This window comes from Amblyomma maculatum, unplaced genomic scaffold (assembly GCF_055883805.1).
Source record: "Amblyomma maculatum isolate TAMU_Amacu unplaced genomic scaffold, ASM5588380v1 scaffold_18, whole genome shotgun sequence".
Classification (NCBI taxonomy): domain Eukaryota; kingdom Metazoa; phylum Arthropoda; class Arachnida; order Ixodida; family Ixodidae; genus Amblyomma; species Amblyomma maculatum.
Genome location: NW_028146743.1, coordinates 10,682,678 through 10,743,640, shown reverse-complemented (window position 1 = coordinate 10,743,640; position 60,963 = coordinate 10,682,678). Strand labels below are relative to the sequence as shown.

The 60,963-nt window shown below is 44.8% G+C and overlaps 1 protein-coding gene across 1 annotated transcript; it reads right to left on the bottom strand.

Moving 5' to 3' along the window:
- Positions 1-1,009: 1,009 nt before the first annotated feature.
- Positions 1,010-45,308, bottom strand: LOC146171873 (nose resistant to fluoxetine protein 6-like; the record flags this gene model as incomplete). The annotated part of the gene is made up of 8 exons (XM_084586352.1): positions 45,011-45,308; positions 33,290-33,525; positions 31,413-31,527; positions 28,472-28,559; positions 27,150-27,250; positions 4,370-4,552; positions 2,396-2,489; positions 1,010-1,099 (listed from the first exon to the last, which is right to left on the bottom strand). Coding segments are annotated over exons 1-8 (1,205 nt in total), but the record flags the coding sequence as incomplete, so codon positions are not given.
- Positions 45,309-60,963: the final 15,655 nt, after the last annotated feature.

Genomic DNA, 60,963 nt, shown 5'->3' with positions numbered 1-60,963 from the left:
CGAAGCACCATCTTTGAGGGTGTACTGGCACTCTGAAGCCACTTTTTTTCAAGGGTGCATGGGTGTTAGTTATAGACACGCGAAAACACCTAATAAGGTGTTTTTGTTTTTACAGTGTGAGGTTTCGTTTTTTATTTATTAATTCGAATTTTACTCTTATTCAGTTACCATTATATTTTAATGTCTGGTGGTTATGAGCCTTCCATGCACAGGTTTTCAGCATCATCACGCGTAGAACGTCAGCGAAGTTTTTTAGCGGATGAAATCACTACTGCGGAAACGATTTCAGAAACGGGCACACATTTTACGAATTCCCGCCGTGATTACTACAGTACTCATCACAATGGCGACAGGCAAAGGGATGCCTGCTTCCTATGCAGTCCTGTTTAAGCAAAAACAGTATACGCTTTGTATGCTGTGGAGCTTCAGTGTGGCGCTCATTTTCATTGCCTCAGATCTACGGGTTTGCCTTGTGCGAAGTAGAGCAGCTGCGGCGGCAGGTTCCCGATGGATTTGTGAGAAAGAGGAAAAAGCAGTTTAAAATGGTTTTCAGTCTAGCAGATTAAAGAAAACATTCTACTACCTAAGAGCTTTTTCTTCTTCGCTTGAGGTTGGGGGGAGAGGGGAGGATCTACTTCCCTTCATTAAATCAGGCTTCTTGTTTTATGTGAGACCGTGAATTGCGGTCCGATTTAAACATTAGGGTAGGGCATTGTTCTCTTCGTTTTCCCTTCTCCTGTAGGAGAAGCTGTTTTTTTATGAGAAACCAGCGTTCGATCAATCCCAGGCATCAGACAAATGCTTGCTTCAAGTCGGTATTGCCAGTATCGCAAGGCCTCTGAAAACTTTCAGCAACACCTTTGTGACAAGGGTTAGCAGCAAAGAGGGCCTCTACGCATTTGAGTTGTGTACGGTGAACGGAGCAGATCAGTACTCTCTCCTCCTCTTCTGTAAAGCACTGATGAAAATTACGTGCTATCTTGACATTGTAAATGCTTTGCAATCTCACCTCCACCATCTCACGGCGATGTAGAGTAAGACTTTACCGATGCCAGCGGACCTCATCTGCTTGTTTATTGCATACAGGAGAAAAAACCCGCTGCAAGAAAGACACACGTTTTAAGACAATTTCTAGAAAGCATTGCGTGTAGCATCTTTATCACAGTGGGCAGAAAATTCGAACACCGCACCGTACTTTTATGCAAGAAATGGGGTTACTTTTTCAGCTGCTTGGCTCTTAAGTGGAACGACTTCATAAAAGTACAGTCTCATATATAAGCAGTGTAGCCACGTGCACAACAGCTAAAAGCCAACAAATTCTCTTCAATTATTCATTTTATGCCCTAAAATGCGCATTCATTGAGCGTTGTGAACAAGTTTGGCGACGGTGGTCGACGCTGGAATCTATAAAACAAGAAATTTGGACATCCCACATGACAAAAAAAAAAAAAAAAAGCAAATTCTCCGTCTTTCACGTTGCTTTTTGCAAGCAGTAGCTACGTTCGCGGCTTTAGTCTAAAATTTGTGCGAATAGCAAATGAAAGCAATACTTTTTTTTTCATAGCAAAGTTTGTTTAAATCTTTACATGAAGACATGAATATTAAGTAAGTGCAGCAGGAAATCCTAAGAGTAGAAATCACGAAGGAATCTCGTTTTCAATGCATTGAATAAAAAAACCGGGATTAAGATAAACGAAAATATCAGTTCATGCACCATATAAAACAAAAACACAAAAAGTTTATATTTGGGATAACTGAAACATTGAAGAAATAAAATGGGCAATAAAGCTGCTTTGGTAAGTATAGCGCTGCTTAAAATAGTTATTAGAAGTTTGCGCATAGCGTTAGATGAAAGTGCTTGATTCTGACTTTCCAGAAACAAGGCGTTCTGTCCTCTTATTTTACCCACATATGTGGTAAAAGAGCGGAGAACTCTTCACGTATTGGGGGCGGGGGGGGGGGGGGGGGGGGGGGGGAGGGGTGAACTCTATTTATTGTTTTTATTACTTTAAGTTTTTCATGAAAAATGAGGAGGACTTCGCTACTCCCATTTGCTATCCCGCAAAATTTGCCTGTGGATATGGCTTGTATTTACTGGCTGTTTAAAAGTCGACTTAGTTGATCTGTTTGAGGGAACTTATTAACGTTATTTAATTTATCCTGTATTGTCAAGGCTTACAACGCAGATTCCATGGTAGAACGCAGTATGGCTGCACCAATCCTTAAACAGCGTTTGCTGTAATTGCTCATGGGTCGAGCGTTTCACTTGTCTTGCTGTCCCCCCCCCCCCCCCCCCCCCATGTGGATCCTAACTAATAACTAATGATTAGCGGGCTCAGGGAGGCATAACATTGCATCGCTGAACATTTAGATGCTATTGCGGCTTTCGTTTTACCTGATGAAGAAGAATGTGTCGACTGCTAACCAGGCGTTGTTGAATGGCTGAGTGTTGTATTGCACCGCCAACTTCTTGGCTATTTTTGCCCCGGCTGCGCAAAAAAAGAAATGTGGATCAAAATTAGGGCCGCATTCTCGATGGACTATTATTTATTTCCTATTCGGATCTATATTATCGGTCACTGTTACTCAGTGAGACCCCTGAGGATTTCAAGTGTCCGAATTGAAAGCGACCGGATCATAGATCTGTTGGCGACAGGAGCATGCTATTGGCTGCAAATCGAAGCCAGTATTTATTCGGTGCGCGAGGCGAGTTGTGAAGGTTATCGTCTACGTGAGGAGTCGCTACGCTGTTATTTCTCGAGCTGAGCGCTTGATGCTTACGTAAGATGCTTCCCTCACCTTGGTGGCATCCATAAAAAGAAAAGTTGAAATTAATATCAATTTGTAGAGAATCCGTTTGAATATAGCGGTCGTTAATCTGGATCTTATCACAGATCTGACCGATGTGATAATACCGAATACCAAGACTATATTTCCGATAAAATACGAGCTGCACGAGGTAGCCAGCTATTCACAGAAGCTAGGCGTTGGGAGTGAAACGTGCGTCATTATATATATATTAAGGGTACGAACTTCAGGTGAACACTCCTAAGCATTAGCAACAAATTAAGGCTTGCATCCAAGCCACAACTTGGGCATTAATACAATCATAAGCTTAAAATAGACGCAAATTTACAAAAAAGTTCCTAAAATATCTACGAATTTGACTGTAAGCGCGCAAATAGAATTTGAAACCGGGAGTGGCGCGGAGAGATCAACTGCAGACGCTCTGAAAGTAAACCAGCCGCATCATGTGGCGTCTGCTTTAGACGCCAAATATCTTCCGGTGCCAATGCTTGCGATTTAACGTAAGTGCTCGAAGCTTCGCTTCACATCTTCCAATAACGCCATCGATGTCTTAATCTGCTGTCTTGATATAATTCATGCAGGCTTGAAAACCTAGCACGGTCAACAAATGAGGAGAAACGTAGAGAGGGAAGTGCTTTGAAAAATGCAGAGATAACTGAAAGCAGAAAACATCGATCTAATGGCTCGTTCAGACGAGCGTTCGTTGGAAAAAGCGAGCGAAAGCCGCTGCCGCGGCAGAGAATCCGCTGGAAATCTCCGCGGAAAGCCAATTCGGTCCAGGGCCGAATCTTGCCGCCGGATAATTTCCGCCGATTTCCATCAGCCAATAGGATGGCGAGGAAGCTTACTCGGCGCGGCCCGCAGCGTCGACCTGTAGCATCCCTCAGGGGCCAGCATGGCAAAAGCGTACTCGCAACCATCGGCTCACACTAAGTGACGGCCACAGCCGAAATACGTCTAGCCGTCAAGCTATATATATATTGTGCGGTAGGACAAGTGTCACCCCGAACACAAAAGGATTGTGTTGAAGGATGACATTCGGAATAAGATCGACGCTGTCTGTATTATGAGCGGCAAGTATGCCTCTTTTGTTTGTTATGCCTGCAAATGGCACGTTGAAGCTCTTGTTGCCACAGTATACTTGGGTCATACGTGCCACAAATTAGTTAAGAATTGAATGATAATGCGTTTTCCCTTCGGCACTGAGCACAGTTGTGTGCTTTTGAAGGCGTGCTTAGTAGTGCGTAGAGGAGTGGGCGGTTTAGGGTTAGCGCGAGCTCGCAATGAAAGCCATGAGGGCGGCGATGTGCTGGCTCAGAAGTGTGAATGAAGGCACGTGTCGGTGGCAGCGGATTTTGCTCGCTCGCGCCGCCGAATGCTCAAGTGTGAACGAGACATAAGGGCGGTTTCGAGAAAGCGTTTATTTGTTTTGTTTTTTTCGACTGCCTCGATCTCCTCAGTTATAGCCGCTTATCCTAGCGCACATGAGCATGCATGGGCAGTGCAACTATACGTGTATCTAAAATTTCTGCAAAAAGTATAAAGCAGTTGTGCGACTCACAGTATACGGATGTGTCATTATAAGCGTAGTGGTGCACCCAAACAATCCACACGATGCTTAGGGCTCGTAGACCGTGGAAAACCTGCAGTCGCCTTGTCTCGTCATCTGCGGGCTCATTCACGACAAATATCTTCCGCGCTGTCTCGTATGCAGACAACTTCGTGAGTCGCTCGAGCACCGGTCCTGAAAAGTGGAAGAGCCCACACACTTCTTGACATCCATTCCGTTCACCTTTCTGTTCAAAGGCATGTAAGGCGCACTTGGCAAAAAGAATTATTAGATACATACTAATATTCATCTGTGTGTCCCTCTGCTGGTCTTTCTATCATTTTGGCCTTTTGTCTGGCGTGAATCTTGTGCCATGCACTGCCTTAAATCAAGATTAAATTGAATTAGCCGTTCTGAGACATACGAGGAAACAATTTTCCGAACTTCACAGGAACCCATAATTATAAGTTTGCTTTCCTGTTTTCTACCACTTTTAGTTTTTTAGAAACAAAATTTGAGTCTGGAAAAGTCAAGTAATCTATACAGAAGGAGCATGGGGCGATGAGGATGAGACAAGGACTGAGCGCGTAATATGCGTGCATGAAGGTAAAAAAGCAAGATTCCTCGCAAGTCCCAACCGAGCCTACAAGGACTGCATTCTACCCAGAGAAAATTGCTGTAAAAAGCAAAGCAAGAAATGTGTCCCCAGGAAATCTGGTACTCAGAACTAATTGCTAAAGTGGGGAAAGTTTAGTTACCATAGCTTCCATTGCCTCCTCCATGTAATTGTGTAATGCTTAATTAACTTGCCCCGCAAGGCTTGTATATATTTGTGCAACATTGACATTAAAATTTAAGTTAAGAAAAAAAGAAACTGCCTCTCACGTAACCGAGAATAAGTGCAAGCATGAAATGGGTTCATTACCGGCTTAGCACAAGGACTCAGGTAGCACAGCGGACATGCTGCTTAGCGTCTTTTCCTGTGTTTTCTTCTTGCCACGCCTCTAGGCCTCTGAGATCACCCCCGCGCGCGTGTTAACGCGCGCGGAGGTGATCTCGGAGGCTGTGGACGCCGTCGAGCGATGACAAGTCATGCCGATGGATGGCGCCACGAAGATATCACCGCGAGATCAACCTAGAGGTGGCGCTACCGTCTCTCCGATAGTGGGGATCGGCAGCCGGCGGCGCTCGCAGCAACGCACGCGGCGTATGTCTGCTTCCGAGTTTACGGAGGGTTTGTTGGCGATGAAAACTTGTCTTATGCAATGCACTGTCGATTTACTGTTTAGAGTGTTCCAGTATTGCAGAGAGCAGAAGAAAAAAATTGTATATTTTGCCAATGCAGCAAAAGAAAAAAACATGCGCGTATTTTAGGAAAACAACGCATGCAACCACCCGTCTTTTAGATTTACTGGCATCACTTTGTACGCTTTTTGCGTTGTACGGCACTCGCAGGCCTGATACTTGGGCCTGAACATGCCATATCTTATCGCCTTTACAACAGCATACGCGTGTCTTATACGAGAGACAGGCAATTAACCGTCAAGCCCCACGGAGATCAAGGTTAGTGCTCTGACCTGCAGTACATTAGATTGAATTGGTGCAGCCTGGTTCATTATATCGTACTTGACTCGAAAATTAAGCAGGGGAAATTCACCACTGACAGCGTACTGCCCGGCGGGTTGCCGTAGACTGAGAAAGTGAGGTTGGACTTCAACTCTGGCTAGACAACCAGGCACAAGTATTCCCCAAAAATCAGATTACGCCGACACTGTACAGGAGACCTCGCCGCACAGGAGAGCTGACTGCTCACGTGTAGGGCGGTGAGTGGATTGAGTTTGCCGAGCTCACAGCAAGGCGGATGCTTTTTGCGGCAAGTAATCTGGTGTTGCACTGTGAATAACTCCTAAATTATTTCCTGAAATTGAGGGAAGTATAAAGAATTTCTGATGTGGTGCCATGTTTATGAATGGTAATTTAGCAGTGTATTTTTTTTAATGACAACGAATTTCATAATATGACAGAACTTATACACAGTTGACAAAATTTAGGACTATCAGCGATTTATCTTCAGTAGCGTTATAAAGTGCAAGCTACAAATCAGTAGCTGCGAACACATCGTAAAAACTGCGGTCGCTGTTATTTTCTGGCTAAAAATTTTTAAGGATGATTTCTTTATCATTGTATTTATTGTTGAGCAGTGACTTGGGGCGGTTCTGTCGTTTACTTCCAAAACAGGTGCCGGATATAAAACTATCCTGAAAGAAATGGAGATCATCTTATCATGAGACTATAAATATGTATTTATTCCCGAGCTAAACACCAATGGTTAAGCCCGTTTGAAGCTATTTTACTCTCCTTGTCGGAAACAGCCAGTTTGTCAAAAGACAGCACAGACGAAAAGGGGTTCTAATAATTCTAATGGGCTACCAGTGTACATTGATCTATGTTTATTATGTAATATTTAGTGTCCTCTGCTTAGGATGTGTAATGCGTCAGTTACGTAAAATAGCTGGCACTTTTTCCACCGACTGTGTTGTTCTTGGAGGAGATTTTATCTTGCCAGATGCTGCATGGGAGGACTTTTCTACTTGTGTTCCAAAAACCAATAACGCCCATTACTGTGAACTGAAAGCGATGTCTGACACAGCTGGTTTTTTTTTCAACATCTCGCGCAGACAACTCGTGGAACGAATATTCTTGATCTGCTCTTTTGCAACACTCCTGATTTTGTATCTGATGTTTGCTGTATACCTGGCATTAGCGATCACCTCGCTGTGGTCGCTAACCTTTTCACTACTACTCCTAAACTTAAAACCGATGTTCCTAGGAAAATTTTCTTTTTCGATAAAGGGCAATACACAAAAATTTCTGAGGCTCTTGAAAGCAGCTTCTTGTCGTTCGAATGCATGGCTGAGGATTTAGATGTCAATGACCTGTGGTTGATATTTAGGATAAAGTTCACCACCTAACTGGCCTTCATGTACCAAGCACATCGTGTAGCAAAGAGGAGGGAGGAGGAGGAAACAACTTTATTTAACGCATTGCATTAAGCGTTAAGAATGTCCCGGGCCACGGTCACCAAGGCCAACTGATCTTGCAGCTGGTCAGAGGCTAACCAAGCCCGCCACGTTGGGGGTGTAGCAAAGAGAAGAGAAAGGAGAAACTTTGGATAACTGGCCCACTAATTCCATTGATCCGAAGGAGATGGCGAGCCTATTCACTATATAAAAAAGGCAAATCAGTCAATGCATTTAATAGGTTTAAAGAACTAACGCTGTTGTATAAGACAAAGCTACGTGAGTGCCGCTAAACTTTTCTTTGACAACTTAGTCTCTGACCTCAAAAGTAAAAATAAAAAGAAGTTCTGGACGTTCATGAAACACTGCAGTAAAGATAAGGTGGGTGTGCCTAATTTGGAGCATGGGGGTTTGTTAGTGTGCAATGATTCTGATAAGACGACGCTATTCAATGAATTTTTTCAGTCTGTGTTTATTCCCGCACAGCCTCCTCTTGATAAAATTACTAGTGATCAAGAACTGACGATGCCGCAAGTCTAGCTTTCTATTAATGGTATCTCAAGACTACTTGAAAATTTAGACGTGTCAAAGGCTGCGGGTACTGACGGTTTTCACCCAGGATATTAAAGCACTGTTCTATTATCGTGTCAAAGTACCTTTATGTGATCTTCACTAAGTCACTCTTAGATGGCAAACTTCCAGTTGACTGGAAGATTGCCAATGTAGTACCTACATTCAAAACTGGAGCCAAATCAAACGTGTCCAACTACCGGCCGATTTCACTGACTTCAGTTTGTTGTAAAATTCTTGAACATATCCTGTATTCAACAATAATTAAACATCTTAGCTCACTCGGGTTTTTCAACAATAGTCAACATGGGTTCAGGAAAGGATTTTCTTGTACAACTCAGCTCATTAAAGTCTATCATGATATATCATCGGCAAATGACAGTAAATGTCAAATCGACTGCATATTTCTGCACTTTCGAAAAGCTTTCGATACTGTGTGTCACTCATTACTCCTACAAAAACTTGGTCGACTAAATATTAACCCTTCTGTGTATAATTGTATGGAAGCTTCTACTTAAAGTGCAAGAAACAGCGGGTATTAGTAAATGGTAAGTGCTCTATCTTGTGGCGGTCACGTCGGGAGTGCCCCAAGGATCTGTCCTGGGACCACTGTTGTTTCTTATTTTTATAAATGATATAAACTACGGGATTAAGTCTCGAGTACGGTTGTTCGCGGATGATTGGGCCTTGTACACCAAAGTGCATGTCAAGTGAAATGGGTTCCACATAGCTCAGGGATGACCTCAGACGCATTGAGAGTTGGTGCAGCATCAATAGAATGTCCCTAAAAGTTAAAAAATGCGTTCACGTTTACTTCACCAGGAAAACTGAAAATAAATTATTGTATCAATATTCCCTCTATTTACAATTAATTTAGTCAAAAGCGACGTATAAGTATCTAGGTGTTATTTTGTCCGGGGATGGTACATAAGGTCGGCGCATGTCAATAGTTAGCAAGAAATGCAGGCAGATCCCTCAGTTTTCTCCATCGCAATTTAATACATGCGCATAGGGAGGCTAGAGAGGCGGCGTACCAGACATACGTCAGGCCAATCTTAGACTATGCCTGCCCTGTGTGGGATCCGGTTTAGAGTATTCATGTACATATGCTTGAGTGCATACAATCTGCCGCTGCGCGATTCGTCCTTGGCCTCTACGACCGCTTCCTTAGCACAAGTAAAATGAAAAAGGAATTGGGCTGGGTTTCATTGAGTGAACGCCGCACGGCTCTACGTTTAAAGCTCTTTTATACAATCTATTATGGTCAAACAGGAGTTTCATTCGAAGCATATTTGCACCCCCCGCATTATGTATCTTCAAGAATTGATCATAGTCACAAAGTGCGACCGTATAGTTCAAGGACAAATATTTTCCAGTATTCTTTTTTTGTACGAACCATCAAGGAATGGAATGCACTGCCAAGTGAAGTAGTGAGACGAAGCACGGCGGATTTGCTTTATGAAGACTTGTATCCCATCCCCCGCAATAATGCCTTATTGGAGCTGCGGGTTTTTACTGAATAAAGAATAAAACAGGTGCTGCGAAGATTTGTTTCTCAAACGCTCGAGCATTTCTCTAAAGCGAAATGTGCTCATTACCACTGTTACTGATAAGCAGAATCCTTCAACAGAAAAAAAAAATGAAATGCATATCCGGGTTTAACGTGCGTCATCGGCTATATGACGGATGATGTAGGGGCGGGCCTCGGTATCATTGACCAGGTGGGATTGTTTAACGTGCAGTCAAATCCCACAGCCGAGTAGCGCCTTTCGAAACGGCCAGGATCGAACACCCCGTTTTCGAAATCAGCAGTCGAGCGCCCTACCACTGAGACACCCGCGACACAGATTTCACAGCAAAAAATAAATAAATAAATAAAGTGCTCAGAGAACTCTATCGTGGATACCGAAGGCACAGAGTGGCTTGTTCAAACTTGATTTTGCTATGCAGCAGTCTGCGGTCTCATGTTTCAGTAGTTGCGGTATTCTGAACAGAAACGGGAATATACGATTTTTTAGCGTTTGCATTAGGTTTTATTGACGGCAGCAACCTTTTTTGCTTTGACACGGTGCTTAACGAAAGCAGCGCTTCGTTTGAAACACCGCTTCTCAAAGAATCTTAAGCGCCGAAGACCGCGACTGATAATATGTCCTTTCCAACGTGACATGCTCGATATGGAGAAGTATTTTTTTTAATAGACCGGTGGGGTAATAGCCTGTTCATATTTCTTTTGCAAGAGGCAGATAAGTATATATATCAAAGGCGCACAGGAACCGCGAAACAAACAAAAAACACTCTTCTACACGCCGCACACGCGCACGTAAATACCTGCGGGCTGGCACGCGACGCAAGCACGCATCCACACTGAGTAGGGTTCCCCACTATGACTCTAGGTGGCGACTCTGCTCGATCTCGAGGCCAATAGTTCCGGCCGGCGCTCAGTGACGACATCACACTCTGCTTCATCGGGTCAACTCGTAGTGCCCTTCGCGCCGCGCACTGGCTTACTCGGCCACCTACTCAGCTGTTCAAAAATATTTGGTGTAAATAAATGTTTTCCCTCCTACCTCACCACGAGACAAGGAAGACACTTCACGGCGCCTGGGCTGTTGCAGCTGTAGCGCCGCATTTCTGAACCAGGGGGTGGCCCATGAGATGTCGTTTATGTTCGCCTTCGTGCTTTTTCTGTTCAGATGCGAAGGTTACAGGCGACGCACAGACAACGAGAGCTGAAGCATCTTATGTTTAAGGAAGTCGTTTTCGGTATCAGTCAATACGCCCATCTCGTCTCCCTAAAGAGTTGCATGAGGGTTCGTGTGCCACAAAGACGTTTTATAAGCGCTTCAACAGTTTCACACTTTTATTGAGGTATTCAAGAATCTTGTAATTACGCTCTGACAATCAAAAATGCTGTAAAATAGAGCACCTGATAATCCCTCTAGTATGCTTCATCGCAATCTTATTTATGGATGACGCAGTACTCAGTTTTGAATGGACGTTGGAATACAGAGAAACTACATCGTTGTTTGTCTGTTTCTTACGCCTGGCGCCTTCGGCTCTGCGAAAGCATGCTTCCTGACTCTGTCGGCTCTTCATATATTGGTATCTACCTCTCGCGTATCAGAATCCTCTAGCCGTTATATTTTTGCTCCTGATTAGAAATTTTTATTCTGCCTTCAATTTGGCTTGTAGGAATCTTCGCAAGGATCTTTCTCTAAACACTGTTTCCGGCGACCCATGTTCTTCGCCACCGTAGCGAGTGCCAAAGTGACGGCTATACCCTGTCAAGCCACACACGCTGTAAGTGGACACCCTGAGACGGCATGATGAATTCGGCACTAAGTTTAGCCGATCTTCTACCCGTATAAATCTATAGAGGACTCTACATAGCTGGCCTTCTCCTATGATGTCCTTTCCTGGCTTTCTTCTGTCTCCTTTCGCCATCGACGCGCTTCAGGTTGCCAACGAAAGTAAGATAGCTACCGAAACTTTTTCTTCCGTCAAGTCTAATTTATTATGAGACCAGGCTATCTGGAATTGAACCCTGAAATCATGTCGCTACAAAACTGTAGGGTAGCGAAGTAGCTGTTTTTTCGCATGCTGTTTTTTGCGCCTCCCTCCAGGAGAAGGCCAGAGCAAGAGCGGAAGGGAATTAATGTGGCCTTGTATATACCATGACTAAAAAAATGTAACACAGTGTGTTTTCCTTCTAGAAGAGGCGCATTCTTCGCTCAACAGTCTCGGGAAGCGGTGGCGCTATTCTGGGGATTTCATGCATATTCTATACTAAAGCTGCTGTTTTGTTTTCTTGGCCGATGAACATAAGTATGAACCATGAAAGGCTTTTACGTCACACTTTCCGGAAATAGCGAAGAACCCGATGTCAACTCGTTGGCAAACATTTTGTCCGGACAGTATAGAATTCAAATGCTTTTGCCATCCCAAACCACTAAGTGGGATTTCAAACCCCGTCAGCGCCGACAGAAAATCTTTGTTTCATCCTCCTTATAAAATTTGGCTTCACTGCAGCATCTCGTACTGCGTGTGATAACAGGTATACACATCCTTGAGTAGCCTCTGAATTCTCTTTCTCTTATTTTTTCGTTTCTCCAGCGCTCTCAAATACTGTATGTGTAATGGACCCTTTAAAGACTATGCTTATTAAGTGCCGTTGCGGAGTAGGTGCCACCCCAAATGGCTCGCAACGGTAGAATTCGCACGAACCAAGGGAGGACGCATCCATTGGGCATTAATGCATGGTTTCTTGTACAAATATTACCTTAAAAGTGGGCGAGGAGCCCCTCGCACCTAATCTGTGTTCTTGGCCATGTTTCAACACAAACTGGGAGTTGCGGAACGCTAGCCAAACATTCTCACAACTTTTCCTTGATAGAGAGTAGCTTAGCAATCTCGTCAACCCTATAGTACGCCAGAGTCCTTCGATAGCCCATGTTGTAGCAGCTGAACAAATGGTGAATTGATTGCATTATTTTCGCTCTTTTGTTACACTGCTGCTTTTGTATTCCACTGGAAGCGGAAACCACGCAGGTTGTTCTCGGTCCGTCCACTCTCCTCATTCTTGTAGCGGTGAAGACAAGCTGGTGGATGAATTCGGTATTTCAGTAGCCTTAGTTTAAGTGCTCGAGAAACTGTGGGTTCTGTCTAACGGAGACTACAAAGGAAAGGACAACAAAGTGCAGGTGTTGTAGGTGGAATAATGCGCAGCAGCATACAATTATCTCATTTTAAGCTCTTTTTGTACTCTCCCCTGCAGCACCTTTCCTCCTTCCCTTACAGGGCATTCTGCCATCCACCGCGAACAAAGCTGCTACTAAGCCTGTCCTCCTTAACTGTAATTCTCTCGCTACGTTCTTGGCTCACGTAATTTGAATGTCGTCTTCCCTCTGCAAGCTTGATATTATAAATAAAAAGACATTTCTAACGGCAAAAATGATTTCTTGGAATAGCAAGCCCACCGCTTAACTACTTGAGCACTCTTGCGCTATGGGCCGAATGAAACAGTGGTTTTTCTCTGCAAATATATTTAAGCGTGAAACGCTTTCAGCGCCCGTCACCGGCGCACCGCCGAGAAGAACATGGCGCCGAACCGAAGGAGAACCTAAACACTAAACAAACTTTCGCGAGTCCATCCTTCTGGTGCCTATCTATATTCAGGGTTTCTGCTGGAGAAGAACGTTCTCTATAAGTATCTTCCTTAACTCAGTTTCGTGAAACAAAAGAAAAAAAAAAAAACAGAAAAGGTGTAAAACTTTATATCAATTCTCGGTGGACACTTCAAACGTCCTGGTACCTACTTGCTGAACGGCCATTTGAGCAGCGCATGCGTCAACAAATGTCTTCCTTCACTCCGGACTGGTTTTGCGGCGCAATACAGCCACTTCTTGTCGGACACCTCAAACTCGCAAGAAGGCGAACCAAAACGAGCTTTCACAAAGCTGGAAAGGCGCAAAACTATATAATTTCTCGGCGGACACATCAAACGCGCCGCTATTTGGGAGAAGTGCCGAAGCAGGAATTGGATGCCCCTGTACACAGTCCGCTAAATGGAATCCCATTCCCATTCCTACTACTACTATTTATACTACTTCGTACTGTCAGCGCTATTATCTTCCGCGCTCACTGCATCAGCACTGCGTGTCCACCGCTGTTTCTGACCCCGCCATCAGCACAAGCACACATTCAGGCCAGCGGGCTCTATATGCACGGCACCCGTGTCTCCAATGGCGTCTTCTGTAGCTTCAGTCCGCCTATGTGCGGGGGGATAATCATCCCGCGTTCATCGCTATCGTTGACCGTCTAGGCTTCTTCCCGCTCAGCATGTTAACACCTGTCATTTGTCGCGGGGTACGTTCGAGGAAGCCGAAGCGCCTAACCTAGCGTATGACGTCACCATCAGCATTGCTTAAGCTGAAGAATGGAGCTAGACGACAGGACAGACCGGGTAATGACCCATTTCATGCTTACATCTCCTTTCAATTGTGGGTGAGGGAGTGGTTTTTTTTTTTTTGTTCTTGTTGTTGAAATAAATGCCTTGAACCTTTATTCTGACATGCTCACGCGGTATCGAGGACAACATAACGATCGCTGCGGTTGAAAGCAGCCGACCACAAGTGAGCTGACAACATTGTCTGTTGTGGATCAATAAGCGCCACCGCAACGAAAACTTCCAAGGGGCGCATTTTGTTGCATAATAGTGGCTGATGCTTGATATGAAGGTCTACTGAAGAAACGTGTGGGCGGGGCTCAGCACTCGATTCAGCAGCCCTCCTTGCGATGCGTAACACCATGCGCGCATTTTAGAAACGCTAGCTATGAAGCTTCGCAGCAAATATAAAGGAAGAGCACTCTTCATGAATCGCAGAAATTTTCTTTATTTTACACTTATTTCGCTCAGCTTGTTTAACAAGAATATTATTCATGAAATATTGGTCGTATATCTTATAGGACGCAGCGGTCGCTACGAGATTCGCAAGCGGTTATTACACAGCAGCAAGCAAGTTTCCCTTTGGCCATGGAACTATATTTACAATTGTATAGTGATTGCTAGTTTGGAATTACATGTATGTTCATGTGTGCATATATGTTACGATGTGCTCGCGCACGTGCTCTATGTCCGGAAGAACCTTACTGCGTACGTCGATGGTGCAAAAGGCACGGAAAGATATCTATAGATATTACGTTCTTCTGAGTGTGCTTCATGAGAAAAATAAATATAGCGTACAAGAGATCTTAGAAGAGACTGACAAAAATGAATTGATCACTTAGTACACATGATATTTTACTAATCGTCACGCAAGTTGATTTCAGTACTCGGTTCCAGGCTTTACAATTTTCTTGGAATTCAGAAGAGCAAAGCAGTGCGAACCAAGACCGTTGTGGTACCTTGGGATGGAATAATATAACTATTCTGTTCCATTAGAAAACGATTCCATGTAATCGCCTTCTCTGCGATCTGTCGGCCACAAATTGAATATAATCATAATGACGTTGCGTGCAGGACGTCACGCAGTCTCATATGAAAGTCAAAACAAAATGATGGTGTCAAAGTGACGTTTACGCGCTAAGTATGATCATGAGATCTGCTTTTTCGTTGGAATCATTTCAGGTAGCCTCGTCCATGCTGAATAAAAATAGGTGGCGCTGTTCCTGGCGGTGTCACTTGCAAGACGGTAATGGTTGCGACTACCGAGATGCGCTCGACAAGCGGACGAACAGTTCAGGCGCCGCTTTTGACTAAGGAAAGAACCTTCGCGACTGTGTGACGAACTAGCTGAAGAACTGTGGCGTTCGCGAAACGGCTCTTGGCTGGAGCGGTAGTTATGTTTTTTTCGGCAGCGATAGCGCAGCTGGACATACGCAACCTTCCGTGAGTGCCTGCGTTCGGCGCGTCGCCCAAGTAATCGTCGGTGTTGGAGAGCAGAAGTGGATTCTCTTCCCTAGAACACCGGAGCAAAAAAGGTTTGAAAGAACGCTATCTGCGACACCTCAGCATCCTTGGAGTCATGGGGCTCAAAGAAGGCAAAATTGTATATCATAAATGGAACAATGTCACCAACACGATGACTGAAACTGTATATTTTGTGTGGTCTCTAGACGGGTGCACGACTTTGTTTAATGGTTGGGGCTTCTTGGCAAAGCCTTCCCGCAGGGAAGGAATGCGACGCTGACATGTGAATCTTCGCCATCCATGCTTGACGGCTAGGATTCGCGCACGACGCCTTCGTCTGGCGATGTTGAACTCACAGACCGATCGCAGTTTGCAAGGTTATACGCAGAGGAACCTCAAACGACATCGATCATAACCAATCGCACTCAGCTATCGTAAGAGAGGAACGAAGTTATTTAAAGCATTTGAGCCACCAGGTGACTTTACAACAGCATGGTTGTTTTGCCCAGAAACTGGATTGCATCCAGAATGCGCTGTTATTGACTTTAAACGAGACTAAGTCTTTTTTTGCGTATATTCTGAGCTCTTTACACTTATATTTTATTACATAAAGATTAACATCTTCTATTATGCATCTTAGTGCTGCTAACTTCTTACGAAATGATGTATCGCTGGCCTTTGTTAACAAAAAAAAAAAAAAAACAAGGCAAAGCATTTGGGCGCGTCTTTTACTATCTCATTAGATATTGTTCGCAAACGTCACGCCCTGGCGCCATGGTAACTTTCACTTTGTCATCAACCTCATACGCAATTTTTACCTCATCGTGGAATTGAATCGATTCTCTCATTAATATTTATTTCACCCTCGGTTTAACGAATTTCTTACATGAGGTTTTCTTAATGTGTTTCATTCGCATAAATGTTTGGTATTGCTGTTGGACTTACCCGTTTCTCTGCAACCTCTCAGAGTAAGTGCATTCAATACAGAAAATGTTCTTTTTATTTTTCACTGAGCGTCTGTGAAGCTCTAACATGTTTATTGCACTTCCTTATGACCTGCTAACCCACATGTACGGTTCCGTTTCCTATCGCTCTCTGCCACTCGAGCTCTCTTACGCTTTGGCTGGCCAGATGTTTTTACACAGTGTTTACTTTTGGCGTACTGAATTGGAAATGTTTTTACGAGAAAACTATTTAGTTTCCTATGCTTGAGAATACAGTTTGATGCAATGAGGAAATACCGCTTTTTCTATTTAAAAAAATTTGGGGACGGGGGGTACATAAGACGCCAATTTTAGTCCTTATTAGAGCTGCTTCGTGCTTTTCACAGGGCAATAAAAAGGTAGTAACATTTTACCCTTTGCGTGTATTGACTTAAAGTATTCGTCCCTCTTCAAATGAAAGATAGTTCCCCGCGTTCGATGATGTGACGCAGCGCGGTCACTCTTGGCAGCATTTCCACAGAAATTGTGACGCAAGAATGAAATTAAAAATGCCTCAGTTTAGCCGGATTGAGGGTTAAAATAATCTGAAACTGCATCACGTTTACCAACATACTTTGTTGGGCAAGTTGGTACTTATTCATTATTAATTTAAACAGCGCGAACACGAAGACAAGGGACAAGATAAAAAAAGCCACAGTACAAGCACTCATACTGTGGCTTTTTTTTTATCTTGTCCTTTGTCTTCGTGTTCGCGCTGTTTAAATTAATAATGAATATTGTCACGTAGTGGTGACGAGGTCGACGACACAATTGAAGGGTCGATGATTGCACTAAAGAAACTGTTTATTTGGGCTGACTTGCGCCCGCAAAAGAACTAAGCAACTCGGCGGCGGCGATAGAAACAAACGTGCTCGTCGATCGTCGAACAAAGAATGCCCGTCACACTCGGCAACGCTCAATTTAAAGGCTGCACAGAACAATCTAGATAACGTCGCAAGCAGCTACCAGCACGGGCTGGAACATTGTGGAAAGACGCCCGAGTGGCCGGAACCTTCGAGACAGATCTCGGTGCATCTTGTGCTACAACAAAACTGATAAAGGTGTGACTCGCGGCATCGAGCATTAACAAATAAAGATTACGGAACTGATACGCGGTCCAGAATCAGAGTGATAAGCCTGTATGCCGGCGGCTGTTAAAAAAAACAACAAATACTGTTTTGCAGGTTTCGCGGCATTACTCCCCCCTTAAAAAAAAACATCGCCTCGTTGTTCCCAAACAAAGCAACTTAAACATAAGCACTGCAAATTTTAAACACCACACATTCTTTAACGCGCGTAATATGGCTTCAGTCGTACAACATGTACAATTTCTGGGCGTGCGCGTCGCCGTTGTGATGCTGACATTCCGTCGGGAATGACTTCATAGTCCAGTGGGCCGACACGGCGAATGATTTTGTACGGCCTAAAGTATCGACGCAACAACTTTTCACTTAATCCGCGACGGCGAACAGGTGTCCAAACCCACACTTGGTCTCCTGGATTGTACTCTGCGTGGTGTCGTCGTAAGTTGTATCGTCGGCTGTCGGTGCGCTTTTGGTCTTTAATACGCAGCCGTGCGAGTCGTCGGGCTTCTTCTGCACGCTGCAGGTAGGCGGCGACGTCGAGGTTGTCCTCGTTGGTTACGTGCGGTAGCATTGCGTCGAGCGTCGTCGTGGGCTCCCTACCGTACACAAGTTTGAACGGAGTCGCTCGGGTCGTCTCCTGGACTGCCGTGTTATACGCGAAGATCACGTACGGCAAGATGGCGTCCCAGGTCTTGTGTTCAGCGTCGACGTACATACCGATCATGTCAGCGATCGTTTTGTTCAGGCGCTCCGTAAGGCCATTGGTCTGGGGATGGTACGCAGTTGTTCGTCGATGGCTTGTGTGACTGTATTCCAGGATGGCTTGCGTCAACTCTGCCGTAAACGCAGTTCCCCTGTCCGTGATGAGCACTTCTGGGGCGCCGTGTCGCAAGAGAATTTGTTCGACAAAAAATTTGGCAACTTCTGCCGCGGTACCATTTGGTAGTGCTCTTGCTTCGGCGTAACGGGTAAGGTAGTCAGTGGCCACGATGATCCACTTGTTACCCATAGACGAAGATGGAAAGGGGCCGAGGAGATCCATCCCAATTTGTTGAAATGGCAGGATTGGGGGCGGAATCGGGTTTAGTAGTCCTGCTGGTTTGATCAGCGGCGTCTTTCGTCGTTGGCACTCACGACACGTCTTCGCGTAGTGGGCAACTTCGGCAGGCAGTCGCGGCCAGTAATACTTCTCCTGGATTCGACGCAACGTGCGCGCAAATCCAAGGTTGCCTGCTGTGGGCTCATCGTGCAACGCCTGCAGAATTTCTTGCCGAAGGGTTTTAGGCACTACGAGAAGCTGCGTGGCCTTGTTGGGTGCGAAGTTCTTCACGAGGAGGCCATTGTTTAACGTGAAGGATGATAAATGTCGCCTGAACACACCAGGAGGGGAAGCGGTCTTTCCTTCCAAGTAATCGGCTAGCGCTTTCAGCTCAGGGTCTGATCGCTGCTGTTCTGCGAAACTGCTGGCGCTTACCGGTCCCAAAAAGGCGTCATCGTCATCGTCCTTCGGGGTAGAATCGACGGGAGCGCGGGATAAGCAGTCTGCGTCGGAATGCTTCCGGCCCGACTTATAGACTACAGTCATGTCAAATTCTTGAAGTCGTAGGCTCCATCTGGCAAGGCGGCCGGAAGGATCTTTCAAATTAGCCAGCCAGCAGAGCGCGTGATGGTCGCTTACTACCTTGAATGGTCGGCCATATAGGTATGGACGAAACTTAGAAGTAGCCCAGATGATCGCAAGGCACTCCTTCTCGGTCGTCGAGTAATTGACTTCGGCTTTTCTGAGAGACCTGCTAGCGTAGGCGATTACTTTTTCCTGTCTGGCAGTCTTCTGGACGAGAATGGCTCCTAGGCCTACACTGCTCGCGTCGGTGTGAATTTCGGTCTCGGCGTTTTCATCAAAGTGGCCAAGTACAGGAGGGCATTGCAGGCGGCGCTTAAGTTCGCCGAAGGCTTTTCCTTGCGGCGCTTCGCATTTAAAAGGTACGTCAGCCTTTGTAAGCTGCGTCAACGGTTCGGCGATCCGCGAAAAGTTTCTGACAAATCGTCGATAATAAGCGCACAGCCCAAGGAATCGGCGCACAGCTTTCTTGTCGGCAGGCGGTGGGAATTGTGCGATTGCAGCTGTTTTCTCCGGGTCTGGGCGAATACCGTCCTTGCTAACGATGTGACCTAGGAATCGGAGTTCTTCGTAGGCGAAGTGACACTTCTCTGCTTTTAGCGTTAACCCCGATGACTTGATGGCTTCCAGCATTGTCTGTAGTCGTTTTAGGTGGTCTTCAAAGTTTGACGAGAAGACAACAACGTCGTCCAAATATACCAAACAAATTTGCCACTTCAAGCCTGCCAGGACTGTGTCCATTACTCGTTGAAACGTGGCTGGTGCGGAGCAGAGGCCAAATGGCATCACCTTAAATTCATAAAGGCCGTCCGGTGTGATGAATGCGGTCTTCTCGCAATCTCTTTCGTCGACCTCAATTTGCCAATATCCGCTCTTCAGGTCCAACGATGAGAAGTACCTTGCATTGCAGAGCCGGTCGAGAGTGTCGTCGATGCGGGGAAGCGGGTAGACATCCTTCTTCGTTATGCTATTCAAGCGGCGGTAATCAACGCAGAAGCGAAGTGTGCTGTCTTTCTTCTTGACCAAAACGACTGGTGCTGCCCAGGGGCTCTTCGATTTCTGGATTACGTCATCACGGAGCATTTCCTCAACTTGATCGCGAATGGCCTGGCGTTCTCGCGGCGATACACGATAAGGGCTTTGGCGCAGAGGTCGGGCGTGTTCGTCCGTTATTATGCGATGCTTGGCCAGTGGTGTTTGTCGTACCTTCGATGACGATGAGAAGCACTCCCCGTAGCTGCGAAGCAGACTGAGAATCTGGTCTTTCCTGTTGTGGGTCAATGCCGGGTTGATGTCAAATGTGGGCTGACGGAATAGGTCCGGTGCGTCTTCCAGCGTTTGGTCGTGGAGGGTGAATACATCTTTGAGGTCCGCTAATTCGTCGAGAAAGGCGATCGTCGTGCCCTTGTTGAGATGCCGGTATTCTTCGGTGAAGTTTGTTACCAGAACCTGAGCTTGACCTCTCCGGAATTTCGTGATGCCTCTTGCGATGCCGACACCTCGTTCTAAGAGCAATTGGATATTTCCTTCGACGATGCCTTCAGCGGTTTTGATGTTGGCGCTACCTACGCAGACTGCGATACTTGATCGAGGCGGGACGTTCAATACTTCGTCGAGGACGTTTAGAGGGATGTGTTGCATCGACGTCGTCGTAGCAGGAATGGCTTTGTCTGCAGAGAGCTTGATGAGCTTGGATCGCAGGTCGATGATAGCCCTATGTTCATTTAGGAAGTCCATGCCTAAAATCACGTCGCGGGAGCACTGCTGCAAGACCACAAAGCTGGTGGGGTAAGTACGCCCATTTACGGTTATTCTTGCAGTGCATCGTCCCGATGGAGTAATCAGGTTGCCACCTGCTGTGCGAATCAGCGGGCCATCCCAAGCGGTGGTAACTTTTCTTAGCTGAGAGGCTAACGGTCCACTAATGACTGCATAGTCAGCTCCGGTGTCTACTAGGGCACTGACTCTGCGACCGTCGACATCAACTTCAAGGTCACTTGTTCGCGTCCTCGCATTGCACGTGGGCCTTAGTGTCCTATCTCGGCTCCGTCGTTTCTTCAGGTCATGGCCGGGGCATACCGTTGTTACTTCGCTGGGCGGCGGTGTCTGCTTGCACTCTGGTCGTGTTGTCGTCGATGTCGTCGTGTGGAGCGGCGATGAAATGGTTGCGTCGTCGTTAGTGGTCGTCGGCGGCGGAGGATCTTCGTCTTTTCGCCGTTGAGCAACCTCACCTCCAAAGGTTGCTGCCTTAAGTTTCCCCTGCGGGGGCTTGGGGACCTTCCGCGCACACTATCATCATAGTTACGTCCTGGCGATGAAAAGCGGGCCCTGTACGGCGATGGAGACCTGAATCGACGGCTTGGTGGCGCAATCTCACCGCTACGCAGATAGTTGTCGATTTCTTGCGGTCCTTCACCTGGGCGTGGTCGTGGAGCGTCGACTGCAAATCCGCGGAGACCGATTCGTCGGTGCGGGCAGTGCCGCAGAATGTGGCCGGCCTCACCGCAGTGGAAGCATAATGGCCGGTTGTTGGCTGTCCTCTATGCGTCGCACTTCCTGGGGCTTGTTGGTCGTTGGTAGGCTTGGCGGGCGGGAGCCAAGGGGCGGTTTTCAGGAACAGGCCGGTAGCGGCGAGGGCTCGGAAAGTCATCACGTCGGGGCGGAGGGCGACGTAATGCACCAGCGTAGTTCATTGCTGTTGCCTCTTGTGCTGGAAAAGTCGCAGCCGTCGCTTCAGGAACGCCCAGCGCCTGCTGGACTTCTTCACGGACGACGTCCGCGAGCGTCACCACCTGGGGTTGTTGCGATGATGGCTGCATTCGGCGGAGCTCCTCTCGCACGATCTCCCGGATGAGGTCACGAAGGTTCTCTCCACTTGTAGATGCGCTGGGGTAGTGGCTTGAGTAGTCTGGCTGAAGTGGCCGCTCGTAGTGGCGCATCCGGGTGTACAACGTCTTCTCGATGGCAGACGCTTCCGTTTCAAATTCCGCCACTGTTTTTGGCGGATTTCGGACAAGATTTCCAAACAGCGATTCTTTGACGCCTCGCATTAAAAGTTTGACTCTCTCACCTTCAGTCATGTTAGGGTCGGCGCGGCGAAAGAGGCGCTTCATCTCCTCAACGTACGCCAGGACAGACTCGTTAGGAAGTTGCAGTCTTGACTGAAGGAGGGCCTGGGATCTTTCCTTTCGGACGATGCTTGAAAAGGCAGTCAGAAACGCTTCCTTGAAAGTCTCCCAATCCTTCATAGTTGCCTCATGATTTTCGAACCAAACTCGGGCATGTCCTTGAAGAACAAAGTAAACTTGCCTAAGTTTCGCGGCGTCATTCCAGCCGTTGAAATCCGCCACACGGTCGAAAAGGTCCATTCAATCTCTCGCATCTTCATCCGGTAGTCCATGGAAGCAGGGGGGCTCCCGAGGTTGGACGAAAATAACCGGTGCTGTAGGCTGGGCCACTGTCAGCGTCGATGCCTTCGAAGATCGACTGGGGTCAAGCAGCAGACCGTGTTCGGGTTGTAGGCCTTGAAGTCGGCGGCTGGCTCGGTGACCTGTAGGCTGGTCTTCCAGGGCGACAGGAACACGGCTTGGGTCTTCGCTTGAAGGATCAAAGGCAGCACCTCCACCAGATGTCACGTAGTGGTGACGAGGTCGACGACACAATTGAAGGGTCGATGATTGCACTAAAGAAACTGTTTATTTGGGCTGACTTGCGCCCGCAAAAGAACTAAGCAACTCGGCGGCGGCGATAGAAACAAACGTGCTCGTCGATCGTCGAACAAAGAATGCCCGTCACACTCGGCAACGCTCAATTTAAAGGCTGCACAGAACAATCTAGATAACGTCCAAAGCAGCTACCAGCACGGGCTGGAACATTGTGGAAAGACACCCGAGTGGCCGGAACCTTGGAGACAGATCTCGGTGCATCTTGTGCTACAACAAAACTGATAAAGGTGTGACTCGCGGCATCGAGCATTAACAAACAAAGATTACGGAACTGATACGCGGTCCAGAATCAGAGTGATAAGCCTGTATGCCGGCGGCTGTTAAAAAAAACAACAAATACTGTTTTGAAGGTTTCGCGGCAATATGCATCACGTTCATACAAGAATGGGCTCAGTGGTCGCATCAGCGATTTGTCATTTCTGGATGCTCTTATCGACGCCTCAAAGTAGGCTAATATATTATAGCCACATAAGGCAATGAGTGACGCGTGCCGTTTTGATCTAGAATGTTTTCAATGTTCTCCTAAAATACAGGCGTGCGTAAATTTCTCGTGATGTAGAAGGATATTATTTGTCCTCAATAGCACGCGTAATGCTTGAAATCCGCTTACTTATGGATTCCTCCGGCTATGAATGTGGTCGCCCGTGCTAATCGCTGCCATGCCACTCATGGTTACGCGATTGGAAAGAAGCAGTGAGAGTTGGTAGATTAAACTTGAGCACAGAAATTATAAGTTCTTAATCCTCGTTTTGCCTACTGCACGTTTCCTGATTTTAACCCCGCAGGAGGAGATGATCTCTCAATCAATGGCACTCTAAGTGATTCCTTTGGCGAGTTTGCACCGCGGGTCCTGTATCACCGGATGCCATCTGCTTAGTTGTTGTGGGTTGGAAAAAACCCCGCCTGTAACTTTCTCCATATAACCTCTTCTTTTATGCTTAGAATTTTGTCTGCTCGAGGCAGTGTCTGCGTTTCTAATCTGCAACGAAATTGCAGGTATCATACACATGATGTGCACATGCCCTAGATACAACGAACCAGACAGGCATTTTGGAGTCCTGGGAGGCTTTAATGATCAGCCAGGACAAAGAACTCAAAACAAAAATCATCCATCTGGCCCCGGGCACTGCTGAATTCCAAGGGATTCCAGCCTGCTAAAAGGGAAGGAATCTTTTCCTTGACGGGTGTTAATAAAATTATTCATCATCATCGGTGAGTTTTAGCAAATAAGTTGCAATAGCGATGTCAATACTCTAACAACTTCCTACAACATCTTGTGAAAATATACATCAATCGTTTCGTTCCTTTAAAACAAACTAACACAGCCACTCCCTGGATGACTGCAGACCTATTACGTTTATCACGCCGGATCGCTAGACAACACCGGTGAAGGTGTTTTGGCGACCTCGTAACGATCAGTTAATTTTCTAGTGCCAAGGAGGAGCTTCGTGTAAAAATGAACGCCGAAAAAGATTCTTATTGCAAGGTTATTTTGCCTAAATGATCAAAGCTAATCCCCGCAAGTTCTGGAAGTCTGTTCTACCACTTAGGGCGACTTCGGGTAAACTGATCACAACCAATGTTGTAGTTTTTGATCCGCTAACAATTGCTTCTGATTTTAATAACTACTTCCATTCAGTGTTTACGAGAAGCAACTCACAAATTCCAGATTTTGCTTTTGAATCACATCCATCCATCGGCGATGTGTTAGTGTCCAATGAAAGTGGGCTGAATGTGATATCAAATTTAGATGCCAAGAAATCATGCGGTCTTGACGACATTTCTATTACATTTCTTATTCGTTACTTTCGTCCAGAAGATACCATGGAGTTGCTTTTAAGAAATCGCTAACACCCGGTACCCGTCCTTCTTCATGGAAACTAGCCAAGGTACTGCCGCTATTGAAATCTGGTGATGTACAATTATTATCTGACTAGAGGCCTATTTCCCTAACAGCGCTTTCATGTAAACTACTTGGCTTATCTTTAAACATATCATGGAATTTCTTGAGACTAATAATATACTCAGTGTTTTCCAGCGTGGCTTCCGTCGTGCTTCAGTACCGTAACGCAACGCATCATCTGTTCTCTCGAAATTAGGTGACCAGGTTGACGCTATATTTATAGACTTTGCAAAGGCTTTCTACCCAGTTTCGCATTCAGTTTCGCTATACTAAAACTAAAAAAAAAAACCGTCCCTGGTTAACTTGATTTCATTCTTTCTTTCCCGGTGCTCCAAGTACGTGCAGTTCAACTCTATCAACTCATCTTCAGTTCATGTCTCATCTGGGGTGCCCCAAAGCTCTGTACTGGGTCCTCTTCTGTTCCTCCTATATATTAATAAGACATGACAGTAACTGAATTATAGTAATGAATTTACTGTAATTTAATTACTTTTTCGGCAATTTGTAATGTAATGAATTATTTTTTCGGTTTGATAATTTAGTATTGTAATTAATTATTCTTTGGTAGTAATTTCGCAGAAGTAATTAATTCCTTTCGAAATTACTTTTAATAAAGTGCTCCACTACTCCTTCAATAGACAACAAAGTGGAGTGCCGCGAAAGCAGGAACGACGTGCGGCAAGCCGAAGCCAGCGTAACGAATCGGCAAAAAGAGACAGAATTGAGAAGAACACTGCGTCTGAGACCTCGTGTGTAACAGGGTCACGTAGTGCGGCTATCCCATGACAACCATTCTCCAAGTAGCAGGATACAATGCAAGAGAATGCCGAAGGGAAAAATGGTGCAAGACGGTTGGTTGAAACCTAGTTGGATCTGCGGCGCAGTGACACTCCCTTTGCGTCGGCTAGTTCACAGTGATGCCTGGTTACACTCGTCACTACGGTGCGAGGGAGGAATGGGGTTGAGGGAGATAGGCGGAAGGGTCTATGGCGGGAGCCACCGGGGCTTGGGCATTACTGAGCAGTGAGCACAAGGTGCCGACGTCGATTCTTGAGACTGCGGTGCAATAAATAACCTAGCTCTTTCGAGCCCTTCAAATGGCGAAGACAGCTCCAGGCAAGCAAGACGCTGGGTTCGCTGGTCATTTCACTACTGTTCGACCATGCTTCTGCTTTTTTTTTTTTACGATTGTCTTTCTTTTGTAATGGCAAGTGCTGTAGGAAATAGGGAAGGAACAGCTCTCTGGGACGGATTTTGGCGGGAAGACGAAAAAATGCATATGCTTCGCGTCTGGAGAACAAGGTGCTGCTTTGTTTACTAGCTTTACTTAGTTTTGGCATAGATGGAAACTAGAAAATTATTTAAGTGTAACTGAACTACTTAGTAGAAGTAATTGTAATGTAATTTCATTACTGTTTGGGAGCTCTAATGAGTAATGTAATTTAATTCCTTTTCAAAAGTAATTTTGCTATGTATGATATTAATGACTTGTCATTTAACCTTTTAGTAAGGTTAAGTCTTTGCGCAGACGACTGCGTTTTATATCGAACCATTAAATCCCCAGTTGACCACGTTGGCCTTAAAACTTCATTCACCGATTTCTGCAACTGGCCCAATACATAGCAAATGAATATCAATTTTTCTAAGACTGTATGTGCCTCATTTTCACCACGTTGGTGCCATTTCTTCTTCGCATATTTATATAATACGGTCAACATGCACAGAGTGTATGAATGCAGGTATATCGGTCTCCTGCTAAAATACGACATGTCTTGGTTAAAACACATTAATGTCCTCTGTACTAAGGCCCTTAAAAGACTGGGATACTTGCACAGCACCTTGCTCGCTGCTCCTAAAGAAACTAAGCTCTGAACATATAAAACTCTCATATGCCCCATTCCCCATCCTCGACTATGCTTGTGTTGTTTGGAATCCGTATAAACAATGTGACGTCAACAAACTAGAATCTGTACAGAAAAAGGCTGTGCGTTTTGTTTGCAGGCGATTTGACATGATTTTTTTTTTCACCGTCTGCTTTTCCTTCACAATTAGGCCTGAGTATAATCGCTGCACGTCGTCATCTTAAATGACTTAAATTTATGTACGTTTTAGTAATTCTCGTCGCTTCTCTTCGCTGCATAATTAACCTACATTTTCCAAGCCATATACAAGGGGCCACAATGTCCTGAACATTTCCCTTTTTTTCGCACGCACTAACGTTTTTAAGTATAGTCTTTTTCCTCGTACCATTAAGGCTCGGAATTCTTTAGCAGGCAGCATCCGCTTACTATCATCTTAGAAGCCTGTTCCTATTTTTATAATTATTTCGGTGCTTCTTTGCTTTGTACTGTACCCCACTCCTGCATATATAGCCCCACCGGGGCTGCAGTATGTAAAAATAAATAAATAAAAAGGAACAGGGTAATACCAGTAAGCAAGCTTCACTGCAATTATTAAAGTCTAATCGCGAATCTTACCGTGGCTTTTCTTGTACTTCGGAGATGTCAGGAAAAGAGTCGAAACGATATGAACAGCCGTGGAAAGGAACACGGGTAAACTGATGCACACCAGCACGGCGCTGAAAAACAATGATGGACGATTCAGCGTCATAATAATAATAATAATAATAATAATAATAATAATAATAATAATAAGAAGAAGAAGAAGAAGAAGAAGAAGAAGAAGAATCGGTTCACAGGAGGGGAAAGGCGCATTATCTGTCACACTTGTTTCTGTGGACACCTGAACCGCGCCGTGAGGGAAGGGAGGAACGTGGGAGTGAAAGTAGGTAGAGAGAAAGAGGAGCCATATTGGAGGGCTACGGAGTAATTTATTTCGACCACCTGGGGATCATTAACGTGCGCTGACATCGCACAGCGCACGGACGCCTCTTGGTTTCGCCTCCATCGAAACACAGCCGCCGTGGTCGGGTTCGAACCCGGGTACTCCGGCACAGTAGTCGGGCGTCTTACCAATGCACCACCCCGGCGGGAAGCGTGATAAGGCCGAATTCGAATTCGGTTTGCTATGACGTCGGGCTTTGTTTCGGTTTCGGCCCGACCCTCGAGTTTTATTGTGAAGGAGGCTTCCGACAAAGATAGGCGAAATCGCTTAATGGGACCTCAGTGCTAGCGCTCTAAGCTTTCAGGACCGCTTCACACCACTTAAAACGGCATTGTGATAGCGGTATGCCCTGGATCCGTTGCTCGCGGATGAAAGTTGATTAAGACGACAAAGAAAGCACAGCGCTTGAGAGTAGCAGAAGTAACACGCTGTGTGATCGCTGCGGTGGCTGCGTAGTGGCCTATGGGAGGCGACCCCAGAAGCTGATACGTTCGCGCCTCAGCGAGATCACAAACTATTTGAAACAGTAAATTGCTTTTCTTCAGTTTATTTTAATTTCTGTGCGTTGGTGCCCTTGTTTCAGCAACCGAATCCTGACATAGCGAAAACGTTGTTCGAGAAGGAGCCACAAAAAATGATGATCACGAAGAGATCGAAGTATTTCGTTGCGATTGATTATTAGTCTCCGACATAACATATCACGTACGTCCCATTTACTTTAGCTTATTTTTTTGTCAGTTTGTCTACATGTGTAGGTAAGCTTCTCAAATTAGGCATATTACCGGTGAGATACATTCCCTCACTGTTAGAAAACTATACCAAGAAGTAATATCGGTCAAAGCCATACAAATACCAATTCGCAAAGTATTTTTTGGATCTTATACAGGCTGAAATATTCGAATGTACGCGTGGCGGGAATAGTACCTTTCTAAAGAAGGAAAAAATCGTTCCTTACATGAATATCTTGTCTTTCAACGTCAGCTGAGCACTAGAAGATTGAGAACAGTCGCTGACGAATGCATCCCAGTGAATCCCTCTGAAAACTGAACAAGGCAGCAAAATTATGTGGACAAGAATAGCCACAAATAAAAGGGTCTAATCACGTCACGTGTCCGTGCGAAGAGTCCAAACGTAAAACAGGAGCAGTCATAAATAATGACAAGCCCCATAGAAATAAGATACAGAAAGACATTCCGGTTATTTAAAAACTGTCAAGTACAACACTGCTTTAAAGTGGCACTTTTAAATGTATTCACGCCGAAAAATATGCCCCCGAGTAACAGACTGCACCGGCTGGGTCATGCATTGCGTTCAAGGACAATTCGCGACTCGTGCACACGCTCATGGGTTGGAATGTGAACGGGAGCTCCGCAGAAAAGGCACTCTTTGAATGCTTGTACTGTAGCGGCGGAATAACGGAATAAAACTTTTTGCACGCCCTGAAGGCAGAAGGATACTAATTATTTAGTGCCAATGAAGGTTGCGAAACGGGCTGTCATTTATGGCAGTGAAAAGAGCTCTGAGCGAATAGACAATAAGAAATTAAAGCACAAGCAACTCAGTTTTTCTAATATTCTCGACTTATATTTTGTTTTTCGTTTTCTTTTAATATCTGCCTTTTTTAACAACTCAAAAATACGTTTAGACCCTATACCGACGCAGTAATCAACAGCGGCGTAGCAGCCGGCCGCAAGTCTCTCCTTCTTTACAGTTATTTCACGAACGCCGTTTCTAAATTTCACAGTTGTAATGTTTGCTTACGAGTCCCTATGTTTATATCGAGAGTAAAGTTTTCCACGTCACAGTCAATTCCTTGCAATGTAGCCTATTAAATTTATTTATTTATTTACAATATACTGCAGGCCCTTTGGTGGGCCCAAGCAGGAGTGTCAACAATAATATTATTACATCATATATAAAGAAAAAATTATACACAGCTAGAACACAATAATCATGGCAGCCAGGGGTAGAAAAATCGAACATTTGGTACAATAATCAAATGAAAAACGTCAGTGAAATCGGCAGTACAAGGGAAAACATTTTTTTTTTTGTTATTTAAAACACACACAAATATTTAAAGCAGCAACACAACAACAGGTTAGTTAAGGTAGTCAAGACTCAATTAGGTCAGTCGAGTCCGATGCTATTTGTTAGGTGAGGTGGCAGTCGGTTCCAGTCTTCTATAGTACGAGGAAAAAAGGAATATTTAAACACCAAATTGCATGCGGCTGTAAAGAAAAAAAAAAAACAGACAACGTTTCAATGATGAAGGGAAACTTCAGGCAGTAACTTGCCAGATAAATTCTCCTATATTTTTATATATTGTTACGGTACGCAGTGAAAGAGACGATGACGAAGTGCTGGGCTAGTGGAGAACGACGACGCTGCAGCTACGCTCTGGTTGTCCTGCGAGTGTGTCCCTGTTGCGGATACGACGTAACATCGCCTCGTAACATCTAGACGTGCCTCGTAACAATATAGTGATAAACAAACACCGGTTACTCAAATCAATTTCAGAACGGTGCATTCACAAAGAGCCTGATTCATCTCGGAAGCATGCTGATTTCACTTCTAGACAGTTGACTTTATTTCATTATGTTCCAATTAAATTCGAAGCTCTGCGTTATTTGCTTTCTAGAGGGACAGCACTTAGACGGCAGAGTGTTCCTCTGCGGTGAGCCTAACATTTGGCACTTCATCTTTCGTGTTATATGCGCGGCCAATTGAGAGCGAAGGGAGGGAGAAAGAAAGTTTATTTCTCGGCTCTTGTCTGGGTCGCCGTCTGAACTCGCTGGTGTGCCAGATTGATTGTTTCGTCAGTGCAGCTGCATCACAGTCGGCGCAGAAAACTTTTAAATTGCTTGCTTCAGAAGATACATTGCTGCGTTATTTAGATAACCGTCGATAGCTGTTAGACGCAATCGATACAGGTTCAGGTTACGGTAAGAAATTAATTTAAAACAGCTCTGACATAATCTGTGTATTTACCTCCTCATATTCAATATAATTTTAATTTCTTCTGCGTCGTTGCATATGCGCCAAGAAAACAATTTTGAGCCTTGATCCTGTGATATCATCGCGCATAAGCACATATTTCCGGCCCTAATTGTGTGCTCACGTAAAGCACCAATTCACGTACTCGGTAGTGTTTGGGTCATACCACGCAAGGGTCACCTTCAATCCTAATACGTATAAATCTGTACGGCATTTTGGAAACCATATATATAGCAAATGGGTCTACAATTCTTCGGCTGTCCCATCTAGAAATTGTCAGGCAGCTGAGTCCCAACTTCTATTGACAATTTGTCCCTTGGGCATGCTCTTTGGTAAAAGTGAAGTTTTGGACCTATCGAACGAACATTGCACAGTGTCTTCCTAGTTGTTTCAAGGTACTAAAGCCGCGCTGTCACTAGAAGCCTGATCTATTATGCGCGGCAGAAATGATGCGCCCTTCGCTTCCTCCTTTTACCGGTACCTTAGAAGTGACGTTCGGTTTATATTCTGGCGGTTAACTGCAATGACGTGGCGCACGTTCCCCTCCCCTCTAAACCATCACATAGTTGCTGCGGTTTTCCATTCTAGAAATGTGACGCAGGACGAAGACGAACGCTTGCTTTAATGCATTTTTTATGATCTGCACTAATATTCAGACATTATTACAGCAGCGACCATCCGATGTAAAGTTAACAGAAGATTTTGTGTACAAGAAAGCATATTTGTTTGCTTTAAAATATCTCCTGAACAGCGTAAATACTTTAATCAGGTCACTAACGAAACGCAGCTTTATTCCCCCTGGTTCTTAATATAATAACTCTTGAAGGACACAGAACATGCCAGACCCCCTAGCGGATTACGTATGTTTTGAACGCTGTATCAGAAGCAATATTTTGCCGCACCATTCTTAGCGATGGCTTCCACGTCCTCCTTGGAGCAGACTGAAGGCATGCACAGTCCGGTCCTTGCTGTGGTCGTGTAGAATGTCCCGGCGTCCTTGGCAAACTCCCTCATTACCTGCGTGGATTATATGCGCGCGCCGCACTCCTATAACGAAGACGTCCTACAGCAGCGGTCGCGGAAGAGAACCTGATCTAGGCGCAGCGTTCTAGCAAATAAAGCGTTTCCCAGGCGTTTCACATATAAAAAGAGCTTAAACGCGGTAGCGTTAAGGGCCCCGTGTCGCGGAAAGGTCGGTGTCGGCGTTGTGGTCTTAACGCGAAAATCAGAATAAGCGATAAAAGTTCTGGCAAAACCCTCGGAGTTGAACGCTGTCCGTTGGCAGTACGAGGCGAGCACGCGACCACTCCGCCACAGTTGACCTAATAAAAGTTGACCTAATATATTGCCCCGCCGGGGTGGCGCAGTGGTTACGGCGCTCGACTACTGTTCCCATGTACGCGGGATCGAATCCCGGCCTCGGCGACCGCTTTTCGATGGAGGCGAAAAGCAAGACGCCCGTGTGCTGTGCGATGTCAGTGCACGTTACAGAACCCCAGGTGGTCGAAATTTCCGGAGCCCTCCACTACGGCGTCTCTCATAGCCTGAGTCGCTTTGGGATGTTAAACCCCACAAACAACAACAACAGACCTAACGTAATGCTTCGAATATGACTTGGCTGTAAGCTAATGTTTAGGTGGGTCATTGGAAAGAACCTAATTACGGAAGTAATAGTCATGTGAGTAACAAAGAACGTTTCCGCTTTGCTTACCTGCGATGCGGCGTTCACTAGAAAATTCCTTCGATCGCACAGCGATGCCTCAAAAGATGGCGCGAGTCGCCGCCCGATTCAAAGCCTTATTCATCCATCCATCGTCTTCAAAGCTTTGGGGTTTAAACGCTATCGCGTTCAACTCACAAAAGCTGAGCTTAAGCGTCTTCCAATTATTATTTGGAAACTATTGAATGGCCGGCGCCTACGCAGTAAAGTAGGAATCTGCCAGTGCATTATATCTGAACTAATTAGGCAATGACAAATCCCTGTATGTTAGCGGCCACACTTAGTGTCGGCTCGTTGAGATCCCGTCTTTATGGCCCGAATGGTCAGCAGACGAATCGATGCTCATCACAAATCTATCCGGGGCCCGTATTACGAGTTTGCGTCGTTATCGAAGTGTCTCTGTCCCACGTGAACTCGAGCCATCTGATTGGTCGAAACGCCGGAAATGGGTGTCGCTACTACGGAACCAGAACAGGTGGCAACATCATGTCCTGGCGGTTCGACCAATCAGATGACTCGAGGTCACGTGAGATAGCGACGCTTCGATAACGACGCAAACTCGGAATACGGTCCCAGATGTCCTATCTGTCTTAAGAAATTTCCGAATAAACTTGGTCGACTGCATTATGCGGAAAATTTCTTGCATTTTATTTTTCTATTGCTTTCATGTTGGCATTGTTGGCATGCACGCAGCGCTCGTATGCTCGCGAGTTTTCGTTGCGAACTATGCTATTCTACATGCTATTTTATTTTCACATAATCTAAATCTGGTACTTGGAATGTTTGGTTTGTAACGACTGCTCCCTGCAATATTGCTTTCGTGGCGCTTCCCGTGCCTTCGAGAAAAAGAAATAATTAGGGCAAGCCGCCTTCCCTTTTTGTTCTGCTCGCGTTGAAGTAAATAGCAAAAAGAATGTTCTTTTGAGGTCAAAAAGAAAACCAACAGATGAACAACGTTTCACGCATCGTTGGCGTACTCCACTCAGGGCGAAATTATTACGCGTGGGGCCACCTCCTGCCGGCCGTCGACGCCCCACCGGAAGCAGAAAAGGAGCTGACCGAGTTTTCCGGGAAGAGGGTCAAGTTGATGGCCGCGAAGTGTTTGTTGACGAAGCGTGGCTTGGGCGGCAGCGGGGGCCTCGATTTGACCATGCAGTACTGGCCGCGGAATAGCAGCGAGCCATCCTCCGAGGAGCTGTCCGGAACGGCCACGCTCAGGCACTCCTCGTAGTCGCCGAAGTCACTCAGCGACCCGTCCAGAAGGCCAGGGGCCAGCTTGCCCGACGCGTCGATCACTGCGTTGTAGCAGATAGGCAGGGCTTTATTTTCCTTCTTTTTTTCGGAGAGAGAGAAAAGGGGGGAGGGAGGGGGGGGGGGGCATTATGATATGAACAAAATTGATGGCTTGCATACTTGCATAGCACTGATACTTTGGATATCTGCTGTTCTACCCTCACTGATCCTCGTTTTTTGTGAATTAACAGGCAGCTTCACGATTTTGGAACAGGTTACCCATGCGCAATCACATTGTGTAGTCGCTAGTACGCACGATGCACATTGATATAGGGACAACGTGTGAGCGATATTTGATTTTTTTTTCTTGCATGCAATGAGCGTAACATAAAAAAAAAGGAAATCAAAGGCCTGTTCAAAGTCAGCCGTTTTTACATTGCTGAATGCGCACAAGATGAAATGAGTGTATTTGTTTTCGGTTATTACCTTCCGTTTTCAGTGTTTGTACGAACGGTTTTTTTTTTTTTTCACCTGAAATGACACTCATCTGTGCTACTTGCTTCAAAATTTATAATTGAGGGTAATTCATTAGGATTATGAAGATAGCAGGGAGACTACGGGACTGACTTTCAACAATCTGCACATGAAACAAACCGAGACAGAAACCCTGGAATGAGCAACAGAAAGTTTACCCGGCGCTTAATGTTGCCAGTTTTGCTGCTTTGTGTAGGGAAGTGAAGTGGGAGATGAAAAGCGGAAGAAGGGTACAAAAATGGGAAAAGGTTTGGGTGAAATGCATCAAAGTGGCATGCCGGGAAATATCCAATGGTTACGCGCAGTGTTCTACAAATGGGCTCACAAAATGCACTACAAGAGAGTGCGCCATGATGCGGAACACGGGGAAGGCGCACCTTCGTCGACATCCGCAGGGTACTGAAACAAAATACGAAGCTCTGTTTACACTCAGCCGCACTTGTTGCAGCGCGCACTCTTCACTTGCGCTAAGTGAAACCGTAATGTGGCTGTGAACGCAGCGTTTAGAAAAAATCGTTTTAGACACTCTCCCTATGACGAGAAAGTCTAGATAGTAGTCGCAACAAGAGATGTCGGTCACTGTAAGGAACAAAGGGGCAGTAAAGTGTCGGCAAGCTCCAGAAGAGATAATTTTCCTTGTAAGCATATATGTTAGCCAGTTGAGGCGCTTTTGATTGCGATAAGAAAATCGGCTTCCAGTTGTTATTTGACAATATTCTGATGAAGAGGTCAACGGATGTAGCAACCTTTCGTAGCTTGGTACACTGCCTCACCATTGGCCTCCCTCGCTCGCGCAGTTCGGCAGAACACTGATTGCGTAAGTCGCCAGTGGAACGTCGCTTAAGTAACATTAACGTGCACTCGCTAATCACTATGTCGCACGCAACGCTTCACCCGCTAGCAACCTATGAATTCTTTGACTACTGTTTTTGTTTTCGTATATATTGTTGTACCAAAAGCAGCCGACTCCGAGCGCTGCAGTGGCTCTCTCTCAACAAAGACGAAGATGATGACTGAGTGTCCGAGCCAACTATCTGCGAGCGCTTGTGAACTCTGGCTGATCGCGAGACGTTCTGATCAAAGAAGGCGACGGCTACGCCCCGGACACAAGACCTTCACCCCACGGCCTTTACTAGAAGATACAGTATATACACATTGTCTCGCATTATTTGAGCGCAGGTTATAAAAACGAGATGCACCTCAGACGCAAAGTGAACTGGATGCATAATGCTGACGCTAGCCTAAAGAATTACTCAAGCTATTTTTTATTTTCTTCGGCAATTTATCGCGCGCACACACCATACACCGGGCGTCTCAAGTAACTTGAACGACGGGTTAAAAATCAATTGTGGTTTAGCTCTGGTTAACCCTAGTTGAATTGCGAAGGCAATGGCGGAAGCTTCTTTTGCCGGCTACATTATTCCCCTATCACGCCCTATCAGTGTAAGGTGCTACATCCTTTAAGAGTATGACGCGAGAGCTGAAGCTACCAGCCCACATGTAAAGTCACGCTTCAACCATGCCGTATGGACGTGTCTGCGTGTCGTAGGGGTAACGAGAATGCAAACGGTTCTAGCAGGCTGCTTCTGATATCACCCTCCCATATGAAATGAGCGACTCGAGTTGGCAGCTGCTGCGCATAGGGGTAACGTGAATTCGAAGGTCATGTCAGGGTGATTTTTTTATGAGGAGATCGTAGCTATGCCTCTTCACGGCGTAGCTGCGAGCCACCCGAGGTCTCACTTTGGCTGTCGGAGTATTACTTTCGCAATAAAAATAAAGCAATAGAGTTAGGCAAGAGAAACCGATTGCATATTGCTGCTAGCCACCTTGCACACCACAAGAATGTTTTGGTTGCAGGCGGTTTTGAGTTCCACGGCCTATTCTTCGTTTCTTTTTCTGGCTTCTCGAAGTGCACAATTTAGTAGAGACTAAAGAGATAGCCTCTAACCAGTGACTTCAAAAAAAAAGTGCCGATTCAAAGATTGCCAATCACCTCTGAAAATAGAACACATCAATGTTATCACCGAGCTACTGTTTACGCACTGTAGTTTATTTTAACGGCCACAAAATACAGCTTGTTCAATAAAAAATCTCCCACGCGACATAGCTGCTACTTCAGCGTTCTAACGTTCTCCTCGGTCTGCTCGGTCTCCTCAGAGAAACGGTCTCCTCAGAGAACAAATTAAAATGCGCTTTTCTCTCGTGAGGTCTCTCCGCTGAGAATCGCCATGCGCTTTGCCCGAGAGATACGAGACTGGAGCTGTTCACGTCATAGCTTTATTTTGCGGCCAATTACTAATGCGGAGTAAATGGCATTTTGGCGCGAAAATTACAGCATGATGCTCTGCAACCTATTAATTCACACTTTTTTCCTCAAGCCAATATTAAAAAATGTTGGCTTTTAGACTTAAAATTATCCTTTAAGAATAAAACGTTACGACCCGTTGCGAAACATGACTTTCAGCAAACATCAGTTGGTTTCCATAAAGGTCCGACGCTCTGTCGGTGCTAAGAGCTTCATTACAATTGGTTACATCTGGTACTCATTCGGATATAGTGCGAGGCATGTTCACAGGACATTGCATCTGCCACTCAAGCACATTTCCAGGCGTTCATACTTAACGAACAAAATACAGGAAGAAAGTTGCTTTTAAATCAAAACTGTGTGTTGAGGCTAGTTTCTCACTGATTTAAACTTCTCACTTCCAGAGGTCAGTATATACGCCGATATCTAGTCGGAGAAAGGCACCAAAAGAAAGCGTTAAACACGGGAGACCCGAGAAGGGACGAGAGATGCGTGTTTCATGTGTTCTCGTAAGGTGTTTGATTTTGTGCTTTTCGCAGGCGTTATTCAAAGGCATCGCAAGCCATCTCAAAATTACGGACCCTTTCTCCATTTTCTGATGACAAATCGAACGTACTATCCTTGACGTCTGCACAAAATTACAAGTTTAAACGCTCTGCTCATACTTAACCTTTGCGCGCTGCGAATCATCACAGACGCAGCATGTAGCCGTAGTCGTGTCATTTTTTACTATCAGAGTATTCAGGGTAAGAATTAAATTGCTGTCAATGCATTCCCCGATGTGACCGGAGAAAATTCTGATTTGAGCTTTGCGCCAATTTGCATGTCATATCTGATATCACGGTGGTGCACAAAATACAAGCCCTGAAAAACATCAATTTGGTAGGAAGGCATAGGTGGGTTCTATTCCAGAACAGCTGTTGATTGGCGCTCGTTTGTGACAGCGACATTATCTAAACCAGTGTTTCTCAGATGGGATTCCGCGAAGCGATTTTCGGGGTCCGCGAAACCCATGCTCACAAAACAAAAAAAAAAACAAAACAAAACAAAACAAAAAAAGTTTCACGATAGCTCTGCCCTGGCTAGGCAAATGCAGTTTTGCAGAATTAAAAGCACAGAGGCTCAAAGCCGACCTCATTTTTTCAAAGCGAAAGAAATGCGAAAGAATAAACGGAGAGCATGCAGGCGCGCGCGAGAGAGAGCGTCTCCGGGGTTTGTTGATGCCGGCGTCGATGAAACTCGATCTTTGGCTGCAATTCATGACGGGGCTACATTGCAAAAGTAGCGCGATGTTGGGAGAAGTCGAATACAGGGCGCCAATGCTCCGTCTCTCCCCCACATCCACTGCAGGCCGTGGTGCTCTGGCTTATCAAGTGCGCGTTCTTAAGAGGCGAATTTAGTCTTTTCTGTACAGGAATTCCGCCACCTGCTCCCAGAACTGCGGCAGCGGTCGGCACATTATCGCCGCCCAAAACCACCCTCTCCTCCCTCTCCGGTCTCATGGTGTCCCCCACCACTTCCAGCGGTCCACAAGGAGCCCCGACACATCCATGGCCGAGAACCACTGATCTAAACGGCCCACAAGATGCAAAAAGCTAGTGGGTGGCACTGCGTGAGCTCCCTTTTCGTTTAGGCAGCGAATCTGATAGCCGGGTTCTCTCTTCTTTATGATGGAGTAAGCGGAGCCTCGACGAATTTGTCGTTTTTGCAAAATTCGTGCCTGCTCCCCTCTGCAGGCAGCATTAAGTCAAAGTGGCAACCTACACAATGCTACACATTAAGCACGTCTCGTTATTTTTTTATTTCCGATTCCAATACATCAGCAAGCAAGGATTTAGGAAGTGGGAGGGCAAACGAAAATGAAGAAAGGTGCTATAAACTGTGTCAACAGCACACCTTTACATCAAGTCAAGAATTAGAGCGTAGCAAAGAATTTAAAAATTGCCGAATAATACATTGCATCCTAGTGCGAAATTTAAGCGAAGCTCATCAGCTGTTGCAGCTTTTCGATAGACTGAGGCAAAGAATTTGAGCAATGGCGAAAGGCGACGGCTATGCGCTTCGGTGTAGGCATGAGGGAGGAATGGCGCCAGGAGTGCGCGCAGCTAGAGGCGCGCTGCCCCGGCTGCAGAGCTGGTTGAGAGACAACGGCGACGTCTTCGGCGACGACGCAGAACGCAGGAACGGGCGCCAAGGAGCTGCGCTCTAAAACTCCGGTCATGACATTCAACATAGAACAGTAAATCTCAGAAGTACATGTCTATTTATTGTTTGGTGTAAGGATCATTATACAGGGCAGATCAGGTATGGCAAACAGAGTTTCATAATGAATCTACCATCAAAAAAAAAGAAACCTGATTTAATTCCTTTCGAATGGTGAGGCATGATACTCAATAAAAGTTCTGTAAAAGAATAGCTCTGCAAGTCGACGTTCATCACACCTCTTCTGAGCGACGTAAACACCTTAACTGCCTACCATCATGGGCCTTTTTATTTTTATAAAACTCCATTGCATGTTTAAATTGCTGGATTTTTTTACAGAACCTGTTAATAATACAAACTAACTTCGGCTCAGCGACCTCGTAAAACAGATATTTTACACAAACATTACCGTGATTATAACTTTTTCTAAAGAAAGCTCTGTGCCCACCCCAAAGCTTCGTCTGCGTGACAGATATCCATCACTGTCAGCTGAATTACTTTATATAGGGTAATGAGGTTGAATTTCAGATACAGATTCAGAATCAGATTCAACTCATATATTTAAGGCACAAAGTTCCTCGGTTAATCTTTCTTCGTCTTCTGATTCGTGCAAATTTAGAAATCTCGCCAGAGCCTAACGTAATGCAATCGTTTACTATAGAAGAATTGACACAAGCATAATTAGGCAGCCTTTGTCAGATACTTCGCACGGAATAATAATTAGAAATATTTACATTTCCGGTTACCTACCACGGAGTAGAACTTGATACTTCAAGAAGTGTTTGACAACAAACATATTGTAAGGATTCTTGCTAATTAAAGTTATCACAAAGGACGAGACGGAAAGACGACAGACACTTCCCGTGTTGTCCTTTGCGCTAATTTTAGTTATCCACAACCCAACTAGCCCAAATTCATGCTCTGACATCCTTTCTAATATTCAATAATGTTGCTTCTTATACGTTGCAGTGTCGTTTGGTAGTGTCTCTATGAAACGTGTTTTTATAATCGTATTGTTCTTGAAATTGCGTCAGCGTTACTCGTATAGATGCTTTCAGCTTTTGCTTTTCTGCTTCGACGATAATGAACAGGTCTGTAACTTCGCGCAGATAAAAAATTACATATTTACAATACGGCCGCTAATACGAGAAAACACGCAATTCGAATAATTTTCAGAAGCAGTTCAGGGAATACAATAGGTTCTAACGAAGATATGCAGTCTTATGCATTTAAAAAAGACCACTCTCCCAAGAAATATTTTTTTTTTATTACAGGTTGTATTGCGTTGAGCTTAAGAACTCCCACTATGATCTTCGCAACTCCTGCCTCTGAGGAAGACAATAATTATTGCTGCCTTCGGACTTTGTATACGATACTAATAACTTGACACGCTGTCTGACAACACTTCTAATTTTGCGTGCGCGAAATTTAAGGCATGCGTGTGTACAGGCTGGGAAACAGGAGACCCTTTTAGTGTTAACGTCATTAACACCACTTCTTGGGCTAGTTGGTGCATGCTTGAACTGGGGAAAAGAATAGGTGAGCTTGCGGGGAGTAGAGGACACCAGAAAGGAAGAGAAATGTAATAGTTTTGGTGGACATCTCTGTGCCAGACAACCGTAATTCGGCTTCTTAAAAAAGGACCAAAATGCAGTATGGAGCTTGCTGTTCCAGCCCATGAGCTGATCGTATGCAAACAGAAAAATGGCCCTTAAAGTAAATGAAAAACCCGACACTAATGTTTTACAGTTTTAATATTTGAAACTAACCTTCCTTGAAAGACACGTTTGCTGGGGTTATTACCCGCGTGCTAAAAAAGATATTTTGCCTTATGATTCTATGCATTCCAAGACTGTATAAAGAGCAATAGCTTCGCACTGTTTATAATCTTTTCTCAGGAAATCGTGCCCGCATCAGTTGCAAGCCAGCTTCCAAAATCAGATTAGCTGGCTTTCGGCGGCTGGGTTCCCCTGCTCTGTGTCGATTACAGTTGGCGAGACCTTCCTTCACAAAATCGAGAACGGAACACGAAGTAGTACTGGAGAGGATCGTCGGAGGATACAGAAGCCGCTAGTTGTGCCTTACACACAAAATCCCTCGTACAACTTGAGGAAAGTGGCCAACAGGCATGGCGTGAGTGTCGTTTTTTCGGCTCCCAACAAGCTGGGAAAGTTGTGCCCCCGAATCTGCAACTCAAGAAAAGGGGGTTGCCAGATAAAGCACGACTCTCCCTTTACGAAGTGTTCTGTTGGAGTGATCCATGATATTCCCTTAACGCGTGGAAAGCTTTACGTTGTCCAAACTGATCGATGCATCAAAGAGAGTTTGGGGGACCATGCACGAAATTTATCAGGTTTATAAGACAAGTACGCATATTTGGTTCCGCACGTAATCAAGTGCAACGGATGCAGGGCGTGGTTGAATGAGACGAAGATTCTTGGAAAGAGTAAGGATTAACATTTTGGCAGTAGGTGTATTAGCACCCCTTCATTATCTCTTCTTGCCTCCTAATTTAAGTCTTTAGATGCTGCTATCCACTAACAGGTTTTGTTTGTGTGTTTGTGTGTGTATGTGTGTGTGTGTGTGGGGGGGGGGGAGGCTGTTTGCTTGCCACTGCGTTCCCGATGGTCGTTTTTTGCTTCCCTTCTTTTTCATCGCACCCTTCTTTCAACTTCAACCTTCACCTTATATAAGGCACCTCGTGGTTTCAATAAAATTTAGTTGTGAGTAGCGCCTGTGTATCGCCTTCTTTCTTGTAGTGTGCGTGGTTCGGCGCAATATTTTTCACCAATTCTAGTTCTTAACTCACCAACGCGATACACAATGCGTAAAAGGTATTGTCGGATATTTGATATTGAACCCTATCAGTGCGTGCTTACAATAGATAACGCTACACACGCACACTAAGCGCATATGCGAACACATGCAAACACGCACAGTTGATGCTGTTAGAGAAAGTGGTTTGACCCGTGCTGCAACCGAGGCAAGGTCAGTCTGTGTGTCGTGGAGCGTTCCGTTAGCGAAACTAAAAGGTATACCTCAAATCAAAGCGCGCATGAATCAGTAAACTAAGCGGTGCGCCTGTAGCACCAACTAACTCCTCCGATCCAAAACAGCCGCATATTCTGGCAATCAAGAGGTCATTGCGAGCGTATACAGCTCGCTCGGTCGACAAAGTGTCGCCATCGTTGTAACCCAGAATTGAGAAGAAGGTGTCGGAAAAAAATACGTGCATTTGCTATCAAAACTTTGACGCAATCGTTCATTTTTTCAAGTTTAGGGGGACGTCGCTCCATTTAGCTTCCCATTTAGCAGTCATCTGCTAGTAAAATTGGAGCGATATAAATTTGAAACGATTACATTTTGTATGCCGTTCATTGCATGCCACCGAAAACTGAAACAGATAGTGCACTTGCTTTTTTTTTGTTAAATCCAAACTCTAACTATAAAGCGTTATAACGCACCACTAAAGCGCAATTGTAAAGTCGCTCGGCTACTGAACTGAAGTGCCTGAGTTCGAACCCGATCGCGGATGCCGCGTTTCGATGGAGGCGAAACGAAAAGGCGTCCGTGTGCTGTGCGGTGTCAATGCACGTTAAAATCCCCAGATGATAGAAATTATTCTGGATCTTTCATTACGGCACCTCTTTCTTCTTTTACTCCTAATTTCCTCCCTTCTCTTACGGTGCGGTTGAGGTGTGCACACAGAAATGTGGCAGATGCTGCGTCTCTACTTTTCTATAAATGAATTTTGCGAAGCTTAAAACAGTTTTTGCCAAACTCTATGCCAGCCTGTCAATGCCGAAAATTCACGTAAAGAGAAAGGAAGAGTTAAAGGTGCTCTTCCTAATAAATTCAACTCCTCTTTGCGGTATCGGGTAACCTAATTGGTTAATTAGATGCACAACATTGAGCTGTAAAGGTATTGTGTTACGACGGAGCGTTCACTTAAGCTCAAGGTGACCAAACTAGACCGACTTTGAAATATAAAACAGGAGGTCCCACTACTCACACTTAGGGATGTATGCATCTTTGGATATGTCCATGCAACTCGTTTGTAATATTCCAGACACCGAAAAACGTATTTACAGAAACGCATGACGTGAATGTATCATGATGAAAATAACTACTGGTGCTGAAACTCATCTATTCGCTCTCTCTGCAAGAAGTATTTATTTATTGATTTATTTATTTTGAACATACTGCTAGCCTCTGTCGAGGCTGTTGCAGCATTGGGGTACATCACGATAGGTAATTAGTAACACGTCACAAGTTATACAAAGACTATGCAATAACGTCGAAAATTGAGTAGACATCATGCGTGGTAATGTCAAAGTCTGTAGTGTAATATGCAATGCAACATGAGTACAGGTGAAGTAATATTTCTTAACAATTGTAGTACTCAAATGCTAGATTATCATGTTCAGGAAAAAATGATTACGGCAGGTTAGAAAGAAAGATTTGTAGAGATTCAGAGCCAGCAACATCCACAGGTAACATGTTCCATTTCCTAATTGTTTGCGGAAAAAATGAAAACGAAAGGTGTCAGTATGAAACTTATATTGTGCTAAATGCTCTGAATGTTTAGTTCTAATATTTCTTTTAGATGAAGGGACCAGGTAAAGCTCGGAATCTATTTTTAAAGCACCATTTATCAGAAGGAAGAGGAACTTAAGGCGTGAAGTTCGTGCGCGGTTACTAATACTGGAAAGGTTCGAGCTGTTTAAAAGTTCAGTTGGGGAGTCGTTACGTCGATACTTGTTAAAAATAAAGCTTACTGCTTTCCGCTGGACACTCTAATTTATTTATGCATTGTTGCGTGTGCGGAAATCAGCAAAGAATGTTGTATTCGAGCAAAGGCCGGACAAGGAGACAATAGGAAACTTGTGTCAGGAGAGGCAGACGGGATTGATCGCTTAAGAGAAAAAGCGCGGAAAATGCGTTTGATGTATATATTGCACATGTCTTTTCCATTTCAAATCTGAAGAGATAAGGTCACCGACATATTTGTATTCTTGGACTGCTTTTAATGGTTTATTTCCAACTGTATACGGGAAAACTAGCGAGTTCTTTTTTCTTGACACAGTCACGAAAACTGATTTCTCTAGATTCAGAGCCATCTGCCATTCCCGACACCATGTAGCTATTTGACCAAGTGCCTTGTTTAAGTTTACCAGATCGACATGTGATTTAATTTCTTTATAAATAATGCAGTCTTTTGCGAACATTCGGACTGTGTCGTTAATATTTGATGTTAGATCATTGATGTAAACAAGAAATAAAATAGGTGCTAATACCGTTCCCAGGGGTACGCCGGATATTACTTTGACACGCTGTGATGCGCAACCGTCATAATGCACATACTGACAGCGTTCTGAAAGATAATCTTGTATCCAGTTCGTTACTTTATTACAGTCAAGAAAATTGTGAAGCTTGTTTCGGGTGCGAGACGCGATCGAACGCTTTTGATAAATCTAGAAATAAGATGTCGACCTGGCCGCGTTTGTCGCGATCGGATGCGAGAACGTGGATTGTTTCTAATAGCTGAGTTGTGGTTGACAGCGCTTTCCTAAAGCCGTGTTGTTTCGGACTGAGCAGCTTATTTTTTTCAAGGAAAGTTACGATATGCTTCAGAATGATATGTTCGAGGATCTTCGATGCTGCACAGGTGAGTGGAATAGGGCGATAGTGGGGTGTCACCAGATATATGAACGGGAACTACTTTAGCGATTATCCAATATCGCGGCACATCTGCGTTTTCAAGGGACTTCCTATATATCAGGAACAAGTATTTGAATACCCACTCTGCGTATCTTTTTAGAAATGGATTTGGAATATTATCTGGACCACTAGATTTCTTTTCATCAAGATTAAGCAGAAGAGCAAATATATCTGATTCCCTTAGTATTAGTTCGTCTAGATTTAGTCTACAGGACGTTATTTATGATTCTAGGTGAGGCATAGAATCATCGTCAAGCGTGAAGACCGATTGAAAATACTCATTAAACTCATTAGCCCTCTTTAAGGCCTCTTGCGGGTTATGGCTTTGTGTTTTCGAGAGTTCAGATATCTCCCAAATTTTTGGAATATAGTCTCGTGATGCGGTCACATATACTTCATGCTGCCTGAATGTTCCAAAAGATGTGACATCCCGAAAGCAGATTGGCAAATCGCAACATTAATATAAGGCATTTTTTATACTGCCTCTTCAAACCAATAAATAGTGTAATCATTTCTTTGCACTTCGAAGAACGTGAAAATGAGACAAAACCGCTTCAGCGAACATACGCACAGTGCAGAACTTCCTGACGCTCTCTTTTCCTCTACTTCACGTGTACCAACACGAAATAAAGAATTCCACGTGGCACCGGAATTATTTACATCGTGAGGGCACAAGCATGCCTGTTTTCTGTGTTAATCACAAGAATTTCACACCCATATTTTGCACACAAGAGCATATCTGATAACTGTTACAGGAAACAGCGATCAAACCGCGTACTCACTCTTCATCACCTCCTTGTCCATGTTACCGAGTCGGCGGAAGACTCCTATGAAGGCCGATGTGCAGGGTCCCGACAGCCCGCCGTCTTCCTGGCCCATCCTCAGTACCTCCGGCAGGGCCTTCTTCAAGGCACCCTGGACTACTTCCCTCATCGAGGCCTCCATGTCCTTCCACTTGGCGACCAGCTCGTCTTCGCCATCGCTATCGCCGTCGCCGGCTGACGCTCGCACCGCGAGTGGACCCACCGCCGTCACCAACAGCCCGACCGACAGCGCCAGCCCGAACTTCCAACCCGGCATCTTGACACAGCCGCTGCGAACAGCTATACTAACCTGGGGTAGCTAGATTTCTCGATTCTTTCTGTAAATTCACAAGCACTGTTTTGGTCTGATTCGTTCCTACTTCTTTCAATGGGTTAAACTTTAACGCATCTAGACTAACCTTATTACTTCTATCAGCTGAGCTCACCTTAGATCACGCTAATGTGCCCAGAATTGAATCGACTCTCATAGAAATCGGCGGGCATGAAAGTGGTCCGCTCTCGGCCCGGCGTGGTCGCCCAAATGTCCCTTGCTTCAGTTTGAACGACACTGCCGCGAAAGAGTCAGCCGGTCGGCTCTTCGCAAGAAGAGGAGGATTACACAGGAAAAGAAGAGTAAAAGAACGCCACAGCGAGTGAAAGAAAGGGGGCTTGAAAATTGGGTTCGAAGTGTGCGCGCTTTCGATGGCGGCCCCGCCAGCGCTCCGGTGCCCGCCTCGACTCGTCACGGGGCGAGGCGTACGAAAACGTCCGTATTTGCGCATAAATGGAGGGGAGGACGAGCCCGCACGCGGTTGAGGGCAGGGTGGCACCGAGGAACAGGGTGGGAGAGGAGGAAGTGGCGGTCCTCTTTTTTGAGGCCATCAATATTGCGCGGTGCCGACAGCTTCGAACGAAAGCAAGAAAGTAGAAGAGCGGGCTGGGCATGTCAGCTCGTGCACTCGTAGAGAAGGGCAGGTCTCGTGGTTCACGCGAGCGGGCACCGTCACCTATAGTACGTGCAGCGATGAATGAAGATATTGGCAGGCGATGGATGAGCAGGGCACGCTGACGGCGCTCAATGGCGTTTGTGTATTAAAAGTGCCGTAAACCAGGCTAGCAAATAGTTCATGGAGGACAAGGCGACGGCGGGATCTGAAGAAGCTGGAAGAGGTGCGGAGAGTGACGACGTGCTTATTGAAAAGCTTCCGCGTTGGCTAGCATCGCGCGGCGTTGCGTATGCGGAACCGAGGACGCTAGAGGATGGAAGAAGAAGAGGCGAACAAGGAACACAGACTACGACAGGCGGGGCATATGCAAACCGTAAAAGCGGCGTGATTTTGGAAGCGGAAGTTACGCTCGTCTCACTGGTATATGACAGTGAGCGTGACATGCGGCCGCAAATATTGCCGCTTAACGAGGGACTTCCTTGCCAGCTATATTTTGCAAATTCTGTCTGCTCCCGTCGACACTGCTGGAGCAGGGAAGGTATCTCAACGGCGTGGGGACAATTTTCGCCTCTTAGATATGTCCTGGCTATGTGTCCAACATAGCTGGTTGGAACATAGTTGGATCAATATATATTAAAAACAAGAAGGACTTTTCTTATATGAAATCCAGTGAAATATGCTGGGAGTCAAGTAAAGCATGTACTGGCATTTTTCGTTTAAATGTACATTTAACCAAAAATATGTGAGGAGGAAAGTTGTCGAGAACCACAGATATGGTACGACCCAAGTGTTTCCGAAGAGTTAGCCCTATCGTAGCAATTTTTGAGGCAAAAATTAATGTTTAACAAATACCACTGGACAGCGTGCTCTGTGCTCCCCATAACCACAGCGATTATATAGCGCCCTCATGCGCGACTTGCTAGAACGGGGCGAAATTCGCCCCTTCTGCGCAGCTCAAGACAGAGCTTGGCTTAGCTGCTAGTTGCGAACTAAGCGTCAACGGCTGTTGACAGCGCGCTTTTCGGGCAGCGCGGCTACGCGAAAGCAGCAACGTTAACTTTGGTTGCGGGCATAGAATAAGGCGAGAATTTAGTAGCGCTTTGTTCAGCCGCTCTTGAGAGCACTGTAATCGCGGCGTGTTGGGGGCGCGCGAAGCGCGCTCTTAAGCGGCATCTTTTAAACTCGCCGGGTTTCATTTTTGTCGAATATAAAGCTACTCTAAGACTACATTGTTCGGAGCACCTGGGTCGGACTTTTTGCTTTCTTTCTTTGGTAACATTCCTATTCGCGCGTGAACGTTTAAAACGATATTTTAAAGGTTATTTTGTTAAATTGTTGACGTTTGCAGAGCTGGAAAATAATAGCGGTAAATTTACAAGGCTCTTAAAGCATTCACTTGATGCAAAATTCGACAGTAAGCTCAGGCTTTTTTCTAAATCTTGGTCCATCTCTGCTGGGACACACTGCATTTGTTCCGCATGCATTACACGCAGGAAAAACTTCTCCGTAGTTGGCGAGGGCAAGATATTCTCGCTTTGCAGTGGCGAAACGTTGTCGTTCTTCTTTTCGAAGTCGATGTGTAAATTCTAAATCATTCAACGATACCACCCTTCACAGTATATCTCTGAATCAAAATTACTCCGAGTTTTGGTAAAACTTTGTTAACAATACGATGCGTCATCCGCAAAGTTCTGAGAGGTTAACGAATTTAGCCTTGCAGTATTAAGGGGAAATCCACTTGCAAATCGCAGCGACGATGAAGGCGCCCCACGGAGTCAGTCTCGAAAAGAAAAATGGTGATCTGCCCTGCGCTGAAGACTTCTTTACTGCTGACAAGCGTGCAGATATGCAGATGTGCGTCAGGGAAATTGAATATTTCGACTATCTTTTGTTTTGTGCGAATGAATGAACCCAGGAAAAAGTGTTAAACAGTAGAAAGAGATCATGGGTGTTTGAGTACACGGCAGCAGTTGCAGTAATCACGACAACCAACGTGCTTCCAAGGGCACTGTTTTTTCGACACCATGTCATCGATGTATTGTGGCATACAATTCGTTGGTTGTACCCGTCTCGCTCAATTACATTTTAAAAAGCTCAGTTTCAGACGAGAGCAGTGCTTTGTGGTTTGTGAAGAATACGGGAAGTTATGGGAAAGTTGTAGGCGAAATATAACGCGTTTGTACATATTCACGTGGCTATTTTTACCGCAAAATTCGGCAATTTTCCATCACTCTTCGTATATACTAAGGTCGCACCTCCTTGTCCATCACTTTTCTCCCTGTATGCGCTAGTCGTGCAACTTCAGCCTGATTCATTTGCAGATGAAAAGACTTCGTTGTACGGTCCCGTAATGACTGCAACAGTGCAATATTAATGACGCGGCTCTCTTAAGTTGGCATCCTATATATCGCAATGAAATGCTCATAATAGTTGAATAAATAGGTCTTCTCGGGGGTTCGCTCAATCGCGGTTATTCAAGGGTCGTTTCTTATCTCCTGATAACATAAAACACGATCCTAATTTGTAACTTGTGTAGCTTAAGGTGGGACGAGGGTCTTGAAAACATCTTTATTTTTCAGCATAACTTTTTGGAACGTAGCATGCAAGTGAATAGAGTGCTCATTTTAAATTTGTGTTTTAATTTCAAGTATCTCGTCAGGAAAAGAACACGTGGTAAAATAACATATCCATTTTTACGGGCCATTATGGTAATTTCTTGTCACAAAAGACGCCTTTTCAAACATGGGCACGTTTCAAAAAGATCCCCTGAACATGCTAAAGCTAAGGAAATGTCTATAATGTCATTTTTTGGTCATGAATAAATGCCAAAAGTAGGAAAGAAAAAAGTTTGTGGCAGTAATTAGCTAAACTTTAGTCTAATTGCTAATATGGGAAATTAAGGTAAATTGGGAAGTAAGGGAAAGGAACAATTAAGGGAAAAATAAAAGATTCAGAGTGTGCGGTGAACCATTAATACCTGTATGTTCCTAAAAGAGGCATTTTTCAAAGAGAAATTAATGTGGTGGAGTAAGTAATTACCTAATTAGGACAGTTATCTTGCCAAATCTTTTCTTCGCAAAAAGCAGTATTACGCTTCGATGTCACATGTACCTCGCACTTCAGAGCACTGTCATGTGACAAACTGACAAGCATTCGATAATTTGGTGCGTGCTCGTAGTTTCTACTACGCTTCTGAACGTTACTCATCTATTTTTAGTATGTAATGTGACCGAGCACAATACTGTTGTCCATATTCTAGATAGTTATGCGTCTACCAAAAAGGGAAATTCAGTGTCACCGTCACACGGTATTTCTTTAGACACACTCACTGCCGAACGCACTGTGTTCGAACTGATCTTGGCGAACTTACTACCCTCAAGCCAAACACACTTCACGCAGGACAGATGAAACGTCAGCTCGGATGTTGTTGAGCGAAAATTCCTGCCCTCAGCCAAATGGTGTTTCCTCCAAAAAAAAAAAAAAAATGGAGGCAAGCGTCGTCTGGCCCGAAAAGATGTGCGCATTCCATTTTCGGTGTGGCGTACACGTGCACTTTAATGACTGCACATATTCCGTTTGATTCCCGGCTCAAGGGCTCCCGCGAATAACGTCACGTCTTATCCGTGAACGCAGGCCAGCGCGCAAACTGGTTTGGTTTAGGGGGTAAGTCTCAAAGCGGCTCACGTTATGAGAGACGCCGTAGTGGAAGGCTCCGGAAATTTCAACCACCTGGCTTTTTTTAACGTGCTCTGACATATCGCATAGCACACGGGCGCCTTGCTTTTTGCCTCCATCAATAAACGGCCGCCGGAGCCGGGATTCGATCCCACGTCCTTGGAAACAGTAGTCTAGCGCCAAAACCACTGCGCCACTCTGGCGGGGCAGCACGCAAACAGCTTGCGCCTCTGTGTGGCCGTAGGAGATGCTATATATTGCAGTGCCCTTAATATAATATCTTGCAGTTCGTCACGTCGTAGGCAGAGGAGACGTCCGGAGATGCGAAATGGTACCGGCTTCGGTTTGCGAAAATGGCGAAAGGTAACGGACATCTGCTGCCTGTCCATTAAGAATTGCATTCGACTTCTCCGTGTATCACCGTGCCGCCAACGTAGGAAAGCGAACGGCGCTCGCTAGATATGAAACTAAATTAGCTTGTCCTACAAGCGAATTAACTTTGCTTACCTCGCCCGTTAACATGTTCATTAACGTACAAAACCATCATGAGGCGCGTTTTCCTTAAATGAAGCCTGGTCTGGCAGTTACGTTTTTTTTTATTTAGTCGCCCATGTTGTCGTGCCACCGCGCCACACTTAGAAGCTTGAAGGTACGAATAGATGTTTGATTACCTTAAGCGCTAATATTGATTCTTGGCATGAGAGTAAATAGAGCAGTTATATGCTGAGACAGTTTTGCTCAAGCATATATTGAACAGTAAGAGGTTTAGCTAACGGGGTGTTACAATACATGTCATAACAAACAGATAACGTAAATGTTTAGGCATACTTTTTAAGCATCACTGTCTTCCACATTTCGCTGTAGCGTGTCCAACAATTTTGTGCAAAAGTGAGTGGCATCTTGAAAATATAGGATGAATTTCGCCCCAACCGGCCCTACATATTTTTCTTTCCACAGCCTTAAGTGACGCCGTCTTCCTCTCTTTAACACTGTCAGTGCTCTCGTCCTCTTTGGTGCTATTTTTTTTTATTTTTTTTTAATCTCCACATTCTGCTCCAAAATGAACGAGCAACGTTTTTTTCTTTTTAACTTGATAATCGGGAAGTTCAGCGGTAGGTTCTAAGTAGCGAGTAATTGAACTGATGCTCTTTCTCTTTCTCAAAGCCACTGAGCCCTCACTTAGGTTAGATTTTTAAATCCTAAACGCAAAAGGGTCCTTCGGTTCATTGTTATTCAATTTGTTTGGATTCAGTGAATGAATAAATTGAACTTGTGCCCGAAACGAACAGTGCCTTGAGCGAACAACAAAGAGGGCCGGGAACATGAGAAAATGCAACGTTTCCTCGTATGCGTACCACCGCCTCCACGCTCAACGCTGCGCACGTTACCGTCCTCAAACTATCGAACAGGTTCCCATTGACCGTGGTGAGAGTGGGAGTACAGGGCAGTAACACAGAACATTTTATGCACGAAACATGTAAGCAGAATGCAAGGCGCTAGGGGGTTGCTTAACCTTTGAAACACCTCCGGAGAATCAACGATGGATGTCGCAGTATAAGTATATGTAAAAATTCTCTTATACTCATCTCACGCATCGGATAGCGCCCCGCCGCAGTGGTGCAGTGGTTAACATGCCCGATTACTGTGCCGGAACACTCGGGTTCGATCCCGACCGCATATAACATTACAATATTATAGTTGGTAGTGTGCGTCTGCGCTGTGTTTCTTCTCATGTGATTGTGTTTGTTGCGCCACATTTTTGGGTACTATGCAGCACCAACTTGCCCCTGAAGCTGGTATTTTGAACTGGGTAAGTCTATGTCACGGCCGTACTCTTGGTAAAATGCAGCTTTCGAGGTGCTTTCATGTTTGGCCGTCTTATAACCAAAATAAAGAAAAAAAAAAGAAAAAGAACGCATAGCAACCATTCATCCGAATCATTCTCCTATGCCGACGCGTAATGCGACATCTTTACAAATGTCTGGTTAATAAGGTCAACAGCACAGCTGCTGTTCATGTCTTGGGTGTGCCAAGGAGTTTGCATAAGTCTTTCAGCCTATTTTAGGCGAAATTTCTCCCTTGATCTGTAACTGGATGCTATGGGGTACCATGCCGAAATAATTAATATCTTTTCCATTAAGTACCTCGCCACCGTCTTCGCTGTTTATCAAGCATGGGCAAGGTTCCTGCAAACTTCGTGAGATGATGCCAAGAGATGACAATTTCCGGATAGAGTTTCGGTAGAAGACATATGTCCACTCCTGGGCATTTGAATAAATTTCTAACCTCTTCAAAAAATTGCAACGGCACATCTTTTGTACTTTTTACAGAATTCACAAGATGCACTGAGCCTTTATCGTTTCTGTCGTACATGACCAGAAAACTCTTGACAACGTTCTTGCTTGTCGTTTTCGTTCCACAGTTCTCCACATAAGGAGCGTCATGATGATTGATGAATGCAGATAAGTTCTCGAATCATCGAGTTTGCAATCAGTAATTTTTGTAAAATAAGACCATTCCGGTTTGTCACATATTCTCAGCAAGAAATGGCTCTATTATTTAGAACACCTGACAAGCAAGTTTTGTCACTCCTCGCAGACTTCAATTATATTGCAACGTTTGTCATCCTTGTTGAGGGCTGTAGTTGGTTCAATGGTATCAACGAATTAACGCAGCGCAAAGGAATATGAACACGAAATAAAAGACACAATACTGGTCGGGCGCTGTCTTCGTACGACTCATTTTATGCTCTGTCAATACGAGTAAAGAGGAGCCTACATTACAGGCTTTTTTGATACCTGGAATTACGGTGCACATCCAATAAGGCGAAAGCGGCAATGGAAGAAGCAGCCTAAACAGAAGGGAGCGGAAGCAATCGAAACGGAAGGACAGCTTTAAGCAAAAAAAAAGACTGGAGTTAGCGTAAACCCGACAGACTAATCTGAATCATGCGTAAATTGTCATGCAGCGTATGCCTTGCTTTTCCAATCCATCTGTGGCTGATTGTGATTCAGAAGCAGTCGCTCTTGGAAATCAATTCAATTCAATTTTATTCAACACCGTGAAGATGTTAGGTGCGCCGACAAAAAGCCAGAAAAAGGCTTGACAGAGGTCGACGCACCCTACAAAGAGTTGGCAGCAGTATGCACAAACAAGCATTAGTTACATAATAAGTAAAGTCTCTACAATACAATAATAGCAGCTAGGTGTATATGAATAGTGTATAAAACAGAACGTGAAACACTTACATTACCAATAATACGAAAAAAGAAACAAGTAGAAATCACAGTGATGCAACATTGTTGATAGTGTTTTGTATGCATTAGTTTACTTGTACATTGTTTAGCAAATAAGGAAGAGTATAGCGCAACATTTGGCGACCATAATTGGTTCTAGTTTTTGGCACAGTCCATGTGAAACGAGCGCGAGTAGAATAATTTTGGTCTTTTGCTTTTAAAAGAGACAGCTGCGTCCTGAATGAGCTTTGTTTTAAAATATTAGTCTTGTACCTCCTAAAAAGTATGGTGTCATACAGCTGGTGAATGGAGATGATGCCAAGTGCCCCAAAAATCGGTTTAGTGTGATCAAATCGCGAAGAATTGGTAATACTACAAACAATTTTCTTCTGAATGAGATGCATCCGTTTAATATTGGTAAATGACGTGGTACCCCACACCAAAAAACAATAATTAAGAACAGAAGAAAATAGTGCATTGTACAACATCTGTTTAATACGCTGCCGCAATAAAAATCGCATTCTGGATACAACACCAGCAACCTTCGACAATTTGTCCCCAACCATTTCGACGTGCTCATCCCATCACATGTTTTCATGAAAAATCACACCTAAGCTTTTGACCGAATGGACTATTTGAATCAGCGATGAACCAGTGTTTAGGTGGAGTGTGAGACATGGCGGACAAGAAATCAGTTTATTTCGAGGCCTAAAGAGTACAGCCTTGGTTTTTTCGGTGTTTATAATTAGCGAATTGCATTCAGACCATTCATAAAGAAGGTGCAGACAAGCTATGGCTTGCTGTTCAAGGTATTGTATGTGTGCGGCTTTAAAAAATAGAGTTGTGTCATCAGTATAAATTACAAAGCTTGGAATCTTACTTATGCATACGATGTCATTGACATAAAGGAGGAAAAGCAACGGTCCTAAAACGCTACCCTGCGGAACGCCAGAAGAGAGGCGTTTAAAATTTGATAATTCATTGTTTATGGTCACTTGCTGCGCCCGGGAACTAAAGTAGGAGGTAATCATTTCAAGAAATTTCCCGCGAAAACCATAATGTTCAAGTTTGGCTAACATTGTTTTGTGATTGATTCTATCAAAAGCTTTTGAAAAGTCAACAAAAATGCCGAGTGTAAAAAGTTGCTGTTCAAATGACTCTAAAATTTGTTCCTTTTGGGTTAGAAATGCGGTTTCTGTCGAAAAGTTTTTCCTAAAGCCATGTTGAAAAGGTGTTAGTATGTTATATTTATCACAAAAAGTGGACATTCGCCTATAAGAATTTTCTCAAAACACTTCGAAAATATGGGCAGAATAGATATTGGACGATAATTTGACGGTTGATTTTGGTCTCCACCTTTGAAGAGAACGGTCACTTTGGCAATCTTCATTCCTTCGGGAAAGGCTGCATGTTCGAGGCAGCAATTAAAGATGTATTCAAATACTGGGCTAATTATATCGACTACATATTTTACCGGCAGAATTTTAAGGTCATCTATGTCCCGTGATCTGCTGTTGCGCAGAGCCAACAGGCAGTTCTTAATTTCAGTGGCTTCTGTTGGCATCAAGTATGCTGTGGAAGGAACCCGCGAGTCAAAGCACTTCACATTCTGCGGGCAAGGATTATCATCTAAGCAGTACTATTCTGGTTCTGCGACCCAGATTAAATGCATGGTCTTTCGGTCGAACGAAAACAAATTAAAGCGCATCATGCCGACAGCTGGTGGCTGACACTACACGCCCACACAGACCGTAGAGTCAGTCGTTTAGTGGATGGTCAAGCACTTGAATTGCATCTTGTAAACCACGCGTTACAGGGCTCTACGGACCGTAAAGCGAGAAAGGCGAAAGAGGGTAGTATTGACTGCAGAGAGACATACTCTTGAGAGACCACTCTACGTAACTTTAAGAGTTTTTTTATTTATTTACAGCCTTACCTTTATTTATAGCCACCGCTTCAGTCGACCGCACCACCTGTTTAGGTTTGCTTACACAGAGTACTTGGGGCTGCTTTTACCGCTCGCACTTGACGTACCGCTTCTGAGTTGACCTGTAAAACAGCACTAACGGGGAATAAAGAAGAAAAAATGCTCTGGCAGGCAAACCCTCAGACGCTCATGCGCGCTCAGAGCCGGTGTTTACACTTCGTGGCACGTGAGAAGGCAGCCCTGCAGGCTCACCGCCGCTGACTTCCGCCTTTCTCCGCGTGGTTTCTTCCACGCCCACTGTCGAAATAACGAAAGCAGACAGAGAGAGAGAGACAACGAACCGCCTTCCGGACAGCGCAAGGACCCGCATGATTTCAATGACCGCTTCAGTCGCTAACGCTTATCAAGAAAGTGCTCGAACACCGCTTCGAGTACTGTGCGGAAGCACGCTGGAGACGCTCCTGACGACATGGCTGTTTTCATCGATTGCTTGAGGTTTGCAATGCGTACGCACCACCGGATAATAAATAAATTCTAATGAATGAGGTCAGTACAATCCGTACTCGATTCCCTGGCGCAACCCCGGGGGAGGCATCGTCGCATGCGTAAGCGTTCCCCCAGAAACCTGCTTGCCACAGACTGACGCCAACGCGCTTGACCAGTGCTGAACAGATTTCTGACTTCCGCGACAATGCCGCGTGGTCGCTCAGGTCTTATCTGAGCAGATCGCTCTGTGTTCGCTGTGCTCAGAGAAAATGACGCAAATCAACAGCCAAGGCTCTCTACGCGATGCAGGTCTTGCATTCGCACTTCATGAGCGCAGTCTTTTACGCATCGTGCCGTCAAAAAGTACTCACGTTCAATGACAACAGGGGTGGCGTGCGCAACGTAGTGCTTTAGCGTAGTGCGCATCCTCAATGCAACTGCAACTCGAATTGCGCAAATGCGCACAGTATGTGACACTAGCTCACTGCTGCCAAAATCTGCATTCAACTCCTTTTCGTTGCCCCGTACTGTGGTACAGTCGGCAGGCGTATCAATGATGATTCCACTTTATATTTCACATCCGACACATACGCAAGATTGATTGATTGGTTGAGTGGTTGGATTTAACGTCTCAAAGCCACTTAGGATATGATAGACGCCAGAATTTGGTTTGGTTCGTGAGGTTTTACATTCCAAAGCGACTTAGGCTATGAGAGACTCCAGAGGCTCTGGGGATTTGGGCCACCTGCGGTTTTTAACATGCACTGACATCGCACAGACCACGGGCATCTTATAAGCGGCCGCCGTGATTCGGTCCCGTATCCTTAGGCACCATCGCGGCGGGGCACATACGCGTTTTGTTGGGAAAAGCTTCGAACAGTGAGTATAGGGCTGAAATTTCTTGCGGTCTCAAGTAACTAGAGCTGTTCCAGTCCTGTGCTTCGTTCGTTCATCGCTGCGCCTACTGCACAATCAGCAAACAAATGCAGGGACAATGAAAGGCTTATTATGAAATGCATACAATAGGAGCCAATAGCCATTGACTCATAGGAAAGCATAACGGTGCTTTCCTGACTGAGCTACAGCGACAGGTGTTTAATCTTTCCCTTTTCAGGTATTTATGTTGCGTGGTACTTATTCTCGAGACGGCTTGTATTACCGCGAGTGTGACGTGGAAAGTGATCAAACGGGGATGTAGGGAGATTCGTCATAATCCTGTGACGCTGCCTACGACATCAAGGCTGTCAGATTCGAGGCCATTGTTAGGCTAATCAACAATGAAGCGCTGAGAAAACGGGGTCTCGTTATGACATACATGCAAAAATACCCAACAGCCAGGTGACATTTGGGAAACCAAAGGCTATTTTCTTTCGCTTTAATCAATGTGAAAAATAATGTAATCAATCAGTTAGTCGATTAGAAATTCGTTCTTTTTCAACACCAAGCATTGAGAAGCTTCTGCAATACCCCTGCCTTACAAGGGACTCCATCCAGCAGTTGGAGAGGAGGAAACTATTGCAGACGAGGCAGATGTAGTACGAGGTTAGACCTGAAGTAGAATTTGGGATCTCGCACGAGAGAAGATATCCCGCTTCAGGCAAGGACGGCGACATGATGTATTCTGTGCGACAAACAATCGACATCGCACTTCTCCCGGGCACTCCTTTACCTCATCTGCACGTACGGCAGCCGCGTTCTAGATTAAACCCTTGACTTGAGGATATGCAGCCGGACCTCAAAGCCATGAGTTACAGCGGCGGGGCCCAAAACGTATTTGTGCCTCTATAGATAAAATACAACCAATTATACTACCAAAACTAATCATTAGGATTATTGCTGTGAATTGCCCTTGCTGTCATAAAATTATGCAAAAGACGAAGTTTGTTTTTCCTTTCAAAGGGTAACGTAACATCTAAATAAAGAAATAAAAACGCAACTAACAAACCCGAGACAAGGGAGAGCACAAGTTAGGTGTAAATAGAAGCAAAGGGAGCAGGATAAGAAGGCAAACCAGAAGATTGACTATTTCGAACAGAATGGCCATAGCTTGAAAGGGGTCAAGAGGAAATTCGGTTTAGACAAAATAGACGTGTGCAACAAGATAAAAAAGAGAATAGCGTCGCCATTATCGAGAAAACCGTTTATTTATTGAACATCTTTGTTTAGGTACAGTGAGCAAACCTCTGAAGACGCTGTGGCATGGTTCGAGATGTAACGCACATCCCTATCACACTGACCATTTCCAAGATCGATGAAGGAGAAATCAACATCGCGTTTGTCCAAGAACGAAAATGCTCACAAAAGGAAAACCTACTGCTACAACTGCAGGGCAACCTCGAACGCAGGGTGAACACAATCAACTACAGTACGTCAAGACTAGTAAAAACTGCGTAAAGTAAATAATGTTGTCTAATGAGCAGAATTTTTTTAGACTAGGGCTAGAGGTACGCGCGCGCCAAATGCCTTGATATATGCACAAGAACTCTGTACTTTGCAATAGTACAAAACGCGACACGGAAATAACTAATTAATTCAGATAAAATATTCACTGAGAGAGAGAGAGACATTGCAAAAGCATCAGGTAACACATTCCGCTCTCCTACAGCACAGCTGCGTAGCGGAGACCTTAACGCATCATTTGTAAGCCGTTGTCCTGTGAGATGTCTAGATTGTTTGAATGGTGTAATTCTATACTATTGAACGAGAACAGGCACTTGGGTCCCTCTATGTGAAAAGTATTCCCGAAAAAAAAAATCCCAATACTCCAATCATTGAAAAATCCGCTTTCATTCAGAGAACTACCTTTTGGGCTATAACGGCTTCACCATGCAGACTTCACATACGTAACTTGAGAAGCTGCTCTGTTGCAATTCTGATCGCTTTTTGTTGCTTGTTTTGTTACGCTCTATCTCTTCGGCAGCCAAAAAAAAAGCATTTATTAATGACGCAATTATGCCTAGATATACTGCGGCCATTAGATTTAAACTGCCCGCATCAATAATACTGAAAAGCATCTTGTGATCACCATGTTTAAATGAAATGCGTCTCTGCATAGCCTCGTACGCCCGGATGCAAAAACTGTTCTGACGTCAGTGCAGTTATTTTTTTTCTGAAAGACATTGGTGATAGAAATAGATTATATTCATTTTTCTTATAAAATTCTCATTCCCCTACAACTTCCGCTTCTTCCATGTCTGTCCTAATTTTTTTCTTTCTCACATTTATCTGCGCTTAGTTTGCTTTCTTCACAATAATTTTAGATCCACCATTCCCGTGTGCTTCTTATGGGTTTTGCTCAGCATCTGCAGTTCATCTCCTGACTAACTTAGCAGAGCAAAATTAGCAAAGGAGGGAAGATCAGTTGGGTATATTTTATCCCAGCCATTTCCTGATATAGATATGTGAATGTTTTCTTTTAACACGTGGCGGATAGTAGTCGATCGATCGTGTCCCCCTGCCCGACACCCTTTGTGATTAGGATTTCATCATTTTCCTTCATACGGAGGATTGTGGTATCTGTGCTGCATTATATGTATTTTGCAAAGCCTTTACATATACCCTTTCTAAACCCTCGGTATAAAATGCTTGTTGTTGTTTCAGCGAGATCTCTTTGAACACACTGTTTTGGAAATGCCACACAGGCCGATGCACACGAATCCTGTTCAGCGGTGTTCAAAAGCAAGCACATGAAAACAAACATTGAAGGATGCCTCTGCTGGCTGCACCCAGCTCATCAGCGGCAAGGCAATATACTTTCATCCGCAAAGTGACCACTACGTCTATACTCCGTTCCACTAGCTCTGTGCAGCACTCACGAATGGTAATGGTGGTCTGGGGTAATCTTAACGGTACTTACTATATAACTAAGCTCCCGCGATCCTAACGCCGCCGTTGTTGACACAGGCGGGCACGAGCTCAAGCATGTAGTGCGAGTTACCTTGACTGGCCGATTGGTCCAATCTTTCGTAGTGTTGCGAACAACTTTTGACACAGAGTACAGACACATTTCTAAGCAAAATAAGTGAACTGCTGTAATAGGTCTTTCAAGGTATATCCTTCCAAATTAAACTTTAGCTTTATAATTCACTTTTTCAATCATACTTGAGCTCACCTCAAGTATCTCATCTCATCAAGTGTCACTGTGGGAAAACACAACACCCACTAATCTAGAACAATCATTCATCGATTACAGAAAAAGCATCTCCGACACACATATAACGCTACTTTTATTGCTTCGGCATCAACTTTTTTCAAGAACTCTGGTGGAATTCCAGCTTGCAGTCTCTCTTTCTCCTCCCTCTCTCTCTCTCTCTCTCTATATATATATATATATATATATGTGTGTGTGTGTGTGTGTGTGTGTGTGTGTGTGTGTGTGGTGTGTGTGTGTGTGTGTGTGTGTGTGTGTGTGTGTGTGTGTGTGTGTGTGTGTGTGTGTGTGTGTGTGTGTGTGTGTGTGTGTGTGTGTGTGTGTGTGTGTGTGTGTGTGTGTGTGTGTGTGTGTGTGTGTGTGTGTGTGTGTGTGTGTGTGTGTGTGTGTGTGTGTGTGTGTGTGTGTGTGTGTGTGTGTGTGTGTGTGTGTGTGTGTGTGTGTGTGTGTGTGTGTGTGTGTGTGTGTGTGTGTGTGTGTGTGTGTGTGTGTGTGTGTGTGTGTGTGTGTGTGTGTGTGTGTGTGTGTGTGTGTGTGTGTGTGTGTGTTTAATATTTACATTGACCCTTCTTTCTAACGCCAGTAATTTACAATAGAGCTAATTAGTTTTTGCTAAATAACTTTAGTTCACAAGAAGTGGTGCAGATTAGCATACTCGACTATGAACAGCTGTTTTTAAAACGTTGGTTACCTTTAGCTGGGCCGCTAAGTTAAGTTTTGATAACTTAACTTACTGGTGCTAAGTTTTGATAGCACAATATGTGTGCCCAACATTCTGAAATAGATCTTTATTTGCCAGATACTGACGAGACTTACTTTCTTTTGTTTTTGTTTTTCACTTTCGAATATCGTTTTCTCGACATCTTTCTTTTGTCATATTTGTCATTTATCCGCGTACTACTCAAATTTCTGTAGAATTCATAGGTACCTAACCATGGTATCTGAGTGTATCTGGGAAGGAAACTGATTGTATCCTGTGGCATAAAGATGGATAAACATGTAACCGTTCATCATCATCAGCCTGACTACAACCGCTGCAGGACGGACGCCTCTCCGATATCTCTTCAAGCAACTCGATCCTGTACATGCTGCACCCGTCTTATCCCGGTAAATTTCCTAATCTTGTCCGTCAGGCTACCTTTCTGCCGTCCCTTATATATAACTCTGGTGTTCTCTTGGAATCCAAACCGTTACCTTCAGCGTTTATCTCTCCTTCGCATTACTTGTCCTGCCGATGCATATTTCTTCTTGGCTTCTATCAACACGTCATTAACCCCATCTTGCTCCCTACCCGCTCCCCTTTCCTGTCTCTTCACGACCAACTTGTCATTTTCATTTTCTCAGCCGTTGTCTTCAATTTAGATTTAATTCTTTTCGTTCGCCACTCTTTCCTTCCCCATTGGTTAGTAATGGCAAGATAGAGCTGTTATATATATTTTCTTTAGCGCTGTGGGAAAGCTAGCGTTCAAGACCAGAAGTACCTATACACATATATGTGAAGCGCATCATTC